This window comes from Cololabis saira, chromosome 21 (assembly GCF_033807715.1).
Source record: "Cololabis saira isolate AMF1-May2022 chromosome 21, fColSai1.1, whole genome shotgun sequence".
Lineage (NCBI taxonomy): Eukaryota > Metazoa > Chordata > Actinopteri > Beloniformes > Belonidae > Cololabis > Cololabis saira.
Window position 1 is genome coordinate 6,954,045 of NC_084607.1, and position 53,504 is coordinate 7,007,548.

The 53,504-nt window shown below is 42.1% G+C and overlaps 2 protein-coding genes and 3 non-coding genes across 5 annotated transcripts; 1 reads left to right on the forward strand and 4 right to left on the reverse strand.

The window, feature by feature from the left end:
• The first annotated feature begins 620 nt into the window (after positions 1-620).
• jmjd6 (jumonji domain containing 6, arginine demethylase and lysine hydroxylase) lies at positions 621-11,002 on the forward strand. The gene is made up of 6 exons (XM_061712676.1): positions 621-1,030; positions 2,433-2,821; positions 5,640-5,926; positions 7,091-7,226; positions 8,746-8,884; positions 10,528-11,002. The coding sequence occupies exons 1-6, from the start codon at positions 902-904 to the stop codon at positions 10,657-10,659; spliced, it is 1,212 nt and encodes a 403-aa protein (XP_061568660.1). The 5' UTR covers positions 621-901; the 3' UTR covers positions 10,660-11,002.
• Positions 11,003-15,339: 4,337 nt separating this feature from the next.
• On the reverse strand, positions 15,340-45,158 carry kpnb1 (karyopherin (importin) beta 1). Its single transcript, XM_061712654.1, has 22 exons — positions 44,925-45,158; positions 41,767-41,825; positions 40,382-40,564; positions 39,444-39,644; positions 37,143-37,295; positions 36,252-36,311; positions 36,072-36,161; positions 34,297-34,407; positions 34,108-34,209; positions 31,764-31,988; positions 30,597-30,788; positions 29,374-29,504; positions 27,749-27,896; positions 27,606-27,677; positions 27,382-27,526; positions 27,183-27,265; positions 25,434-25,541; positions 23,959-24,102; positions 22,619-22,724; positions 22,233-22,347; positions 18,805-18,966; positions 15,340-16,400 (listed from the first exon to the last, which is right to left on the reverse strand). Coding segments are annotated over exons 1-22 (2,631 nt in total). The 5' UTR covers positions 44,965-45,158; the 3' UTR covers positions 15,340-16,399.
• Positions 22,415-22,556, reverse strand: LOC133422846 (small nucleolar RNA SNORA79). Its single transcript, XR_009770782.1, has one exon. It is a non-coding gene; the product is annotated as a small nucleolar RNA SNORA79 (small nucleolar RNA).
• Positions 23,742-23,883, reverse strand: LOC133422847 (small nucleolar RNA SNORA79). Its single transcript, XR_009770783.1, has one exon. It is a non-coding gene; the product is annotated as a small nucleolar RNA SNORA79 (small nucleolar RNA).
• LOC133422845 (small nucleolar RNA SNORA79) lies at positions 35,179-35,320 on the reverse strand. Its single transcript, XR_009770781.1, has one exon. It is a non-coding gene; the product is annotated as a small nucleolar RNA SNORA79 (small nucleolar RNA).
• Positions 45,159-53,504: the final 8,346 nt, after the last annotated feature.

Below are 53,504 nucleotides of genomic sequence, written 5' to 3' on the forward strand. Positions count from 1 at the left end.
ATTTGGTTGTGGTTGTTTCAGATGTTCTTGTCCAGTTTTGTTCTTACATCCGTTCCCTCAGATTCCTGCAACTAAACTTGGATGTACATTCCAATAAAGGTTAGGATAAATGATAACATGCCTCTGAAGTTTGACTTTTTGCACCATTACAATACTTATAGGCAACTAGTCATCATATCTCCTGCTCTCTGAAACACATGTTAATGCTCAATAGTACACATATATGGTTCTTTAATATATTTGCATTATACTAAGATACATTCATTTTCAATGGCTTTTGTCCTTAATGGCTCTTTTCCCCCCTTACATTACTTTTACTTTTATACTTTAAGTAGTTTTGAAACCAGTACTTTTATACTTTTACTTGAGTAAAAATCTTGAGATGATACTTCAACTTCTACAGGAGTATTTTTAAACTCTAGTATCTATACTTCTACCTGAGTAATGAATGTGAATACTGAAGACACCTCTGGACATTATCCTGATGTTACACACTCCGGTACAGAAGCTGGCGGTATGCACCTAATAACGTTGGTTGTGATCCGCCATTAAACCTAGAGAAGAAGAAGAAGAAGAACCAATCAGGTGTCCGCCTCAGCGTGAGGGGGCGTGGCCTATGCGTGAGGGGGCGGGGCCTCGCCGCAGCTACTTCTCTGCCGAAGCTCCTTGTTTTATTTAGGGAGTTTCCGGGTGTGAAACTGAGCTTTAACCCGCTAGCGGAGGGTCGGAGCCGGCCCGGACCAGCAGAACCCGCCCTAACAGACCCGCCCGAGCGGGTTATAGAGCCGGGGGAGTTAGGGGGACCCGGGGGGAGTCGGGGCGGAGGCCAAGCTCAGCTCAGCCGCCTGCATGTGTCCCATGCAGCCTCGTTAGCTTTTAGCTCTTAGCTTCAGCCGGAGCCATGAACCACAAGAGCAAGAAGCGGATCCGCGAGGCGAAGCGCAGCGCCCGGCCGGAGCTCAAGGACTCGCTGGACTGGATCCGACACGGCTACTGCGACGCCTTCGACCTGTCGCACCGCGCCGTGAAGGTAAAGAGCAGCTAAAGCTAAAAGGCTAAACCCGCGGAGCGGCACGTAGGCAGGGGAGCCGGCGTGACGTCACCGTGACGTCATCCGCGTCACCTCCCGGCTTCAGATCATGTTAGAGGTTTATTATTATAACATATAGTAACATATGAGGTGGGTAGAGTAGCCAAAAATTGTACTCAAGTAAAAGTACTGTTACTTCAGAATAATATGACTCAAGTAGAAGTAAAAAATAGTCATCCAAATAATTACTTGAGTAAAAGTAACTGTTGAGTAGCGTCTGATTTATTTTTTTAACACAACCATTCAAACAGACAAAAGTACAAAATAATCATCTTCAGGCAAATTAAATCAATACAAAATTAAAAATAGCTTAAATTAAAATAATAAAGTTAATTCAAGTACTTTAATAAATAATAAAATAAATAGATAAAAAAATAAAATAAAGCACAAGTAGCCCAAAATGTCAAGCCTTTGTACTTTTTTAACCAGGCAGAACTAGAACAAGCCCATTTAACTCATATAAACTCTGTGTAAGTTTGAGTCTGTGTAAATGTGACAAAACATGCAAAAACTAACATTTTTCCCAAAGAATCACCCAGTGATGTCATGAGATTGACGCGTACGCGGATAAAAGGGATAAAAGAAAAGTAACAGCTCAACGTAGCCTAATGTAGCGGAGTAAGAGGAACAGTTTCTTCTTCACAAATCTACTCAAGTAAAAGTAAAAAGTATAGTGATCCAAAACTACTCCTAAAAGTACAAAATTTCCCAAAACTTACTCAAGTAAATGTAACGGAGTAAATGTAACTCGTTACTACCCACCTCTGTTTATTACTATAATATATAGTATCATAGTGTGTTTCAGTGTTGTTTAAGTTCATACTTCTCATGAACCAGTTCAAAGTTCAGTTCACATAGTTTAAAAAACGAACAGTTCACGTTCATAGTTCACCATTTTCACTTTGAACTAGTTCAAATTCAGTTCATTTCAATATTTTTAGGTGAGAAGTACGAATGAAACGCCTCCCTATCCTAAAACTGTTGTAGTGGTCTTCAACCCTGGTCCTCAGGACCCCCTGTCCTGCATGTTTTAGATGTTTTCCTGCTTCAGCACCCTGATAGATCAACAAAAGAAATACATAATGCAACAACAGAATTACTGATTTAGTTCTTTACGAATAAAACAGACACATCTGGTAGTCTAGCGGCTAAGGAGGACCACGGTTCAAGTCCCGCAATGGCAACCAAGATGAACCACCTTGGGCCATTAAATGGTGTTTGTATGTCGGATGTAAGTCGCTTTGGATAAAAGCATCTGTTAAATGACAGTAGGAGTGGTAGTAGCAGTAGTAGTAGCAGCAGTAATAGTAATAGTATCTCTGTGTTTGCTGCTGCGTTGCAGGACAACGTGGAGCGCGTTGACGCCCGTCGCCTGAGTCCCGAGGATTTCATCCGGCGCTTCGAGCGTCCGTACAAGCCGGTGGTTCTGCAGGGCTGCCAGGAGGTCTGGCCCGCCCGGGAGAAGTGGACGCTGGAGCGCCTCAAGCGCAAGTACCGCAACCAGAGGTTCAAGTGCGGCGAGGACAACGACGGCTACTCCGTGAAGATGAAGATGAAGTACTACGTGGAGTACCTGGAGTCCACCAAGGACGACAGCCCGCTCTACATCTTCGACAGCAGCTACGGCGAACACGCCAAGCGCCGCAAGCTGCTGGAGGACTACGAGGTGCCCCTCTTCTTCAGGGACGACCTGTTCCAGTTCGCCGGGGAGAAACGCAGGCCGCCGTACAGGTGCGTGGGCCGCTCTCAGCGCCCGGCCATCTAAAATGAAAAAACATAAACTAAACGACCGATATATGTCAAATAAAAGCTGAGTTATCGCGTTCAAGTTGGAGAAAAGGCCGGCATGTTTTTAATAGGGGTGTAACAATATAACGTGCCACGAAATTTTGCGATACAAAAACGTCACGATACGTGTCGTGGAGGTGACAAACTGTATCGCGATATTGGGTTATTAATATTAATCTAATATAAAATCTTCCTCCGCTCAGAAGAAACTAGTCCCGTTTTGAGCTCTGAACCTTTACTTATGTAAGGCTGGTGTAGAGTTAAGCCTTACCTTATTAAATTAAACCTTTTTGGGTTCGTGAGTAGGATAAACACGGGGACAACTTCTGCTGAGTTCCAGTGTACTTTAATTTCCCTCAACAGTGTAGGATTTTAGAACATCAACACAGCACCTAGTGCCGTACTGTGGCGTATCACTCCGCCCAATCTAAAACAGACTAATCACTACAGATAAACTGACTAGTGTCATTATAGTCCCTGATTTACATCAGAATATAAAGAATATATTTATAAAATAATGAACCCTGAATTACCAAAATAACCTTAACAAAAATAAATCTCCTCTTACACTTATAAAGTGAACATGAATCAATCTTTTTTATGATGTAAAATTGTATGTATTTATTTACTTTTATTTATTTATTTAATTTTAGTTGTTAAATTTCTCAAATCAAATGTCAAATCATACATGAGAGAAACTATTCAGTTTGTGGCAAAATATTTTTATTGTATGAAACTGAAGATCATAATGCAAACCTGACATTTACTTTTAGTTCAGTTTGTGGAAAATGGTTGTCCTGGCTTTCTCTTTAAAACTTAAACGGTTATAAAGCATTACAAACTGTAACAATAGGGCAAACGCACAGTATTGCTTTGTACTTTGTGTCTTTCAAATAAAAGACCATTTTTTCCAGTCATATGTTCCTCATTCAAGGTTGTTAAAAAAATACTGCTATAATATCGTATCGTTATCGTGAGATTAGTGTATCGTTACACCCCTAGTTTTTAACGATTTAAAAGTATCTGGTGCGAGGAGGTGGACTGCTCCACCACCTCTGCTTCATCAGCAGAACCTGATGAAGCTTCAGGTTCTGATGGGAACCCGTCGGGAGCAGCTCATACTCCTTTTTCACCAAACTGGTTCCACGGGTGGAGGCGGGTGGAGCTGTGCCGAGTAGACACTTTTTCTGTATCTATTCTGCCGAGGTTCTGAGCGGCTGAGTCGGCCCTGGATCTGACGTCATCACAATACAGGCCACCGATTGGTCGGGGGGGCCGTCAGACGTTTGAATCAGGAAGCGGGAATCGGCTCAAGAGCGACTCGCGGCTTCTTCATTTTATTCAACAGGCAATGGCAGCAGCAGAAGCCTGTTTGGTGATCCAACTAGTCTGAGGTGCAGATGTTTAAAAAAGGTCATGTGGTGCAACCATGATTCATAATAAAATAAATTAATTTCCTTAACATCTTGACATCTTTTCAGTGTTATACAAAAATTTTAGTTTTTTTAATGGTCGCGCCACATGATATTTCATAAATTGGACATAATCAGTTAAACTTTGTTTGTAAGGAAAGGGCGATATTTTACCGTTCATAATATACAGTCAAAAAAATTCCCCGCGGTAAGAATTTGTCATCTCGCGATAAAAACGATAAATTCCCGTTGATGACGTTTTGAAGGAAGGAAGGAAGGAAGGAAGGAAGGAAGGAAGGAAGGAAGGAAGGAAGGAAGGAAGGAAGGAAGGAAGGAAGGAAGGAAGGAAGGAAGGAAGGAAGGAAGGAAGGAAGGAAGGAAGGAAGGAAGGAAGGAAGGAAGGAAGGAAGGAAGGAAGGAAGGAAGGAAGGAAGGAAGGAAGGAAGGAAGGAAGGAAGGAAGGAAGGAAGGAAGGAAGGAAGGAAGGAAGGAAGGAAGGAAGGAAGGAAGGAAGGAAGGAAGGAAGGAAGGAAGGAAGGAAGGAAGGAAGGAAGGAAGGAAGGAAGGAAGGAAGGAAGGAAGGAAGGAAGGAAGGAAGGAAGGAAGGAAGGAAGGAAGGAAGGAAGGAAGGAAGGAAGGAAGGAAGGAAGGAAGGAAGGAAGGAAGGAAGGAAGGAAGGAAGGAAGGAAGGAAGGAAGGAAGGAAGGAAGGAAGGAAGGTTTTGCAGTACAGGTGTACTAATTTAATTGTTTTTTATATATTCAATTTAATTGGTTTAGTTAGTTTAGGTTTTTTTATCGTCATTTTTATCGTTATCAGGATAAAAGCCAGAAATGATTGTGATACATTTTTTAGTCCATACCGCCCATCCCTATTGTTTGTATATTATGATGGAAATATAAATACAAATGTGTTGCAATATTACACACGACAAGACATTTCGGAAATCATGCCAGATAGGGCAGAAGATTAATTAAAAAACATTTAGAGTGATTTCAAAAAAAGTTTTCAAAACAAGAGTCATGGTCGGACGGTCGCACCACATGACAATTTGACGCTTAAAACAACAACAAAATCCCAAATAACTAGTATTTTTTGTAAAATTCAAGTGAGTCCATATGTGGGACAGGTAGGTCATATATATGGTATTTTTTTTATCCATTTAAACCTTTTTTGAATTGAAAAAAAAAATCAGTTTTTCAGAAAATACAGGCGTCAGGTCATTGACCCACATACAATAGAGCCTTTGCACTGTCAGTGCTCGGGCTCTAAATATGTGACTTCACAGCTCATTTATATGAACCGGGTCAGCACCAGGACCGCCTCTAACGACTGTGTCCGCCCCGCAGGTGGTTCGTGATGGGCCCGGCCCGCTCCGGCACCGGCATCCACATCGACCCGCTGGGCACCAGCGCCTGGAACGCGCTGGTCCAGGGCCACAAGCGCTGGTGCCTGTTCCCCACCAGCACGCCGCGGGAGCTCATCAAGGTGACCCGGGAGGACGGGGGGAACCAGCAGGACGAGGCCATCACCTGGTTCAGCGTGGTCTACCCCCGGACCCAGCAGCCCACCTGGCCCCCCGAGTTCCGCCCGCTGGAGATCCTGCAGCGGCCCGGCGAGACCGTCTTCGTCCCGGGTCAGTGGAACACGGAAATAACTTTTAATGGCTCAATTTGACTGTCCGGGATTAACGTTGCAGATAACTACAACTGCATTTTGACTATGGTTGGTTATGATGACATTGTTACTGGTCAGAATTGTCATTCAAGATATCTATAATGTCATTTTGACTAGTCAAAACTCTAATTCAAGATATCTGTATTAGGGCCATGCAGGAGAAAAAATATTTGAGATGGGAAGATTTTTTTTTTTTATTGTGCACTTGGAGAAAAAAGACAAAATGTCGAGAGAAAAAAGTCGAAATGTCGAGTTTAATGTTGAAATACAATTTCAAGAATAAAGTAAATTTCGTGACTAAAGTCGAAATTTCACCCTTTTTCTCGACATTTCGACTTTTTCTCGAAATTCTACTTCAACATTAATCTCGACATTTTTCTCGAGACACAGTACAATTTCAAGAATATAGTCGAAATTTTTCCCCATTTCTCGACTTTTCTGCTTTTTTCTCGACATTTAGACTTTTTTTTTCGACATTTAGACTTTTTTCTCGAAATTCTACTTCAGCATTAATTGGCATTTTTCTCGAGACACAGTACGATTTCAAGAATAAAGTTGAAATTTCGTGAAGAAAGTCAAAATTTTGCCTTTTTTTTAACATTTCAACTTTTTTCTCAACATTTCAACTTTTTCTCAAAGTGCATAATGAAAAAAAAAATCTTCCTCCTCTAAAATATTTTTATTTTTCTCCTGCCTGGCCCTGATACTCTTCTGTAATTTTGTCTAGGCAGAATGGAAGCTAAAGATATCTCTTATCAAAATTCATTTCAAGATATCTATAACTTGATTACAGATATCTACAATTAAATTATGACTATCCGTAATTCCAGTTTGAGATATCTACAACTTTGTTCCGACTAATCAAAACTTAATTTGAGATATCTAAAAAGGGCGGTGTAGATATCTTGAATTGAGGGGAATTAAAGATATCTTGAACTGGAATTAGGACTAGTCGGAATTAAATTGTAGATATCTGTAATTAGAAACCCCACACACATGAATGGCAGAATGTAATTGTAGATATCTGAAATGCTCTTTTTGACTAGGAAGAATGTAATTACCTGCAACACATATCCAGTCTAGCTGTTAAATGTTAAAACGTCTAACCGGCGCTGGTTTGCAGGTGGCTGGTGGCACGTGGTGCTCAACCTGGACACGGCCATCGCCGTGACCCAGAACTTCGCCAGCACCACCAACTTCCCCATCGTCTGGCACAAAACCGTCCGCGGCCGACCCAAGCTGTCCAGGAAGTGGTACCGGTGAGTGTTCAGCTGTCGCCGGGTCTTTTATCGTCCATTCTCTCCAACACGGACATATATTTCTTATCACTGACGGCATCATTGGATCAAAACAAAGTTTATCAGCACTCGTGCCACAAAATGTAGAAACATGAAACTGTAAACTCAAACAAAAGGTGCAGAAATAGTGCAATAACAAAAATAATTACATTTAACTACAAAAGAGGTAGTTTACCTACTAGGTTAAAAAGTTGAATGACATCCGGTCAAACTCACAATCTATAAGAAAATTAAAATCCATTTTAGCTGAACATTAGTGCAGAATTCTCAACAGCATGAAATGAATAGCAGCAGTTTTTCATCGCGGCTGTTATAGTTTTCTGTCACTGTGTTGTAATGATGTTAGCAGAGCGTAGGAACCAAGTGTGGTTGTTCAGAGAGGGACCCTTTAGACCAGGGGTGTCAAATCTCTCTCGGGCCACATGCGGCCCTGAGAGAGATTTTCATGCAGCCCGCCAGAAGTTTCTGACGCAAAAAAACTAAATGTTAATTTACTAAAAAAAAGGAAGGCATAAATAATTGCCATGAATAGCAGCATATCCGATAATATATTTCTTCTACAAATCCATCGTTATTCCACAAAGAGAGCAGTTTGACATTTTTTTAGTTTTCTAGAATGCATTTGCCGATTTTATTTCTTTGTAGACGGTCGTTTATTTTTATTAACTGACTACTTTTATATATTTTCGCAGGAAAAATATCACTGCTAAAAAAGATGATAGAAGATATTTATTCGGAGAATTTCAGTTTTGAATACGAGGATAGTGACAAAGTAAAACAGTTAAAAGAGAAGTGCTGACTTTTTCGGCACACTGGCGTAAATATCCGCGCCAATTTTTTTAAATAAATACACTTAATTGTACTGGAAAAATCTCTAAATCACAAAGAAACACTCTCGGATGTAATAAGAAAGATTTAGCTTTTAATTAAATTTCCTATAAAAAAGCGAAATATAAAAAAAACATACTTGTTTCTGTTTATCTTTGTAAAATGATATTAAAAGTATCTTACATAATTTGAAAAAAAACCGAGAAATTTCAAGAAAAGATCCTGAAGAAATATATTTTACATAATTAGAGTGTAAACAAAGTGCATATTTCCTTTTAAAATTAACTAAACTGATATTGGATTAGATAACAATAGTAAAAAAAAAAAAAAAAGAATTAGAAAAAAAAATGTTCGCACCGTTTTTGTTATTTTGAGCGTGCGGCGAGAAAAAAATTGGTCAAATCCGGCCTGCCAAGCAAAATGAGTTTGACACCCCTGCTTTAGACCTTAACACCAGCCCGCAAAATAGCAGTCCGTCCTGCGTGTGTTGTGTTGTCTGGCTGTGAAGCACGGAGGCGGCAGCATCATGATGGGGGCTGGTAGTTCCTGAGCCGGGAGGTCGAGGGTCAGCAGACCAGAACTCAGACGTGAACCGTACCGGGACGTAACAGAACCAGGTCCAGGAGTGTAACCGTGACCTTTGACCTTCCAGGGTCCTGAAGCAGGAGCGGCCCGACCTGGCGGCGCTGGCCGACCAGGTGGACCTGCAGGAATCCACCGGCATCGCCTCGGACAGCTCCAGCGACTCCTCGTCCTCGTCCTCCTCCAGCTCCTCGGACTCAGACTCTGACGTACGTCAACACACATGCACATTTATACACATACACATACACATACATATACACGCACACGCACACGCACACGCACGCACACACACACACACACACACACACACATATATACACATACATACAGGGTGCGATTTACCGGTGGGGATTTCCCCCTCCCTCTGGTTTACACGTCCTACCCTCTGCTGAATTATTTTGATCCTCGTGGGGACAAAATTTATCCCCAACCCCCCGAAGTATTTTCACCATTACATCGTAATTATTAACACGTAATAACAACCAAAATACAGTCCGTGTTCATTCTGCTTGTGTGTGATTTTGATACCGGGAGCGAGTCGCGCCCACAGAAAGCAGTTTTATTTTGAAAACCAACCGAATTTTCTTGCATTCCAAAAGTCCGACTTCCGGCCCGACAAAATAAAAGATACAGTCAGTCAAATGAATGAAAAAATGAAAAGAATCCAGAGCAGAATATCCTCATATTTTACAGGATCACAACCAGAAATCCAGAGAAAAAATGCGACAGAAGATGAAACAAGATCTGACATTGCTGATTGCAGCTCCCATGTTTTCTGTTAAACTGATATCGAGAAAGAATTAAAAAAAATATAAATTTTGTTTATTTATTTTTATTTGGCAGATTTAAAAACAATATTAGGAGAAAATATTTCTGCAAATGCAGTGGTTCAGTTCATGTTCAAAATAGGCCTACTGCCTATGTTATGTAGCTTAAGTGTAAGATTTACACAAACAAGTTTTCAGATTTCAGTCTTCAGCCTATACCAGGGGTATGCAACACAAAATGTTGAAAGAGCCGTATTGGACCAAAAACACAAAAAACGAATATGTCTGGAGCCGCAAAAAATGAAAAGTCTTGTATAAGTCTTAGAATGAAGGAAAATGACGAAAGGCGAAATGTCGAGAAAAAAGTCGAAATATTGAGAAAAAAGTTGAAATTTCGAGAAAAAAGAAGAAATGTTGAGGGGAAAAAGTTGAAATTTTGAGGAAAAAAGTTGAAATTTCGAGAGAAAAAAGTCCAAATGTCGAGGAAAAAAAGTCGAAATGACGAGATTAAAAAGGAAAGGAAAAAGGAAGAGAAAAAGAGAAAAGAAGAAGAAAAAAATTGCAAACATTTTTGAAAAAGGGTTCGGCAACACAAAATGTTGAAAAGAGCCATATTGGACCAAAAAAACAAATATGTCTGGAGCCGCAAGAAATGAAAAGTCTTGTATAAGCCTTAGAATGAAAGAAAATGGCGAAAGGTGAAACGTTGAGAAAAAAGTTGAAATGTTGAGATTAAAAAGGAAAGGAAAAAGGAGGACGAAAAGAAGAAGAAATGTCCAATTTTTTGGAAAAAGCTCCAGGAGCCACTAGGGGAGCGCTAAAGAGCCGCATGCGGCTCTAGAGCCGCGAGTTGCTGATCCCTGGCCTATACTGTTGGGTGGTAATTTTTCTGAATAAAAGTATTTCTCAAAATTATCCAACACACACACACACACACACACACATTTATATACACACATACTTACATTTATATACACACACATACCGGTAAGTAAATATATATATATATATATATATATATATATATATATATATATATGAGATTGTTGTTCTAATCCCGGTTCTGGTTCTGGTTTGTCCAGGCGGAGTCGGCCCCCGATGGCGACGCCGTGTCTCACCGCAGGAAGAAGCGTCGCACCTGCGGCCTGACGGCCAACGGAGACGCCGCCAGCCTGGACGACTGTATCAGCAAAGAGCGGAGCTCGTCCCGGTGACCCGAGGCCCGGTCCCGGTCCGGCGGGGCCCCGGGCCAGGCCCGGTCCGGCAGGACTCCCGCTGCTGCTGCTGCTATAGGTGAAGAATACGCCGGGAGACCCGCCGGGCTCCACGCCAATCAATAAGAGGACCTGTGGGGGGGGAGTGGTACCGGTACCAGGACCGGAGGGAGTTCTGGAGCCCAGGGAGGACCCAGAGCTGCTGACCGGGGGGTTCGGGTCAACGGTTCGGGTCAACGGTTCCGGACGGGTCTCCACGGTGTCTCTGTGTCGCTGCCTTCAGAGCGGTTCTGCTGCTCAAGTTCCTGCGGGAACTTCTGTTTTCAATAAATCAAAAATTAAAGCCTCTGTGAGCTCGTCTCCTGTTTGATCAGAACCAGCGCCGGTTCTGATCCAGACACCTTTTATCACAAACATCTGAGCTTTACAGCGGGTACCGGCTGTTCTGGATGGGTGATGGGAGCAGGGCTTAAAGTATTCCGGCACCGTGCCGGATCTCCGGCATATGGAGGGTGTTTTTTTTTTTTCTTGGCGTGCGGAGTTTGACTGATTTAAAAAAAAAATAAAAAATAAAAATAAAAAGATCAGTACCGTATTTTCTGGACTATAAGCCACAACTTTTTTCATAGGTTTTCAACCGTGCAGCTTATACAAAGGTCCGGCTATTCTGTGAATTTTTCTTCCACCGCTCGGGGCGCTCTAACCGGAATTAGAATCAGAACTAAGACAAAATTCTCAAAATTCTTCTTTAGCAGATAGAAGTAGGTAGAAGCAGATTTCAAACAGATAAATGGATAACTTTCTCAACATTTTGACTTTTTTCTCGACATTTTGACTTTTTTTCTCGACATTTCGACTTTTTTTCTCAACATTTCGACTTTTTTCTCGACATTTCGACTTTTTTTCTCGACATTTCGACTTTTTTTCTCAACATTTCGACTTTTTTTCTCGACATTTCGACTTTTTTTTCCCGATATTTCGAAAAATATTTCGATAAATGCTCGGGGCGCTCTAACCGGAATTAGAATCACTAAAACTAAGACAAAATAAATGCAAAGAACAATACACCACTTCTTCTTTAGCAGATAGAAGTAGGTAGAAGCAGATTTCAAACAGATAAATAGGTAAAAAAATACTGGTTATTTTCTCTTGGTTCTGTCCCGTTTTAATCAGCAAAGTTGCTGCCGTGTTAAAAGACACTGTTAGGAAAGATCTATTTAGGTACAAACATGTACATCATTTCAAAATCCTTTTGTACATGTAGTAAATATCTAATCTAATAAATATCTGCGGCTTGCATATCTTTTTTTTTTTTTTTTTTAATAGAGTGGCTTATATGCAGGTGCGGCTTATAGTCCAGAAAATGCGGTAACTTTAATGTTTACATATAAATATGTGTTGATAGGCTACAGGATATTGTCAGTTTGAGTCAACTGAGTTCGTCTATTAATGGAATGAGAGGAAAGCAGCTCTGGCTTCACCAAACTAACGCTAGCCAATCAGAAGTCGAGCTGGGCAGGTCTTTGACGCCAGCAGGCACAGGAATACGAACACTTGGGTATCACCGACTTCAAGATGGAGAAAAAATTCTGTAAGTCTGTAGAGGATGATTTGGCCGATAATAGACAAATGAAATGGCGCTGGGCACGGATGGAAGAAATGGGCGGAGACGGCAGGTTTTCAGTAGCTGGTGCCAGAAGAGAGCCAGGTGCTTTTGCACACTCTAAAAAGCGACTGTACGCCAGTAGCGGGAAAAGAGTTGTACCTCGCCAGGAAGGAGATGCCAAAATGATGAAAGTACCGGTATACAGAGTAACAACTCAACATCTGGCAAGCAGAAAAGTTAATCTTGCTGATGCTTCAGCACTTATGGAAGTTAAACTAGAAGATGCAGTCCTGCAGTCTTATGAACTTGAGTGGAAACAAGTCACAAGTTTTCTACTGGACAATTGTGCCGTTATGAAGGGAAAGAGGACCGGACTAGAGACACAAGTTAGGAGGGAAATAAATAGTGGACGTGATATATGTGAGATATATATATATATATATATATATATATATATATATATATATATATATATATATATATATATAGTCCTTTACTGAATTAAATGGTTGCTAATCAATAATTCCACAAATTAATTAGCCTGCCTGAGTTTCACCTGCCCTTATAACCAGTACTGGAGTTGAGGGGGGATGAGGGGGGATGGCATCCCCCCTGAAATAAAAACGGTCCAAATCATCCCCCCTGTAAAACTGCCATCCCCCCTTTCCATCCCTTATGTCATTTCATCAATGAATGTGGTTTTACTGCTATTTCAACATTTAGAGTCATCACCAGAAAAATAACTTATTTGACAATTTTCACCTGTTTCAAATACATTTTCATTTGAAATAAGTAAGAAAATCTGCCAGTGGGACAAGATTTATCTTCTTATTACAAGCAACAAAATCTTGTTCCACTGGCAGATTTTCTTACTTATTTTTAAGTGAAAATCTACTTGAAACAGGTGAAAATTGTTTTTTCCAGTGATGAGTCTTGTTTTAAGTGTAATAAGTCTTTTTTTTACTAAAACGAGACATTTTAACTAGAAATAGGACACATATCCTTATTTTGAGTTTTTGCAGTGATCCATTTTACTTATCCTGTGAAGGACAGAGTCATATTGATAAGTTCAGAAAAGTGTTTTTTATTGTTGTGTTTTGATGTATTTGATGTAAGCCCAGTGGATATTTAAAGCTTACAGAAGGCTGCATTTAACTGCTGCTATGTCATTCCTGCAGTATTTCTGCAGGTGTTTTGGTCACTGCTATTATTTGTAATATATATTATTTGTAATCAGCACAAACTATCTGTCCCCATATGATAAAATCCACCATCCCCCCTGATTCTTTTTTACAACTCGAGTACTGGTTATAACATTATGACCTTTAAAATATTCATATTTTAGATTGTAGGTCATCTTATACCCTGTCAAACACAATGACAACTAGTGAAACTTCAAAAGCATCCATAGTGAAAAGGAAAATAAATTCAAATGTCATTTTTGTTGCTTGGAAAATTGGCAGCGCATGTGTCCCCGCTCCCGGAAATAAAGTTCAGGTTCAGGATTTTTTTTTTCACTTTAAGCCCTGTGGGGGGTTCTGGAGGAGTTCTGGGGCCGGATTCACAAAACATTAAGAAAAAAAATCTTCTGAAGTGTCATCTTTTTCTTAAAGTTCAGTCTTAAGAAGAAAAAAGAGAAGAAGTCATATTCTCCAAAAAAGTTAAGTATTTTCTCAACTAAAAACTTATAGAATTACGACGGAGTATTAGGGCCAAACAAAAAAACAAAAAAAGGAAATTACGAGAATAAAGTCATAAAATTACGAGAATAAAGTCATAATATTACGAGAATAAAGTCGTAAAATTACGAGAAGTCATATTACGAGAATAAAGTCATAATATTATGAGAATAAAGTCGTAATATATTATAAATATATAAATATAACTTCACAAGATGCTCAATATTCCTCATTTTAACACACGGAGAAGAAGCTCTTGTTAGAATTCTCATAAATTATATTCTCATAATATTACGACTTTATTCTCGCAACATTACGACTTTATTCTATTACTTTATTCTCGCAACATTACGACTTTATTTCCATTATCTTATGACTTTATTCTCGTAATTTTTTTTTTGTCTTAGTTTGGCCCTAATACTCCGTCGTATAGAATAAATGGTATTCTTGAAATAAAAGTTCTCAAACTTGTTCTTGACTTTTTTCTTAACTTTAAGACAACCTTGACCCGTCTTAAAATGTCTGTGAAAAGGTAAAACTCTAATATCACCTTTTTCAACACAATCTCATCCACCATAACCTTGAAAAGTTCCTGGATCTCTTTTTCTCCTTCTCCATGTTTAGTGAGTGAGTGACGGTTAAGTATAAATGTATAAATGTTTGTTGGCGCGTGCAATGCAATGACATATTTTTTAAGTTTTTAAGTAGGAAAAATAAGAAATTCGTAAGAAATGACAGTTCTTAAGAAAATATTAAGGAATTGCACTTAAGAACTTTCTTATGAACTTCTTAATTTTAGTTCTTTAGAACATATTGGTGAATCCGGCCCCTGGTCCGTTCCATTCTCTCCTCGGTTCTGGACCTCCTCGGCTGCACAGACCTGGTCCAGGTCTGGACTTTCGTGGTTCTTGTGGGACCGGCACCAGGAACCAGAACCCCAAGAAAGGTCACATATAAAACGACAGACCAGGTCGAAGGTTTGGAGCCGACCCGGCACCACCGGGGGGGCGGTACCAGCTCGCCATTGGTCCAGCCAGCTGTCAATCAATCATATTAGAAATAAAGTGTCCTGGTTCTGACCCGAAGCCCCGCCCCCATGGGGGTTCAGGGTCTCCGCCCCAGAACCGGGCGGCTCCAGGTTCTGGGCCGGATCCAGGCAAGTTCTGGTCCAGTCAGAACCAAGACACCTCAGAACCAGAACTTCACATTTGACAACAAAAACTCAAATTGCAGCTTCAGAAATTAAAAAAAAACCCAGAAGGTATGAAGGTTCTGGACCCCCGGTGCTCCCCGGTACCGTTTCCATGGCTACAGCCGGGACACCGGGTCGGTTCTGCAGGTCCTCTGACGCCCCGGGCTTTTATTGTGGCGGGTCTCATCAGAACAGGCAGCAGGTTCAGAACAATATAACTTTATTAGTTCACTAAAGTGGAAGAAGAAGAAAACTGGATTTAAATGTTTCACAATTCAGCAACAATCGAGTTTCCAGGTTCGACACAGGAAGTACAATCTTCCCAGCCGCCACACCTCTACAAAATAAAAGCCTCCAAGTCTGGGCCGGGACGGGCCGGCCGCACTGAGCGTGCTCACGGCGGCGCGGCGCCAGGTCATGTGACGGCGGCGGCGGAGGAGGAGGAGGAGCTCGGAGCCAAAAAAAAGTGGGAGGAGCCAGAGTCCAGCGTCCAATCAGAAGGGTCCGTAGCGGTCCGGTCCGGTTCCGGGGGTCCGACAGGAAGAGACCAGAACTGCTCGGGAAATGTTTCAGATCATTTTATTGGTTTAACTTTTTTTTTTTTTTATTATAGCAATGGAAAAATAGAACCTTTTACAAACGTCTTCAATTCTCTGAAATCTTGTCAACAAGCAGAAACGCCGAGGGACCCGTTCCCAAACCAAGTGCAGCGGGAAACTAAAGTGAAGCAGCTCACGGCACTCGGGGCCCGGCTTTTGGCACTCGCTCCTCAGCGCCGGCCGAGCTCTTACTCTGAAGGGGTTGCCGCCGTTGGGGGGCGGAGCCGGCGGAGGCGCCCGGCCGCCGGTTTTTAGTGCTCAGAAGAAGAAAAGTAAGAGCAACAAAAATCTAAAGTTTTCCACAGAAGAAGTCCACAAAGTCGCTCAGATCCACCAGTCAGTGTCGTCCCCCCCCCCCCTCCCCCGCGGGGGGGGCGGCGGCGGTGACATCATCGCAGGAGGGCCGGGGGGGTCAGGGGTCGTGGGGGAGGGGTCAGAGTCCAGTCCACAGGCAGTCCAGGGGGCGGGGTTACAGGGGGGGCGGGGCCTGCTGAACTGACGGTGGTGTGATGTCATCGTCTCTCGCTCACACAGACACTCATCTCTCTCACTTCACTCCCTGCGCCGCGGCGGCCGCAGGCGCAGAAGAAGAGTTCATCCCAGACAGCCGTCGTCCTCAAAGTTCACTCGCGTCGCGTCATCTGTCCGTTGCCGACGGCAACCATCTGCAACGACGACAACAGCAGTTTAGAGGATCTTGTAAACAAGTCTCAGATCTTTTTTTTTTATTTCATTCATTAAAAGAAAAACTAAACAGTTCAATATAATTACAGGACTTTCTCAGAAAATTTTAATATTGTGATAAAGTTCTTAAAAATGTCATACATTCTGGATTCAATACAAATCAACTGAAATATTGCAAGCCTTTTATTATTTTAATATTGCTGATTATGGTTTACAGTTTAAGATTCCCAGAATATTCTAATTTTTTGAGATAGGATATTTGAGTTTTCTAAAGCTGTAAGCCATGATCAGCAATATTAAAATAATAAAAGGCTTGCAATATTTCAGTTTATTTGTAATGAATCCAGAATGTATGACATTTGTTTTTGTAATTGCATTAGAGAAAATCACAATATTCTAATTTTCTGAGACAGTCCTGAATTTCATTCATTAAAAGAAAAACTAAGCAGTTAAATATAATAACAAATCTCTTTCCTGAATGAAAGGGAACAGAAAGGCTAAGCTTAATTTATCTGACCCCTTTTCCTAAGATATCAAATTTCAATTAATGTCATTGTAGGAGCTATTTTTTATGTTGTGCAGGTATTTGCTTTTCCACTAGGGGGCAGTCTGATTTCAGTTACATTCTTTTACCCCAACCCTTTCCCAGCTGCTGTTGATCAGAAGTGGTGAATAGTTTGAGTTGAGTGGTGGTGGGAGAGACAGTTTTTACACAAAAAATTACAAATTACCCCATTTAAAAAAAAATACTTTGCAATAAATGGAAACCGGGCCGGTCTCAGAGCTTCTAGTGGTTCTGCATCACATGTCAGCGTGGTGCATGATCTCTCATCATGGACCAGCCGTCAATCACCTGAGGACCCGCCCCCAGCGGTGGGTTAGCCCCGCCCCCATGTGTTTGTATCTATATTGTACGTATTTATTGTATTATGCAATTTTTCTAGAACTCCCCTTTCCCTCAAAATGTTTATGCTCTTTGTTCAGGCTGCATTTGCAAATAAGAATGTGTTCTTAAATTGCTTGCCTGGGCAAATAAAGGTTAAATAAATAATAAAATTCAAGTTTTAACTTAAGGATAAATATCGCGCCACGCACGCACGCACGCACGCACGCACGCACGCACGCACGCACGCACGCGTATATATGCGTGTATATATTAGGTCTGGGTATTGTTAAGAACCTCACGATGTGATAGGTTTCGATATCGAATCGATTCAGTAAGACGTAGAAATACACAAATACCTGTTGGCAATTTTTCATTATTTTTATTTTCATGCCTATAACACGTGGCATGTTACTTCACATAGAATCACATAGAAATGAACTGAGCAATTAAACTTAGCAGCACCATAATGGCTCACTTGTGCATTTGTACTGTAGTACAAAAGTCCCAAAGTTAGAAACCTGGGAGTTATTTTTGATAGCTTTTTAAAATTTGACCGACAAGTGGATAATGTTGTGAAGGCAGGTTTTTATCAGTTGCGTCTTTTAGCCAAAGTAAAAACATTTTTGAGCCGTCAGGACATGGAGAGAGCTATCCACGCTCTAGTCACCTCCAGATTGGACTACTGTAATGCACTTTATGTTGGCATCGCCCAAACTTCTTTTAGCCGTCTTCAGCTGGTACAAAATGCAGCTGCCCGTCTTTTAACAAACACACCCAGACGAGAGCACATCACCCCGGTCCTCTATTCCCTTCACTGGCTGCCTGTTCGTTTTAGAGTTGATTTTAAACTTTTAATGTTTGTTTTTAAAGCTCTGAACGGCCTTGCCACTCCTTATTTATCAGAGATTTTAACGGTGCGTGAGCCTGGCAGAGCTCTGAGATCCTCCAACCAACGTTTGTTGGAAGTGCCCAGGTCAAAGCAGAAGCACTGGGGTGACCGAGCCTTTTCAGTTGCCGGCCCCAGGCTCTGGAATAAGCTCCCCTGTGAGTTACGCACCATCTCTGACCTGGGCCTTTTTAAATCTAAAATTAAAACTTATTTATTCAGGGTGGCTTTTAATACCCAGTAGTGTGGCGACACTTTTTATACTTGATGTTTTTTTATATGTTCATGTTTTATTCTTGTTTTATTTTGTTGTATGTTATGTAAAGCACTTTGGTTCACCTCTAGGTTGATGTAAGGTGCTATATAAATAAAAAAAGTACATTTACAAAAGTTAAAAAAAAAAAAAAAAACGCATGACAGTTCTGTGTCAACATGATCCGCAGGTTTGTCGTGTTGCTGTTGTATTTTAGTTCTGCCTGGCACAACTTAAGCTGCTTTCACATAGAGCGGGGTTTGCGCCGCGCCCACCGCCGGGTAGCAGAGTCAGCCGAGACGTCGTTGAATCATCGACCCCTATTATATGTGTGTGTGTGTGTGTATATATCCTCCTCACCAGGCCTGGCTCTTGAGCTTGCGTAGCTCCTTGGTGGCCCAGGTTGCCAGGGTCTTGGTCTTGGTTGTCTTGGAGCGCCGGCCCTCCGTCAGCAGGTCGTTTATCAGCGGACGCAGGTCCACCAGCTTCATCACGTCCTTCCCGAACGCCGTGCAGAGGTCCCTGCAGAGAGGGGACCGGATCAGAACCAGGACCCGGATCAGGGTCAGGACCCAGACCGGGACTCAAGATAACCGGGCCAGTCTCAGAGCTTCTAGTAGTTCTGCATCACATGTCAGCGTGGTGCATGATCTCTCATCATGGACCAGCCGTCAATCACCTGAGGTGGACCGGGGTCTCTTCTAGATTATGGTTCTGTGTTACACCAACACAGAGCACACGCCTTTGCCGTGACGACGTCGTGAACCTTTGGACTTCTCCGTCACTCCATTTCGGCGCGGTGCAATAACCCCCCCAGAGCGCTAGGGGGATGCAATCTTTTCCTGAATGGTTTATCCGACTTTTCCGGTCACAGTGAATCAAAGTGATAAGGACAACTATTGTGCAAAAAAAACAAAAACCGGAGGGGAAAAAAAAACAAAAAACGAAGAAAAGAGCGCTGAAAGTTCACGACTGCTTCACGAACCGGAAACGCGTTGCTACCAAGCGAACCAATACCAGCCCTCTCGGTCTGCGTTGGGTCTGTGTCGCCTCGACGCGTAGCGTATTTTTGCGACCATTAGGGGTATGGCTGTTCGATTAATCGATTTTAAATCGTAATCGCGATTATGTAATTAGAACGATGTTAAAATGTGAAAATCGTAAAATCGATTTTTCAAAAAAAAAAAAAAAAAATATATATATATTTTTTTTTAACCTTGTCTGCACACATATTCATGATTGATGGAAATACCTCTCAATACCTGCGACAAGTGCCCCATCGGAAAGGCTCTTTAGTGTAGGAGGGGGCGTTGTAACCATGGTGATATACTAACGTGCCACCGGGCATTCCTCAAGCCAGATGCCGTAGACCGGCTCGTGTTCCTTGCAAAAAACTTGCAAATGTGAATAGCAAATGTAATGACTGACATTACACACCTCTACCTCCTTCATGGGTTGCATTATTATTTAGCATGCAAAGACCCAGTTTAGTTTAATTAGAAAATGTCTTGTTTTATTTAATTGGAAATATAACTTACTGTATGTTTGCAAGTGCTGATTTGCTGATTTTTTTTCAGAGATAAAACTTTATATTTTATTATATTTTTTAAAACTTTTTTTCAACTTATTTTACAGAGTTTTGCACTTTATTCATTCATTTTTGGTTTAATAAGAGCAAAGTTTGCACTTAAAGCCCAATGGGGCAAATGTTCAATAAAAAAACTGCATATTTGAAATCATTTCTTTGCCTTTTGTCAATTCACAAAATAATCGTAATCGAAAATCGGATTTTGAGAGAAAAAAAAAAATCGAGATTTTATTTTTGGGCAAAATCGAACAGCCCTAATTAGGGGCATATAAACGTCTTTTTTTTTTTTTTTTAAATGTACCGCGCGCCCAATGACGCAATGCGCCCATTGTATTATTGTAAGGCGGACGTAATTGAGGCCACCATGAGAAGTTAAAGGGGGAATGGGGCGCATGAATTGCCCGGCGGCAGCTCCGTGGCGGGACACCTGGGGCGGACGGGGCGACTCGGGCTCGCTACCGAGAAGGAGACGCGGCTCCCGGGGGAGCTGCCCCACGTAGGCGGGCCCGAAGGTCGGCGGGCTCCGTCGTTTACTGTTGATGGATTGTAGATGTGTGGGCTGACGTGTCTGCTGGACTGGACTGTTCGAGCTTTTGCAAAAGCCGGCATCATTTCCGAGGGGCCACACGGCACGGAAAGTGTCTCCGCTGCAGCACGGCCAGAGAGCTGCGGGCTCTGCCCGTCGCAGCTGATCAGGCTCGGATGAAGCCCGACGCGCTGAGTCCTGACAACTGTTGCATATTTGATTTAGCGCACCTGTTTAATGCAGAAACGATATGCAATAACGATTGTAACTTAACTTAAATAATTGCTCCCGCTCTATTTTTAAATATGCACACTTGTATGCTTGTGTGTGGGTGTTGTTGTAAGGCGGCGCTCTATGTGTGTGTAGACGGCGGTCGGTGCGCCATATGTGTTTTTTAACCCTTGTGCTGTCTTCGGGTCAAGGAAGGAGGAAGGAAGGAAGGAAGAAAAGAAGGAAGGGAGGAAGTAAGCAAGGAAGGAAGGAAGGGAGAAAAGAAGGAAGGAAGTAAGGAAGCAAGCAAGCAAGCAAGGAAGGAAGGGAGAAAGGAAGGAAGGAAGGGAGAAAAGAAGGAAGGAAGGGAGAAAAGAAGGAAGGGAGGAAAGAAGGAAGGAAGGAAGCAAGCAAGGAAGGAAGCAAGCAAGCAAGGAAGGAAGGGAGAAAAGAAGGAAGGAAGGAAGGAAGGGAGGGAGAAAAGAAGGAAGGAAGGGAGGAAAGAAGGAAGGAAGGGAGGAAAGAAGGAAGGAAGGAAGGAAGGGAGGAAGGAAGGGAGGAAAGAAGGAAGGAAGGAAGGAAGGGGGGAAAGAAGGAAGGAAGGGAGGAAGGGAGGGAGGAAGGAAGGAAGGGAGGAAAGGAGGAAGTAAGCAAGCAAGCAAGGAAGGGAGAAAGGAAGGAAGGAAGGGAGAAAAGAAGGAAGGGAGGGAGGAAAGAAGGAAGGAAGGAAGGAAAGAAAAGGAAGGAAGGAAAGAAGGAAGGAAGGAAGCAAGCAAGCAAGGAAGGAAGGGAGAAAAGAAGGAATAAAAGGAAAGAAGGAAGGGAGGGAGAAAAGAAGGAAAGAGAAAAGGAAGGAAGGAAAGAAGGAAGCAAGCAAGCAAGGAAGGAAGGGAGAAAAGAAGGAAGGAAGGGAGAAAAGAAGGGAGGGAGGGAGGAAAGAAGGAAGGAAGGAAGGAAAGAGAAAAGAAGGAAGGAAGGAAAGAAGGAAGGAAGGAAGCAGGCAAGCAAGCAAGGAAGGAAGGGAGAAAGGAAGGAAGGAAGGGAGAAAAGAAGGGAGGGAAGGAAGGAAGGGAGAAAAGAAGGAAGGGAGGGAGAAAAGAAGGAAGGAAGGAAAGAAGGAAGGGAGAAAAGAAGGAAGGAAGGAAGGAAGGAAGGAAGGAAGGAAGGAAGGAAGGAAGGAAGGAAGGAAGGAAGGAAGGAAGGAAGGAAGGAGAAAGGGAAGAAGGAAGGAGAATTAGGTCATTGGGAGGTGTGCGTCAGTCGTGCGCCGTGGGTTGCTCATTGCGGCGAACCTGTGGCGCACGCTCGATGCCGATTTAACGCAGAACCATAATCCAGGCTTAAAGGGGGACCTGGGTCTCCTCCAGACCCCTGGACCCCCCTCTCCTACACCAGAGGGGACCTGGGTCTCCCAGGACGGGGACCTGGGTCTCCCCTGGTTCCCCCCCCGGGGGCTCTGCTTACCCGATGAGTCCGGCGGCGTTGGCCACCACCCCGTCCGAGTGGTCCTCGTCTTCAGCTATGTGGTGGATGAAGGACAGGATGAACTCCACGCGGGGCTGGACCAGCATCACGTCCGCTGCAGGAGACACCACACTTTAGTCTCTGCCGGTCCTCAGGACCAGGACCGGGTCCTGGTTAAGACCGTCTGTCGGGTCCCGCAAAACCGGGAAGCCGTCTGGACCTCGTCCTGAAGCCGGCAGCTTCCCGGGTGAAAGAAACCCGCTTGATCTGCGACATCGTAAAATCCTCCTGCCGAGCTGCGGGCAGGAAGAGGAACCGACGTCGCTGTGGCCCCGCCCCCCTGTCAGAGGGGGCGGGGCCTGCATGGCGGCGGAGGCGGGGCTTACGGTGCACGTTCTCCTGGTCTCCCTTCAGGCCCTGGATGATGCCGGTGTACGCCTCCAGGCAGCCCTCCCGCAGCTCGTTCAGGTAGTCCACCATGTCGTAGTCCGTCTGCAGACACCAGAGATCAATAATCACCCATCAATAATCACCCATCACCGATAACCAATCAGCAAAACCAGTATCTGATCCTGATATCACCGATCGCAGCGTGAAATACATACATTCTTCAATCATCGATCTTCAAATATTGTTGTCTCATTGAAAACATATTAGGTTTAAAAATGAGGAATGTGTAAATACAGTATTTTCTGGACTATAAGCTGCTACTTTATTCATAGGTTTTCAACCATGCAGCTTATACAAAGGTGCAGCTGTTCTGTGGATTTTTCTTCCAGCGCTCGGGGCGCTTTAACCGGAATTAGAATCAAAACTAAGACAAAATAAATGCAAAGAAGAATACGCTGCTACTTCTTTAGCAGATAGAAGTAGAAGCAGATTTCAAACAGATAAATAGATACCGGTTATTTTCTCTTGGTTCTGTCCCGTTTTAAATCAGCAAAGTTGCTGCCGTGTTAAAAGACCCTGTTAGGAAAGGATCTATTTAGGTACAAACATGTACATCATTTACAGTTCAAAATCCTTCTGTACATGTAGTGAATATCTAATCTAACAACATAAATATCTGCAGCTTGCATATCCTTTTTTTTTTTTTTTTTTAAATAAAGCGGATGCGGCTTGTATATCTTTTTTTAATTATTTTTTTAAAAATAGAGCGGATGCAGCTTATAGTCCAGAAAATACGGTGTGTATAATATACACACACGTGTATATAACACTTTTAGTGTATATATATATATATATATATATATATATATATATATATATATATATATATATATATATATATATATATATATATATATATAATATTACTAATTTAACTAATATATATATATATATATATATATATATATATTAGTTAAACGGCCTAGCCGTGTGGCAATAAAAGGAAGTTGAATTTATACACACACACTTGCATACATATATATGCGCACACACACACACTTCAGTCTCTGCCGGTCCTCAGGAGCAGGACCGGGTCAGGACCAGGTCCTGGTTAAGACCGTCTGTCGGGTCCCGCAAAACCAGTAAGCCGTCTGGACCTCGCCCTGAAGTCGGCAGCTTCCCGGGTGAAAGAAACCCGCTTGATCTGCGACATCGTAAAATCCTCCTGCCGAGCTGCGGGCAGGAAGAGGAACCGACGTCGCTGTGGCCCCGCCCCCTCGGGCAGGTATATGCCCTAGGTTTCCACCAACATGGTATTAACCGTTAACGTCCTCACCTTGTCCACCTGGGCCTGGGACGCCTGCTGCAGGGTGTCCAGCACGATGTCCAGGTACTTCTTGAACTCCCCCCCGATGGCCAGGGCGATGTCCCCGAAGGCCGACAGGATCTGCGGCTTCACCGAGCGGTGCACGTTCTCGTTCTAGAGGGGGAGAGAGACGTGTGAGTGGTGCTGGGTCCCAGGGGCCGGATTCACAAAACATTCTTAAGAAAATAAATCTTCTTAAGTGTCATTTTTTCCTTAAGTTCAGTCTTAAGAAAAAAAGAGTAAGAGAAAAAGTATTTTCTCAACTTTCTACTTAAGAAAAATTGGTATTCTTGAAATAAAAGTTCTCAAATTTGTTCTTGACTTTTTTCTTAACTTTAAGACAACCTTGACCTGTCTTAAAATCTCTTCTGTGAAAAGGTAAGACTCTAATATCACCTTTTTCAACACATTTTAGACAAGTTTAGACTAGTAGGTCATAGTTTGAGGATATACTTTGTAATTAATTACACAAAGAGCCTGTTAACTGTTTGTTAGCATGTTAGTTAGTTAGGCCGGGACCCGGATCGGGGACTCAAGATAACCGGGCCAGTCTCAGAGCTTCTAGTGGTTCTGCATCACATGTCAGAGTGGTGCATGATCTCTCATCATGGACCAGCCGTCAATCACCTGAGGACCCGCCCCCAGGAGTACAGACCTGGGGCCGGATTCACAAAACATTCTTAAGAAGAAAAATCTTCTTAAGTGTCATTTTTTTCTTAAGTTCAGTCTTAAGAAGAAAAAAGAGAAGTCATTTCTCCAATAAAGTTCTTAGTATTTTCTCAACTTTCTTCTTAAGAAAAAACTTAATAAATGGTATTCTTGAAATAAAAGTTCTCAAATTTGTTCTGGAGTTCTTTCTTAACTTTAAGACAACCTTGACCTGTCTTAAAATGTCTTCTGTGAAAAGGTAAGACTCTAATATCACCTTTTTCAACACATTTTAGACAAGTTTAGACTAGTAGGTCATAGTTTGAGCATATACTTTGTAATTAATTACACGAAGAGACTGTTAACTGTTTGTTAACAGTTTGTTAGCATGTTAGTTAGCGTGGTAGTTAATTATTAATTTTCCCCAATAGTAATTTTTTTCGCACATTAATCTCATCCACCATAACCTTGAAAAGTTCCTGCATCTCTTTCTCCTTCTCCATGTTTAGTGAGTGACTGACGGTTAAGACCAAACTACCTGTATAAATGTTTTTTTGGCGCGTGCAATGCAATGACATATTTTAAGAAGTTCTTAAGGAAGAAAAATAAGAAATTCGTAAGAAATGACAGTTCTTAAGACGGTTCTTAAGAAAATATTGAGGAATTTCACTTTCTTATGAACTTCTTAATTTTAGATCTTAAGACATTTCTTAAGATCATTCTTAAGAACATATTTGTGAATCTGGACCCGGGTCTGGACCCTGAACCCGGACCTGGGTCTGGACCCCGGTACTCACCCCCAGGTTCTCCAGCAGCAGCTGCATCATCTCGTCGCAGTACGGCAGGATGTTGGAGGTCAGCGCCCGGCAGAGGTCACACACCAGCCCCACGGCGGCCAGACACACCTGCAACACACACACCGCCGTCAGCCGGGAACCCGTCTCCACGGCAACCCTGCACCCGCGTCTCCACGGCAACCCTGCACCCGCGGCAGTCAGGACCAGTGTTGTTTCTGTCAGCCTGTTTCAGTTCTAGTTTTAGTCTAGTCTTTGAGTCAAGCTATCATTTTAGTTTTTATTAGTTTTAGTCACGTTCATTCTCCTTTTAGTCGTGTCAAGTTTCAGTCGACTAAACGTCTGAGCATTTTTGTCTTATTTTAGTCAGAATTGTCCAGGACCATTTTTATGGAAGAGTATTAGGGCCATGCAGGATAAAAAATATTTGAAGGGAAGATTTTTTTTCATTATGCACTTCGAGAAAAAAGTCGAAATGTGGAGATTAATGTAACCACAGGTCCCTGCAGAGAGGGGAGGGTCAGGACCGGGACCTGACCTGGACCTCCAGAACCAGACCTAACCGGGCCGGTCTCAGAGATTCCAGTGGTTCTGCATCACATGTCAGAGTGGTGCATGATCTCTCATCATGGACCAGCCGTCAATCACCTGAGGACCCGCCCCCAGGAGTACAGACTAGGGATGGGCGGTATGGACTAAAAAATGTATCACGATAATTTCTGGCATTTATCCCGATAAAAAAAAATACCAATTCAACTCCATCTTTGTAACTATAAATCTATCTCGCTCTCAGATCCGCCTTCCGCCATGTTTGTTACACAAAAGTGTCATCAACGGGAATTTATCCTCTTTCTTTCTTTCTTTCTTTCTTTCTTTCTTTCTTTCTTTCTTTCTTTCTTTCTTTCTTTCTTTCTTTCTTTCTTTCTTTCTTTCTTTCTTTCTTTCTTTCTTTCTTTCTTTCTTTCTTTCTTTCTTTCTTTCTTTCTTTCTTTCTTTCAGGCTCATTTCCTTCGTTCCTTTCTTCCTTCCTCCCTTCCCTCCTCCTGCTGCTCTCTCCTTCCTTCTTCCCTTCCTCTTTTCTCCCTTCCTTCCTTGTTTCCTTCCTTCACTTACGTTGTGCGTGGATTTAACGCAGAACCATAAATCAGGATTTACACAAAAACGTCATCAACGGGAATTTATCGTTTTTACCGCGAGATGACAAATTCTTATCGTGGGGAATTTTTTTGACGGTTTATCGTGAACGGTAAAATATCACCCATTCCTAGTACAGACGTCGGAAATGCCATACTAAACAGTATATACTCAAAAAGTATACTTAAGTTCGGCACACTTGAGTAAATATCAGTAGTGTGCATTAACTCGGACGTACTACTCAGAGCCACACGGCACTTCCTGCTGTTGGGCGGGGGAGGTGTTACCATGGTAACAACTCCTGTCACAGCAGCAGTAGCAGCACCGCTCTTTGTCGAAATGTCGAAATTAATGTTGAAGTACAATTTCAAGAATAAAGTTGAAATTTCCCTTTTTCTTAACATTGACTTTTTTCTCGACATTTTGACTTTTTTCTCAAAGTGCATAATGAAAAAAAAAAAAAATCTTCCTCCACTAAAATATGTTTATTTTTCTCCTGCCTGGCCCTACGTTGACGATGATATTTAGTCAGAATTTTTCGTTGACAAAAGCAGCTTAAGTCTCCATGGCAACCCCCCCCCGGCCCCCGTCTCCATGGCAACCCCCCCCGCCCCGTACCTGGTACTCGGCGTAGTTCTTCAGCCCGATGGCGAGGAACGGCTTGAAGGCCTCCATGTACTTCTGGAAGTCGCTGCCCAGAACTGCAACGAGAGAAACCAGGGGGGGCGACGGGTCAGCGGCGGCGGCGTTGGTGGCTCCGGCGGCCGTTACCGCGGCGACCACGGTTACCATGACGACCGCTGCGGCGCCTACCTACCTTCCACCAGCGTGGACACGGCCATCAGCGCGTCCTCCTGCACGCCGCCGGAGCCCGCCGTGCTCTGGAACATCCGCAGCAGCGACGCCATCACCACGTCCGAGATCTGCAGCGCGTCCTGGTGCTGCACCTTCCTCAGGACATTCTGGGGGACAGGTCAAAGGTCAGACACGACCCGCCACAATAAGAGCTCAGACTCAGCTGGGGTGGGGAGTGGGGCTCACCTGCAGGGTGGCGCACAGCAGCGACTGCAGGTCGTTGAACTGGATCCGGTCCGACGTGCTCTGGATGTGGGACTGCAGCCACAGGAAGTGATGTCACTCAGAGCAGACAGGGGTCAGAGGTCAGTAAGGGGGCGGGGCCTCACCTCCATCTGCAGGACCTGCTGCAGCCGCTCCATGATGACCAGCGTGGTCTTCTGCACCGCCGGGTAGCAGTCCTTGGCGCTGTTCTTCACGATCTCCATCAGGGCCTCGTAGGCCGCCGAGCGCAGGTTGTTCTGGTGGCCGTCGGGCCTGGAACACACGGGCAGAACCGGGGGGGACACTGATCAGAGGACTCTGCAGCTTCTTCTCCAGGAACCAGAACTGGGATCAGGACCAGCAGCTAAGCAGGACTCAGATACCAGAGGTGTCAAGTAACGAAGTACAAATACTTCGTTACCTTACTTAAGTAGAAATTTTGGTTATCTATACTTCACTGGAGTAATTATTTTTCAGATGAGTTTTTACTTTTACTCCTTACATTTTCACGCAATTATCTGTACTTTTTACTCCTTACATTTAAAAACAGCCTCGTTACTCTATTTCATTTCGGCCTTTAAATAAAAACTATCCAGTTAAATTGCTCCATCCGGATAGAGTGAATTTGGTTGTGGTTGTTTCAGATGTTCTTGTCCAGTTTTGTTCTTACATCCGTTCCCTCAGATTCCTGCAACTAAACTTGGATGTACATTCCAATAAAGGTTAGGATAAATGATAACATGCCTCTGAAGTTTGACTTTTTGCACCATTACAATACTTATAGGCAACTAGTCATCATATCTGCTGCTCTCTGAAACACATGTTAATGCTCAATAGTACACATATATGCTTCTTTAATATATTTGCATTATACTAAGATGCATTCATTTTCAATGGCTTTTGTCCTTAATGGCTTTTTTCCCCCTTACATTACTTTTACTTTTATACTTTAAGTAGTTTTGAAACCAGTACTTTTATACTTTTACTTGAGTAAAAAACTTGAGTTGATACTTCAACTTCTACAGGAGTATTTTTAAACTCTAGTATCTATACTTCTACCTGAGTAATGAATGTGAATACTTTTGACACCTCTGTCAGATACACATCTGTCAGAGTTTGTTACAAGAATCTTTACGACTGGAATCATCCAGAACTCGGAGGTGAGAGAGGGTCTAACCAGGCCGGTCCTCCAGAACCCGACCTAACTATTATTATTATTACAGTTAATAATATTATTATTATTACTACTACTATTATTATTATTTTGTGTAACCTCATGATACTTCATTTGTTCTTTTTGCATATTCTATTATGTTAAAAGGTGGGCAAGATCAGCTTTATGCTTCAAGCCCAGACCTTTTCGGTCAAAAATAACCACCATGTTGACCAAAGAAAAACCTGTAAATTTTTATTATCTTGCTTATTGATTTTCATGCTTATAATTGAATGAAATAAAGATTAACTACCTAACCGGGCCAGTCTCAGAGCTTCTAATGGTTCTGCATCACATATCAGCGTGGTGCATGATCTCTCATCATGGACCAGCCGTCAATCACCTGAGGACCCGCCCCCAGCGCCGGGTTAGCCCCGCTCCTGCCCTACAGACCCCCTTTTCTAGACTGGAGGGGGACAGAAGGATCCTGAAGGATCCTGGAGGGGTAACTGTGCTGGGAATCATCTCCAAGCTTCTGGTCCTGCACAGGTGTGTTCATCAGTAGCCCCACCCCCAGCGGTTAGCCACGCCCCCTACCTGTCTGTGGTCTCCAGCAGCTTCTGGACGATGATCTCGAAGGACGAGGACAGGCAGTAGGTTCCCGGCTCCTCCTGGTCCTCGGCTGCGTCCGTCGCCTCGTACGCCGCCTCCGCCAGAGACGAGAAGGCCTGAGGGGACGAGAGCCAATCAGGGCGCTGCCTGGTCACATGACCCGCTCCGAGCTGCCTGGTCACATGACCCGCTCCGAACAGTGATGTCAGGGTTCCTACACATTTTTCAACCTTCTATGTCTTTATCTTTAATGTAATCCAGAACTTGTAACCCTACGGAAGAGTATTAGGGCCAGGCAGGAGAAAAATAAAAATTATATTTTAGGGGAAGTTTTTTTTTCATTATGTACTTCGAGAAAAAAGTTGAAATGTCGAGATTAATGTTAAAATACAATTTCAAGAATAAAGTCGAAATTTCAACTTTATTCACGAAATTTTGACTTTTTTCTCTTTTTTTTGCAGGATAAAAAATATTTGAGGGGAAGATTTTTTTTCATTATGCACTTCTGAGAAAAAAGTTGAAATGTGGAGATTAATGTAACCACAGGTCCCTGCAGACAGGGGAGGGTCAGGACCGGGACCAGGACTCAGATCAGGACCGGGACCTGACCTGGATCTCCAGAACCAGACCTAACCTAAAGGTGGGCAAGATAAGCTTTATACTTCAAGCCCAGACCTTTTCGGTCAAAAATAATCACCATATTGACCAAAGAAAAACCTGTAAATGTTTATTATCTTGCTTATTGATTTTCGTGCTTATAATTGAATTAAATAAAGATTAACTAACTAACTGGGCCAGTCTCAGAGCTTCTAGTGGTTCTGCATCACATGTCAGCGTGGTGCATGATCTCTCATCATGGACCAGCCGTCAATCACCTGAGGACCCGCCCCCAGCGGTGGATTAGCCTGGTAACAACTCCTGTCACAGCAGCAGTAGCAGCACCGCTCTTTGTGGAAATTTCGAGATTAATGTTGAAGTACAATTTCAAGAATAAAGTCGAAATTTCAACTTTATTCACGAAATTTTGACTTTTTTCTCAACATTTCGACTTTTTTCTCAAAGTGCATAATGGGAAAAAAAAATCTTCCTCTAAAATATTTTTCTCCTGCCTGGCTCTAATACTCTTCCGTACGTTGACGATGATATTTAGTCCGAATTTTTCGTTGACAAAAGCAGCTTTAGCAGTGATGTCCCGGCCCTGCACTCACCCAGCACACGTTGGAGGCGACGCGGGGCTCGGCCCCCAGGCCCTCGATCAGGCACTGCAGCAGCGGCGCCAGGTACACCTCGTTGATGGCGGCCTCCGGCAGCAGCTCGCAGATACGGCCCACCGTCCAGGCCGTGGTGTCCCTCACCACCACGCTGGGGTCCTTCATCAGCTCGATCAGGGTGGGCATGGCCTGCGGGGGGGAGGGGGAGGAGTCAGGGAGGGGTCAGGGAGGGGTCAGGGCGGCAGCCCCGGACAGATAAACGTAGACGCCCCATGGAGCTGCTGCGATACGTCAACGTCGCCGCCATATTGGATGTTCAAGACTGCGCTGTAAACTAATACAAGTAAATGGACTTATTTTCATAAAGCGCCTTTCTACAAAGAAATTTACGTTTTACGTCTCATTTATTCATTCACACACGCACTGATATACTTGGGAAACAGTTAGCCACCAAATATAATACATTTAATTTTTTGAGATGGCAAAAATAAGAACTTTATTGATCCCACATAGTTTGATTTTATTGATTTTCATGCTTATAATTGAATGAAATAAAGATTAACTAACTAACTGGGCCAGTCTCAGAGCTTCTAGTGGTTCTGCATCACATGTCAGCGTGGTGCATGATCTCTCATCATGGACCAGCCGTCATGATGAGCTCATGTTACATCAGCTATAGAGAACAAGGTAGTGCCGAAAAACAATATACAACATATTTTCTCATCAACAAAACATATTTAAATTTTTTCAAGTAACAAAATAACATATTTGAACCATTTTTCAGAAAATAAAAACATTTGAACCATTTTTTAGACAATAAAATAAGTTTTGTTGATGAGAAAATATGTTTCACTATTTTTCTTATTTTTGTGAGGGGGAATATATATTGTTTTTCGCCATCTCAGAAAATTAAATATATTATATTTGGTGCCTAACAGTTTCCCAAGTATATTAGTGCGTGTGTGAATGAATAAATGAGACGTAAAACATACATTTCTTTGTAGAAAAGGCGCTTTATGAAAATACGTCCATTTACTAGCGCAGTCTTGAACATCCAATATGGCGGCGTCGTTGACGTATCGCAGCAGCTCCATGGGCAGATACGTAAATATGTCAATGGCCCCGGAGCCGAGCCGGCGGCCTGGTGGCGGCGGCGGTGAGTACCTGGATGACCAGCGGCTTCAGCTGGTTCAGGTCGGGCCCCTCCAGGATGGAGCCGAAGGCCATGACGGAGGCGTCGCGGTAGCGCCAGTCCGGGTTCTTGATGTGCTCCTTGATGAAGGGCAGCACGTGGGGAACCACGTCGTCCTCGCAGCAGGTGGCCAGCAGCATCAGGCACACGCCCGCCGCCTTGCACGGGTTCCAGTCGTCATCGTCGTCGTTCTCGTCCTGCGGAGACACCACAAGGGCCACGGTTACATGATGTTTTTTCATTCGGAATTAATTATTCCGAATTAAATAATGCAGAATTCACAGGGCATCTCAACAAATATCTATTTGGTGCTCTGATTTCTGCTGGCAAGAAAACCATCACACGTCACTGGCTGCATCCTGACTCTCCCACAATAGAGGAATGGACTGATATTGTTAATGAAATATATAAAATGGAAAGGATTACTTTCTCACTTCGGCTACAAATGGATAAATTCACAAGTTCATGGTCAAAATGGGTCTCCTATATACAAAAGTCACAATTATCTACAAAACTAAATTACTTGTCTCCACTCACTTACTTTCTCGGTCATTTCTCTGTTGGTTTGAAGGACTGCCAGTTTTCATGCGTTTTATACGTACATAATTTTATGTGTGTGTATATCCAAACCCTTATAATATTGTAGTTTGGTCTCCCTGCAACTGAATTAAGTCGCTGTTACAAGCCCATACATCCTGTTTTGATTCATCATTGTTCCCCCTTTTTTTTGTGTGTGTGTTTGTCTTTAGTTGGTTCCGTTTGTTCGTTTTACCTTAAAAAATATAAATATATGCAGGTTTTGTTCCTTTCAACATTTTTTTGACATGCTGATGTTTTTCTTTCAATAATTGTAAACCAATTGTACACCAGCTGTGTAATGTAAGATGTGAGGACAATAATTAAGTAAATTTAAATAAATAATTCAGAATTAAACTATTTTCCTTCGAGTTTACATGGAAATAGTAATTCTGAATTAAGGTTTACATGGAAAACACGTTTGATCGGCTTTATCCAATTCCTCTCCAGGTCTGGGGGTTGGGAAGGTTCTGATTGGATAGGGGGGGGACCGGAAGTTAAACTACCGGAAGAAAAACTAACTTTGCCACTATAACTTAGAATAGCTCACAATTTTAATGTTTCCTGTTTCCATCTGTTCTTTTAATTATTTCCAGGTCCTCCAAGCTATTTATTAAATAAATGGTCTCTGCTCTTGACCAGCGTTTACTGCGTGCTGCCATCTTGAAACTTTGTTTGGAAAACAAGCCCAGCGCAGAATATAAGCGTCATGGAGACAGACGGGCGAGGGAACGAGCAGAAAGAAAGACCGGAATTAATTTAAAGTGGAATGAGTGTAAACATGATCGCAGAATTATTCTAGTCGGATTTAAAATCAGAATAAACCAGCCACTTTAATTTAGTTTAATTCGGAATGGCCATTTTCATTCAGAATTCGGCGTTTACATGGTAATTTTTACTTGCTTTGAATCGGATTTAATTTTAATTCTGAATTAAACTTCCCATGTAAACGCACTCAGTGTCCTATCGTGTTGGAGGGGGGGGGGGGACCAGCTAGGAACCGGACTACTAGACGTAAACCACCTGAGACAACCACGTGGTTCAGTCGCATCATAAACACTAATATTTACAAGAAATTATTACAATTTCAGCATGTTTAACATTATTTCAGTTTCTGCAACCACTAGGAACAGCAGCCTGGAACCGGTTTGGTGGAAAAGCGGTCTGGAAGTGAAAACAAAAGCAGTCTTACCGAGCTGCAAAACGGATAGCAAAAAAATGGTAAGGTCACTCCCTTTTAAAGGTTTGGTGACTGATTCTATCTTGTATTATTATTATTATTATTATTAGGGCCTGAGCACTGACAGTGTGAAGGCCCTATTGTATCTGTAGGAATTTTTATCCTCGTCGTTATCCTCATTCTCGTTTTTCTTCCGACGAAAGGAGAGCCTTTTTGCCCCCCTAAACGTGCCCCAAAAGTCACCAAATTTTGCACGCTTATAATTGATAGAAATAAAGATTAACTAACTAACGGGGCCGGTCTCAGAGATTCTAGTGGTTCTGCATCACATGTCAGCGTGGTGCATGATCTCTCATCATGGACCAGCCGTCAATCACCTGAGGACCCGCCCCCAGCGGCGGGTTAGCTGTTTGGTGGGGGTCAGGATGTTTTTTTTTTACCTGTTTGGTGGGGGTCAGGATGTTTTTTTTTTACCTGTTTGGTGGGGGTCAGGATGGGGTTTTTTTACCGGTTTGGTGAGGGTCAGGATGGGGTTTTACCTGTTTGGTGAGGGTTTTTACCTGTTTGGTGAGGGTCTGCGTCAGGATGGGGACCAGGTACTGCAGCGCTCCTTTGGCGTAGAACTTGCTGGTGTGTTCGGGGGGGCGGCCCTGCTCCGAGGCCTGTGATTGGACGAGAACAGAGGGGTCATGAAGCAGCCGGGCCCTCGGGGGGGTGGGGGGGGTACCGGGCCGGACCGCACCACCCACCTCTGAGGCCTCGATGGCCAGGTCCATCTCCTCGTCGCACACGTTGGACCAGAACTCGATGCCCTGCAGCGCCACCTCGTCGATGTCGCTCTTCATGGCCTCGATGGTGATCTGGGGACAGAGCAACGTCAACAGATCAAAATAAATGAAGAAATAAAGAGAGTAAACTCTACAAAGTTCCTTCCTCATTGATGACCGTCTAAATTTTAAATGTCATATAGATCACCTTGTGGAAAAACTATCTAAATATGTCAGTTTTCAAACCGAGACACCTGCGTCCACGCTCTGCCCTTCTCATTCTTTATACAACTTAGTTTGAACCACATTTAAATTACTGTAATATTATTCGATGTAATACTTATCCCAGTCATCTAAAAAAATTAGAAGTTTTACAGAAAAAAACTATCCGTGCCTCCATCTCCTGGACTGAATTTAATTCACCAACTCGCCACCTGTTTGCCCACTATGGTTTTCTTCGCCTTAAAGAATATAACTACTTCCATAATGCTTGTACAATATATCAGGTGGTCTCAGGTTTGAATCCCAGACTAACTCAACTCATCCCAATCTCCGTTCTAGCACACCCACAAAACTAGACATAAACTCCTTATTATAGGAAAACAAAGTAAACTTGAATGATTGCCTTAAAAGGTCAGTCTATCTCCATATTCAAATGCCAGTTAAAGAAACAATTGTTAAGCTCATATACATATATATATAACTAATATATATATATATATATTAGCTAAACGAACTAGCAAAAGGAAGTTGAATTTATATACACACACACACACACACACACACACACACACACACACACACACACACTTTAGTCTCTGCCAGTCCTCAGGACCGGGTCAGGACCAGGTCCTGGTTAAGACCGTCTGTCGGGTTCCGCAAAACCAGGAAGCCGTCTGGACCTCGTCCTGAGGTCGGCAGCTTCCCGGGTGAAAGAAACCCGCTTAATCTGCGACATCGTAAAATCCTCCTGCCGAGCTGCGGGCAGGAAGAGGAACCGACGTCGCTGTGGCCCCGCCCCCCTGTCTATGTCTCTATATATATATATATATATATATATATATATATATATAAAAATGTACACTCCGGGACCACAAAATATCTAAAGTGTGTATATAAGTGCAGGTGCACGTATGTATTCCTGTCTACTATATTTATGTTCATTGGCTCCGACCATAAGCTTTTGATTCTCCGGGAGACCAATTCACATGTGTGAGTGTGAATAAAGTCTGAATTAAGGTTCTGCGTCAAACCAACCACACGCCGTCACCGTGACGCCGTCGTGAATCCTTCGGACTCCTCCGTCTCTCCATTTGGTCGCGGTGCAGTACCCACCGCTAGTTAGCGATCTTTTTCTGAATGGTTTATCAGACTTTTTCCCGTCACAGTAAATCAAAGAAATAAGGACAACTATTGTGCAAAAAACCAAAATAAAAAAAAAAAATAAAAAAAATCAAATCACACAAACGAAGAAAAGAGCCCTGAAAGTTCACGACTGCTTCAAACCGGAACCCGGAAATGCGTTGCTACCAAGAGAACCAATCACAGCCCTCTCCGTCTGTGTGTGGTCTGCGTCCCTCGACGCGTAGTTACAATTTTCGGGAGGTGCACGTCAGTGACGGCGCAGGTGACGGCGTGGACGCAGACCACACGCCGTAGGCACAGCGCAGTTTTGACGCAGAAACATATTTCGGCCTTAAATCAAATCAAATCCAACAAACTGGGCCGACCCGGTTCCCCCCCGACCCGGTTCTTACCGCGAACAGAGCCGGTCCCATGTAGGTCTCCATGTACTGGTAGTACAGAGACATGATCTTCACCAGGTTCTGCAGGGCCGCCACCCGGACCTGAACACAGCACAGAGTTACTGACGGCACCTGAACGCAGCACGGACCGTGTGTGTGTGTGTGTGTGTGTGTGTGTGTGTGTGGACTCACTCTGGTGTCCAGACACTGGGTCGCCTCACAAACCACCTGCATGATGAAGTGTCTCTCCGTCTGGAAACAAACAAACACATCAGAACCGGAACGGGTTCTGGAGTCAGAGTCCGGCCCGGTTCTCAGGGTTCCTGCACATTTTTCAAGGTCAAATTCAAGCACTTTCAAGGGTAATTTTCAAAATCTTCAAGCACCTTATCGCTGGGGTAAAATATCTACAGGAATATATGTACTCAATTATTTTTTCTGCTTTTTATCTCAATTATGTACATTGTATCGTGCTGTAAACATCTAGTTATGTTTCATCTTACTGATTTTATTTCTCCTTGTAATAACTAGACTATACTCAAAATCTTAACAAGAATATTGGTCTTATTTCTAGTTAAAATATCTAATTTTTAGTAAAAAAAAAAAAAAAAAATCATTACACTTAAAACAAGACTCATCACTGAAAAAAAAAAACAATTTTCACCTGTTTCAAGTAGATTTTCACTTAAAATAATAGAAAAATCTGCCAGTGGAACAAGATGTTTTTGCTTGTAATGAGAAGATAAATCTTTTTTTTCTACTTATTTCAAGAGAAAATTTACTTGAAACAGGTGAAAATTGTCAAATAAGTTATTTTTCTGGTAATGACTCAAGTGTAATGAGATTTTCTGACTAAAAATGAGACATTTCAACTAGAAATAAGACAAATATTCCTGGTAAGATTTTGAGTTTTTGCAGTGAGACCGAGCTATAATTTCAAGCACTTAAAACTAAAATTCAAGCACTTTTCAGGCATTGAAAACACAACATTGAAATTCCAGCACTTTCAAGGATTTCAAGCACCCGTAGGAACCCTGGATTCTGGCGTCAGACCCGGGCCCGGTTCTGGTTCCGGTTCCGTACCTCCTTGTCGAAGTTGGCCTTGGTGAACTCCAGCGAGTTGAGCAGCGCGTTGGTGGCGGCGAGCTTCACGTTGTTGCTGGGCTCCTCCTTCCTCATGCCCTGGATGATGGCCGTCAGGATCTGGTTGGCGTTGTCCTGCAGCTGCTCCGGGTCCTGGGGGGAAATATTAATACTAGTATTAATTAGGGGTGGAACAATATATCGCGCCACGAAATTTTGGGATAAAACAACGTCACGATACGTGTCGTGGAGGTGACAAACTATCGCGATATTGGGTTATTAATATTAATCTTTTGTGTTGACTAGTAACGACCGTGCCTCCACCCGCGGACCAAAATCTTACTCCGCTCAGAAGAAACTAGTCCCGTTTTGAGCTCTGAACTTTTACTGATGTAAGGCTGGTGTAGAGTTAAGCCTTACCTTATTAAGTTAAACCTTTTTAGTAGGATAAAAACGGGGACAACGAGTTCCAGTGTACTTTAATGTCCTTCAACAGTGTAGGATTTTAGAACATCAACACTCACCTAGTGCCGTACTGTGGCGTATCACTACGCCCAGTCTAAAACAGACTAATCACTACAGATAAACTGACTAGTGTCATTATAGTCAGGGCTGCACATAAGTGGGCCGCCAGAGCGCATGCGCCGTCAAAATCCACAGTGCGCTGTCAATCTTGTGCTGCGAAGCGCTTTTGCGTACCAACAGCTGGGGCTCATATTATTGGTTGTGGCCAGACCAGAATACTAATATTAAAAAATCTATTGCGAGAGCTTTTCCCCAGAACTGCCACTCAAAGTTGGTACTGGCCAATCACAGCGCGTCCTTACTCCCCCTCCATGCTCGTTGGGCAGGAAGAGAGGTAAGGATCAGCTTTACTGAACAAACCCCGACACGTCTCGTCAAAATGTCCAAGAAGCAAGCGCCATTAAGTAATTATGTTGGCGTTCCACCACCACCAACTACAAAGAGACGCCAAACTGAACCACTACCCGAATCGAACAGAAAACGTGTGTTCGCCGAGAAGTGGCTGCAGGATGTTACGCGGCGACGTGCACCGTACGTTCGCGCTCCCGCGTATCCAACCCCGTAAGCTCTGCGTTGGTGCAACGCGGAACCATAAATCAGCCAGTGTCCGTCACTGCATGCAGCAGTTACCTGCGCCAGCAAGACGCTGCTCTCTGATTATGGCTCACAGTTTATGAAAACCCCAAATAAAAAATAAATGAGAGAATATTTTATGAAATCAAACAATTCCATCATCAAAATTATAACAAATAAACAAATAAACATATCTTGCTTTGCATGTAATAAGACTAGGTAATATATTAGTTTCACCTTTTAAGTTGAATTATTGAAATAGATTAACTTTTACACCATATTCTAGTTGAATTATTGAAATAAATTAATTTTTACACTAAATTCTAGTTGAATTATTGAAATAAGTTAACTTTTACACCATATTCTTCACCTGAAGCAATATTCTACACCTTGGCTGATGTGGATATACATAGCATAGGAGGCTATTTCAGCTGCTGTCTGTACAGTCATGCAAGTTCAATGCTATTAAAGAACACGTTTTTTCATATAAAATAAACACGTTTTTTTGCAGTTTAGAAGTTTTGGGGCTTTTTTTTGGCTCCTGCGCTGCTGAAATCGGGGCGTCCTTTATTTCTATTTCTGAAAGTTGGCAACCCTAGGTGCAAAAATAGGCTTTTATACTGACTCTACAGACTAACACACACCATAATTTGTTAATTCATCTTTATAAGTGAATAAATATCGTTTTGCCTATAACTTATTCCTGCATCCCTCTTATCGATCCGGTGAGACGGGTCACCGCGTTTTTGGAGCCCCAAGTCACATATCCAGGGGCTCCTCTGAGCACCAGACCAAAATAATTATGTGCAGCCCTGATTATAGTCCCTGATTTACATCAGAATATAAAGAATGTATTTATAAAATAATGAACCCTGAATTACCAAAATAACCTTCTTAACAAAAATAAATCTCCTCTTACACTTATAAGGTGAGCATGAATCTCTTTTATGATGTAAAATTGTATGTATTTATTTACTTTTATTTATTTAATTTTAGTTGTTAAATTTCTGTAAAAGAAAAAAGTCAAATCATACATATATTATATAAGTGCTGTACATACATATACACACATAAACATACAGTATATGTATATATATATTTTTTTTTTTATTTATTTATTTTTTTTTGTATTCTGTTTTTTCACTTTTTTGTACGCTTTTTTTATGCGTGTTGAAAATAAAATGTTCAAATCCAACCACTCACGATGTCCTGGCAGATGTATCCGATGGCCTCCAGCGTGGACTCTTTCATGTGCTCCGTGCTGCTGGGGTCCGTCACGTTGGCCACCAGCTGGGGGATCAGCTCGGGCCACTGGGTCACCGGGATCTCGGCGCAGGCGATGCCGGCCACGCACTGGGACGCCGAGCTGGGCCGGTACGTCTCCGTGCCGAGAGTCTGCAGGACCTGGAGCCGCAGAGAACCACAGTTTAGAGTTTTATCTGGATCCCCGTCAGCTGCAGCAGAACTGCAGATATTCTCCCTGGGGTCCCACGCATAATACACGGTACAACAGAAAATTAAAAGCAAACCTAAAGAGGTAGCATATAAAAAAAGAAAGGAATAACAGAAAATAAAGAAAAAATAAAAACAATACATATTCATACATTTTATAATAAACACATTCAAACAATGTAGTTAGTTTTCACCAATAACCATTTTTAATAAATATAAATTTTAACATGTGAAAAACTATTCAGTTTGTGGCCAAATATTTTTACTTGATGAAACTGAAGATGCATAATGCAAACCTGACGTTTACTTTTAGTTCAGTTTGTGGAAAATGGTTGTCCTGGCTTTCTCTTTAAAACTTAAACAGTTATAAACCATAACAAACTGTAACAATAGGGCAAACACACAGCATTGTTTTGTATTTTGTGTCTTTCAAATAAAAGACCATGTTTTCCAGTCAAATGTTCCTCATTCAAGGTTGTTAAAAAAATACTGCTATAATATCGTATCGTTATTGTGACCTCAATATCGTTTATCGTACCGTAAGATTAGCGTATCGTTACACCCCTAATACACACACACACCCCCATATACTATCTACATTATTTAATAATAATTAACCAAGTGTTATATGTTTCTTTCCTAACAATTATCATTCTTTTCTGTTCCTAGGTTGGGGGTCCGGTACTCACGTAGTTCTTGATCTCTCGGCGGGCGTTGCCGTCGATGGCGAGCCAGCGCTGCTGGTACCCGGTCTTCACGTCCGGGTCCTTGGACGTCAGAGAGTTCTTGACCTGCAGGCCGGCGGCCACGCGGGCCACCTGGGTGTTCCCGGGGTTGGCCAGCACCTTGGACAGCTCCACCAGGAACGTGGGCTGGGGGGAGAGAGGGGGTGTTAGACCGGGGACCGGACCGGGAACCGCAGCGCCTGGGACAAGAGCCGCCCCGAGACCTGGACCAGGAACTGTGACTACGTTTACATGCAGTCAAAATTGGGGTTAAGGTCAATATTCCGGTGACTGAAACATTGGGAATAATGTTTCCATGCGTGAGCAAACAGGGTTATCCCTGTATACTTGGCAATTAATCATTTGGGATATCTGGATCAAACCAGCGACGCACGGAGAACATCATGATGCAATTCCTGTCATTTACGCTTCTTCTTCCTGTATCTAAATCCAAAACAACAACAACAGCAGCAGCAGCGGAGGATAATCAACAGCCCAGTAGAAGTCGCCTTTTCCAGCGTCTTCCAGCGGAGCTTGATCTGGTCTGGCGTTCCTACAAATGCTGCTTCGCGCTTCTTTTCGCTCACCTTTTTGTAAATCTTCTATCCCGGTACTTTCTACCGTCTACAAATGCAGAAATGTTCATATCTTTCATTACATTTATGAAGTGATTAGTCTCCTCCTGGTCTTGCGTTAAGAACTTCCTGGACTTAAAAGACCAAGATTCCTTGTGAAAAAACATGCGCAGAAAACAAATTCATGTTCCTTCTGACGGGGAAATCTCATTAGGCTATACATGACCAAATATTCTGGTTTTAAAAGGAGTAACCCAGGGGTCATATTCAGGTTTTTAAAAACCGGAATATGAGCAAATTCCAGTTATTCAAAGGGGTTATTGGCAAAACCGGGTCATTGCTAATATTCCGGTTTACTGCATGTAAGTGTCCCGTCAGCCGGGCGGGGCCAACAGGCCCCATGTCAAATCAAAGCTGCTGCTGGGTTGCCATGGCGACGCACAGAACCAGAACCAACCGCGGACGACCGGGCGTGGCTCCCTGAACCCAGACCCTGGTGGTCAGTAGAGGAACTGCAGGTCTGGATCTGGACCCTGCAGTCCCAATAAGAGTAATGTGTGTAATTTCCATCCCAAGTCTCCATGACGACCAGGTAAAAACCGGATGTAACGCGGGTGTAAAGAACCAGGAACCAGGTCATGTGACCAGGCCGACCAGGCTCAGGTCTCAGCGCCTCTCCACCCCCCGAACCAAGACTACAGGAACCAGAACTTAATTATTCTTGTAGTCCTGGTTCCTGTTGGACCAGGACCAGAACCAGAACCCCACACTCACCAGGTTCTCCACCGCCGCCTGCTCCAGGAACTTCTGCGCAGCTTCCAGCTCATTCCGGTCTGGAGGAGAAAAGAGACAAGGTCAGAACCAGAACCAGGATCCAAGGTTCCTACACATTTTTTAAAGGGCAAATTCAAGCATTTTTCAAGCACTTTTAAGGGTCATTTTCAAAATCTTCAAGCACCTTATCCCTGGGGTAAAATATCTACAGGAATACACTGCAAAAACTCAAAATCTTACCAGGAATATTTGTCTTATTTGTAGTTAAAATGTTTCATTTTTAGTCAAAAAAAATCTCATTACACTTAAAACAAGAGTCATTACCAGAAAAATATTTTCACCTGTTTCAAGTAAATTTTCACTTGAAATAAGTAGAAAAATCTGCCAGTGGGACAAGATTTATCTTCTCATTACAAGCAAAAAAATCTTGTTCCACTGGCAGATTTTTCTACTTATTTCAAGTGAAAATTTACTTGAAACAGGTGAAAATTGTCAAATAAGTTATTTTTCTGGTGATGACTCTTGTTTTAAAGGGGACCTATTATGGCATTTAATGTGTATTTTAAACAGGCCTTGAATGTCTTAAAAACAATCTAAAGCTTGTTTTTTCTACATAAATCAGAAATTCAGCCTGTGGGCCATGTCACTAGTTTTACCGCTTCTAACCCCTTTTTCTGTGCTTCATTTTAGGGGAGGGGGGGGGTATGATAATGAGGCTCTGTGCTGATTGGCTCCCTGAATGACATGTAGGAGGGGAGGAGAATAAACCTCGCTCCGCCAGAGCAGCTAGCTGCGTCGTACACAAACTGTGTCCCATGCGAGAAGCTTCTGCGACAAAATAAAATCCATTGCTTTATTTTTTTTGTATTGACTGTCCTAACTGACCGCGAGTTTAACAGTTTCAGTGTGGACAGAGAGCGTCCGATGTCACACAGCTCGATAGTCGGATGCTCTCATTCAGTTACACCCTGTAAACGGATCGGAGCCTGATTTACGGTTCTGCGTTAAATCGACGCGTACCCTACGCCGTACGCTCTGCGTTGGTGTAACGCGGAACCATAAATCAGCCTTTAGTCGCCTTTAGATCGCCCGTTACCGGGGATCAAACCGACAGACTTGGCTGAAAATCTCGGAGGGTGAAGCTGGTCCAGCCTGGGACGTACCCCAGAAATCCCTGCTCTCAAAGCGGCCGGGAACCTGGACAATTTAGTCGGAAACCCCGCTTTGGAAACCAGGAAGTAGGCTGGAGCAGCGCGCATCGTCGGTTACCGGGGATCAAACCGACAGATTTGGCTGAAAATCTCGGAGGGTGAAGCTGATCCGACCTGGGACAGACCTCCGAGGACCCAGCTCCCAAACCACCCGGGAACCTGGATGATCTAACCCGGATCCGCTCCGCCGCGTCCGACTGGCTCAAGGAAGGACCGCTCCAGCCGACGGAGAGAGCTGGTTGTGGGCGTGGTTTCAGCAGCGGAGGCCGAACCTCTGCGCCTCGGGTGACGTCACCCTAGGCGCAGATTCTAATCGGCTCAAAAAAAAACCATGTGACACTGGGGGACTCTGTCCGGCGGGGGTCAGAGACCTTGCAGAATTCCATGTGATTTTGTCTCCCCTGTGCTGGCAGGGTGAGGGGAGACCACTTTATATATGTTAAAACAAGAAAAACCGTGTTTTTCATAATAAGGTCCCCTTTAAGTTTAATGAGGTTTTTCTCCTTGTAATAACTAAACAGTCTGATCCCAATTTTGTGAAAGACAGAGTTATAATTTCAAGCACTTAAACTAAAATTCAAGCACTTTCAAGGATTTCAAACACCAGGACCAAGACCTGGACCAGGATCCAAGGTTCCTACACATTTTTTTAAAGGGCAAATTCAAGCATTTTTCAAGCACTTTCAAGGGTCATTTTCAAAATCTTCAAGCACTTTATCGCTGGGGTAAAATATCTACAGGAATATACTGCAAAAACTCAAAATCTTACCAGGAAAATTTGTCTTATTTCTAGTTAAAATGTTTCCTTTTTAGTCAGAAAATCTCATTACACTTAAAACAAGAGTCATCACCAGAAAAATAACCTATTTGACAATTTTCACTTGTTTCAAGTAAATTTTCACTTGAAATAAGTAGAAAAATCTGCCAGTGGAACAAGATTTTTTTTGCTTGTAATAGGAAGATAAATCTTGTTCCACTGGCAGATTTATTTACTTGAAACAGGTGAAAATTGTCAAATAAGTTATTTTTCTGGTAATGATTCTTGTTTTAAGTGTAATGAGGTTTTTCTCCTTGTAAAAACTAAACTAAACTATACAGTCTGATCCCAATTTTGTGAAAGACAGAGTTATAATTTCAAGCACTTAAACTAAAATTCAAGCACTTTCAAGGATTTCAAGTACCAGGACCAAAACCTGGACCAGGAACAAGACCAGGTCCTGGTCTTGTTCCTGGTCCAGGACCAATACCAAGACTTGGACCAGGTTCCAGGACCAGGACCTGGTCCAAGATCAAGACTGGAGCTAGAACTAGAACCAAGACCAGGTCCTGGTCCAGGTTCAATACCAAGACTTGGACCAGAAACCAGGACCAGAACTAAGACCAAGACCAGTTCCAGCTCCGCGCGTGCACGCCGGGTTCCGCGTGCACGCGGCCGCCCTGCGCACGCGTGGTAGCCCTTTAGCATGCTAACACGTTAACGCGGCTCCACGCGGGTCCAACAAAGTTCCACATCCGGGTCCGAACGGAACCGAACTCTCCCCACAAACCCCCCGGTACCAGTACCAGCCCCGGTACCGGTCCAAGTCCCGGGGTCTATCCCGGACTCCACCCGGTACCGGCACCGACACCGAGCCCTGCTAGCAGCTAGCATGCTAACCCCGGCAAAAGGGAGGGTCCGGTACCGGTACCGGTCCAGCACAGACCCCGCCCGGCCCCACCGAACGGGACCCGGGGGGTTTCACCCGCTAGCCGAACTTTGGGGCCGCTGGGCCGCTCGGAACCGGCCGGTTCCGGCCCGGACTGCGGAGTCACGATCACACAGGCCTGGTTGAGCTAATCTGGTCCAGAACCGGCACCGGTACCGGTACCAGCACCCTGGGACCGGTGGTACTGGGACTACTGGACTCGGGCCCGGGCCGGACCGGGCCAAACCGGGCCGGGACTCACCCGGGGACACGGTCTTCTCCAGGATCGTGATGAGCTCCATGGCTCTGGTCGGAACCGGGTCTGGGCCGGTGTTCTGGTGTCTCCTCGGCGGTTCCGGGCGGGTTGAGGGTGGAGGGTACCGGGGTTGGGTCGGGGTTCGGGTCGGGTTCGGGAGCTGCAGCGGGGACTCGTTAACTCGGATCTTCCGCCGCCGCGCGTTCACATCCTGCTCTGGAGGGAAAGGAGCGCGCTTTCTGGCGCGGAGGGATATGACGCTCCGACCGCAGCACGACGGAGTGGTGTGTTCACGGACGCTCGGAACATCCGACTCCCCGACGGAGGAGTTAGTACGACGGAGTATTAGGGCCAAACTAAGACAAAAAATTACGAAAATAAAGTCGTAGAATTACCAGAATAAAGTCATAATATTACGAGAATAAAGTCGTAATATATAATATAATATATAAATATAACTTCACAAGATATTCCTCATTTTAACACGGGGAGAAGATGCTCTTCCTGTTAGATTTCTCATAAATTACGACTTTATTCTCGTAATATTACGACTTTATTCTCGTAATGTTACGACTTTATTCTCGTAATATTACGACTTTATTCTCATAATATTACGACTTCATTCTATTACGACTTTATTCTCGTAACATTACGACTTTATTCTCGTAATGTTACAACTTTATTCTCGTAATGTTACAACTTTATTCTCGTAATGTTACGACTTTATTCTCGTAATATTACGACTTTATTCTATTACGACTTTATTTTCGCAACATTATGACTTTATTCACGTAATTTTACAACTTTATTCTCATTATATTATGACTTTATTCTCGTAATTTCAATTTTTTTTTGTCTTAGTTAGGAGAAAAATAGGAAACAGGAGAAAAATAAAAAATAATATTTTAGAGGAGGAAGATTTCTTTTTCATTATGCACTTCGAGAAAAAAGTCGAAATGTCGAGAAAAAAGTCGAAATGTCGAGAAAAAAGTCAAAATTTCGTGAATAAAGTCGAAATGTTGAGAAAAAAGTCAAAATTTCGTGAATAAAGTCGAAATGTTGAGAAAAAAGTCGAAATGTTGAGAAAAAAGTCGAAACTTTGAGAAAAAAGTCGAAATGTTGAGAAAAAAGTCGAAATTTTAAGAAAAAAGTCCAAATGTCGAGAGAAAAGTCGAAAAGTCGAGGTTAATGTTGAAGTATAATTTCGAGAAAAAAGTCGAAATGTTGAGAAAAAAGTCAAAATTTTAAGAAAAAATTTAAAATGTCGAGAGAAAAGTCGAAAAAGTCGAGATATGAACATCCGACTCCGGCTCCTCCAACAACCATATATACAGGACTGTCTCAGAAAATTAGAATATTGTGATTTTCTGTAATGCAATTACAAAAACAAAAATGTCATACATTCTGGATTCATTACAAATCAACTGAAATATTGCACGCCTTTTATTATTTTAATATTTTTAAATATTTTTAAATATTATTTAACCTGTATTTATAAATATTCACACACTGTACTCACACATTTAGCAGTGTGAGTACAGTGTGTGAATATTTATAAATACAGGTTAAACGATCAGTGAATGGGGGTAGGACTAAATAAGTTTACACTTCTTCCTACTACTTTTTTGGCACATGTAAATCAAGATAGCAAGTTTTAAAGGATGAAATTCTTTGTTTTGTTGTTTCGTTTTCTTAAACTTCTCAGGAAGTGTTGTTTCTTTTTTTTTTTACATGTACAAAAATAAAATAAATCAAATCAAATCAAAAATATTGCTGATCATGGCTTACAGTTTAAGAAAACTCAAATATCCTATCTTAAAAAATTAGAATATTCTGGGAATCTTAATCTTAAACTGTAAACCATAATAAGCAATATTAAAATAATAAAAGGCTTGCAATATTTCAGTTGATTTGTAATGAATCCAGAATGTATGACATTTTTGTTTTTGTAATTGCATTACAGAAAATAAAGAACTTGATCACAATATTCTAATTTTCTGAGACAGTCCTGTAGGTCACAACCAAAGGGTCAGGGCTGAAGCCTCGGCTTGTGAATTAATGAATGAAAGCCCCCCCTTCTTACATTTCAAAATGTTTTTTTGTCTGACATGTTTGAGACATTTTCCTTATATGAAATAAACACAAATGAATAATAGCCAACAACAACAAAGAGCATATGCACATATACATGCATACCTATCTGCCAGAACTCGGTAGGGGAGCCAAAAATTGTACTCAAGTAAAAGTACTGTTACTTCAGAATAATATGACTCAAGTAGAAGTAAAAAGTAGTCATCCAAATAATTACTCAAAGTAAATTACTTAAGTAAAAGTAAAAAAGTACAGTTACTCAAGTATTGAGTAACTGTTGAGTAACGTCTGATTTATTTTTTTTACACAACCATTCAAACAGACAAAAGTACAAAATAATCATCTTCAGGCAAATTAAATCAATAAAATAATAAAATTAATTAAAATTAATAAAAAATAAAATATAGTTTAAATTAAAATAAGCTTAAAGTGAATTCAAGTACTTTAATAAATAATAAAATAACAGAATGAAAAAATAAATTAAACACAAGTAGCACAAAATTTCAAGCCTTTGTACTTTTCTTTTTTAACCAGGCAGAACTAGAACAAACATGAACTTATAGAAACTCTGTGTGTGTTTGAGTCTGTGTAAATGTGACAAAACATGCAAAAACAAACATTTTTCCCAAAGAATCAGCCAGTGATGTCATGAGATTGACACGTACGCGGATAAAAGGGATAAAAGAAAAGTAACAGCTCAACGTAGCCTAATGTAGCGGAGTAAGAGTAACAGTTTCTTCTTCACAAATCTACTCAAGTAAAAGTAAAAAGTATAGTGATTCAAAACTACTCCTAAAAGTACAACATTTCCCAAAACTTACTCAAGTAAAAGTAATGGAGTAAATGTAACTCATTACTACCCACCTCTGAAAATAATATTTTAGAAGAGGAAGATTTTTTTTTCATTATGCACTTCGAGAAAAAAGTCAAAATGTCGAGAAAAAAGTCGAAATGTTGAGAAAAATGTTGAAATTTCGTGAATAAAGTTGAAATTTTGAGAAAAAAGTCGAAATGTCGAGAAAAAAGTCGAAATGTTGAGAAAAAAGTCAAAATTTCGTGAATAAAGTCGAAATGTTGAGAAAAAAGTCGAAATGTTGAGAAAAAAGTCGAAATTTTAAGAAAAAAGTCCAAATGTCAAGAGAAAAGTCGAGATTAATGTGGAAGTATAATTTCGAGAAAAAAGTCAAATGTCGAGAAAAAAGTCAAAAATGGTTCCAAAATATTTAGTAAAAACCATATATATATATATATATATATATATATATATATATATATATATATATATATATATATATATATATATATATATATATATATGGTTTTTACTAAATATTTAGTAAAAACCATATATATATATATATATATATATATATATATATATATATATATATATATATATATATATATATATATATATATGGTTTTTACTAAATATTTTGGAGAAATTATTCACAAAAAAGTTTCCATTATGGCAGAGAAGAGTAGAAACTCACTGATATTTTATTTGCTTTAATCTACTCAATTTAATTGTAGTCTTTGTTTGGAACCTGAAATTTTTTGGGGCTATTTAGTGATGTTTGTGAAGCCTGAAAGTTATTACGCATTTAATAATTGATGGTTTTAACATGGAGAATGTAAGATTCAGGCTGGTTTTTCATTATTTCGTGGGTATTAAAAAGTCTTAAATTGACCTCGGTCGAACCTGTAGACGCCCTGTTATAAAGACCTCCGATGTATATATATATATATATATATATATATATATATATATATATATATATACGGTATATATATATAAAATCAAACACTGTGCAATATAATAATAATAATAATAATAAATAATAATAATAACCACAATCATATGCTGTAACAATGCACCTTTCAATAACCATGTCTACCTCATTCTGCTGCACCTTTAGCTTAAAAAAAAATTGTATATGTGTTAATAAGAGCTGTCATTTTTCTATTTACTGTACAGTGAGCGAAAATAACAGAGTTAAATTCCCTGTCTTGTTTGACCTGATTTGGCCAAATAAACATGATGAATTTGATTCTCAATCATTTTTTTATTGTGTGGAAAAAAAATACACATCTTGATTTATTCACATTAAGGTTTGATCCCACAAAAGTGTAAAACAGCTAAAAAAAAAAAAAATGAAACAGAATTAATCTGATGACACCAAAACCAATATGATGGTGGAAGCAAATCAATTTAAAGATTATTTAACAGAATCGCTAGTTATTTTAGGGTGCATATATTTATTCATACGGAACTGTGAAATGTACTGAAAACCCAAGTTGATAAAAAACGTAGGCTACTCTTTTGGATTTAAGACGAAAGACTTAAATCCAGACTGAACTTTGAAACTGGTCGGAAAATTACAGAGAAACCCAAACGTCACACAACACGCCTATCGTTCATTTCTAGCGGGGTGAGGTATTGCGCATGCGCGTTCACATCCTGTGTTGTCGCGAGGGAAAGGACCGCGCGCTTCTCTCGCGCGGAGGGATATGACGTAGTGACGCAGGAGGACCGACGTGCTGCCTTCATGGCCAGTCGGTTTTCTTCACCACTGTTCATCTCATGACGGAAATAATTGTTTCATTAAAATATTCAGTTACATTATTGTGTTTGGAAACAATCGAGAAATTACACGTTGATTGTCAGAGTTTGATTCACAATCATTTTTATTGTGTGAAAAAAAATATACATCTTGATTTATTCACATTAAGGTTCGATCCCACAAAAGTGTAGAACAGCTAAAAAAAAAAAAAAAAAATGAAACAGAATTAATCTGATTACACCAAAATGAATATGATGATGGAAGCAAATCAATTTAAAGATTATTTTAAATCGCTAGTTATTTTGGGGTGCATATATTTATTTATTCATACGGAACTGTGAAATTTACTGAAAAACCAAGCTGGTAAAAAACGCAGGCAACTTTTGGATTTAAGACGAAAGACTTAGCCCTAATGACCCTTAACATGATTTTTGTGTATGTTTTGTCTCCGAATATGTCTATACTTCTGTCCATGTAGTGTATCCTCTGAATGGAATCTTGTAAAGTGATATATATGTATAATGTTTTTAATTTTGTTTGATTTATTATTTTTTTATATGTGTGTGTTTTGTTGTTTATTTTTATTTTTAAACTTTTAATCTTATTTTCAAGAAAAAAAAAATAAGACGAAAGACTTAAATCCAGACTGAACTTTGAAACTGGACTGAAAATTACGAAGAAACTTAAACGTCACACAAAACGCCAATCGTTCATTTCTAGCGGGGTGAGGTTTTGCGCATGCGTACACGCCAACCTTTTTCATATTTCCTTTTACTCAATCTTTTTTTTAAAGTTACTTATTTCTGATGTTGTATACACGCTGGATACGTGTTGATTTGTGTTAGTGCACAAAATAATCTCTCACTATATTTTATTTGGAAACTGTCATTTCAAAATAAAAGCCTTCCGACGTACAAACGTGTTTCTTTTTGACTGCATCAGCAAATTACGTTTTCGAAACTGTATTGATCAGTTTCATGAGCATATTGTTGTTATATCGTTTCCGTAGTTGTCAGATACATCTTGAAGGAAGATTCACTGAATACATATGTTGTGTTTGTGCAGAAAACGGACCTGCAGCAGAGACTTGAAGCAGTATCTAGTTTAAGTTGTATATTGAAATCTAGGGTCCAGATCCAGACCTGCAGGTCCTCTACAGACCACTAAGGTCCAGATCCTGCGATTCCTACCTAACACTAGTTTAGTCCTGGTTTTAGTTTAACTCGTCCTTGTTTTAGTTCTGGTCTTGTTTGAGTAGTCCTAGTTTTAGTGTTACTAGTCCCGGTTTTGGTCCTACTAGTCCCGGTTTTGGTCTTACTAGTCCCGGTTTTAGTTCTACTAGTCCCGGTTTTAGTTCTACTAGTCCTGGTTTTAGTTCTACTAGTCCCGGTTTTGGTCTTACTAGTCTAGTGTAAAGATGAACTTCAGACCTCCTATTAGCTACTCAACACTAGATTAAAGTACAACACAATATCTTTGTGATAACTCTGTAAAACGGATCAAACTTCAGGATCTTCAGTGTTTTTCTGTGGAGCTGAAAACTGCAGGTGTCCGAGTTCTGGTCCCTGTGGAACTGATACTCAACAGCCATTGGCTCATCTGTGTTGGAGGGGCGGGGCTTACTGACAGCTCAAATGACCCCCACTAGTAGGTATTTAGGTTTCTCCCCTTTAAGTGGCTCCAGCCAGCCATCCTGCTCTCCAGGTTTCACCTCCAGACGTTCCACCGGTCGTCTTCCACACGACAATGGCTAACGCTGCAGCCGTTGTTGTGCTAATCAGCCCTTTTAGACGTTTTTAGTGATATACTTTTAGCTCCGACTCTGGAAACTGTTCTTTTGACACAGTGGACCACGGTGTCCTCGTCTCTGGTTTAGATGAGTGGGGGGGGGGGGCACCAGAGCATCAGACCGGGTCAGGTCCCACCTGACGGACTCTCCACAACCCCATCATGTGGGGTTCCACAAGGCTCAACGTCATCTTCCCTATCTGCTCCCACGTGGCTCCATCCTTCGTTAAGATGGTGTTTGTTCCAGCTGCTATGCAGACGAGCCAGATATCTGCGCAAATTATCCAGATATCTGCACAGATGAGCCAGATATCTGCGCAGATGAGCCAGATATTTGCGCAGATGACATCCAGATATCTGCGCAGATGACAGCCAGATATCTGCGCAGATGACAGCCAGATATCTGCGCAGATGACAGCCAGATATCTGCGCAGATGACAGCCAGATATCTGCGTAGATTTTCTAGATATCTGCGCAGATGAGCCAGATATCTGTGTAGATTATCTAGATATCTGCGCAGATGAGCCAGATATCTGTGTAGATTTTCTAGATATCTGCGCAGATGAGCCAGATATCTGCGCAGATTATCTAGATATCTGCACAGATGAGCAAGATATCTGCGTAGATTATCTAGATATCTGCGCATATGAGCCAGATTTCTGCGCAGATGAGCCAGATATCTGCGCAGATTATCCAGATATCTGCGCAGATTATCCAGATATCTGCGCAGATTATCCAGATATCTGCGCAGATGAGCCAGATATCTGCGTAAATTATCCAGATATCTGCGCAGATGAGCCAGATATCTGCGTAGATTATCCAGATATCTGCGTAGATTATCCAGATATCTGCGCAGACGAGCCAGATGTCTGCACCACTGCATGATCAGAGACCAAAAATGTGCAAAGATCTGCCCGTGATGGTTAGGCACGCCCCTCCCTGGGTAGACACGCCCCCTACCTTTCTGAGAGCCATCCTAAGCCCCGCCCCTTTGGCACTTAGACGTTAGCATGTTTTCATCTGTTCAGTTTAATGATTCTAAAAAACACACGGCTGTAAAAACAAACCCATCTTTATTAGTCGTTAACAGTAGTCACTCATACATAGCTGCCTGGAGTTGGTCTTTTAGTCTCTTCGTTTCTTCCTCAGTTCTCCGTCGACACGGCGGAAGAGTCATGGACAAAAGTAGAAAAACAAACCCAACACAAAGAAAAGAAAGAAAAAAGAGAAATGCCCCTTTTCACAACAGAACTAGGTTTGGCAGGAGGTGAGGAAGAGGAAGAGGTGAGGAAGAGGGGGATGAAGAGCTGATCCAGTGCATCGTCAAACATCCAGAGGTTTACTAAGATCCAGAGCAGATATGTCTGCCCTCTGATTGGATAAGAGCTTTCAGGGATTATCGTCCAATCAGGGCCGTCTTGCCTGGCGGGGCCCCTCCCCCCCCACGACATGCAAATAAAAAAAACAATAAAACATTAAAAAAAAGAAAAAGCGGTTGATCTGCTGCGATTTTTGGCACAACGAGGCGTCGCGGCGATTTCACCAAAAACACGCCGCAACATTCATTCACACCGGACAGCAGGCCCCGCCCAGTCCTGGCCCCGCCCAGCCCTGGTGAGGCCACGCCCAGCTCTGACGCTTCAAACATTTACAATAAAAAGTAAAAAAAAAAACACAAGCAGCAAATCAGAAACGACGTCCTCGAACGTTCCTGACGTTTCACCGGAAAACCGTCTCGGGAATGAAACGCACGCCTGGAAGAGTTGGGCTGGTCGCCACGGCGGCCTCTGGACACGCCCCCTCTGATGTCATCGTCTGGGCTCACGACATCAGAACCAGATCCTGGAACCAGTTCTCAGGTCTGAGATGGTTGAGGGGCCGAACGAGCTGGTGGGGGGGACAGGGGGGGCCCTGGCCCGGCAGCTTTTGACATCTGAGAATTATTTCCCATAAATCTTCACGTTTTGAAAACAATCCAAATCTTTTCTTGCAGGTCTGAAGTCAGAAATTGTGTTTTGGGGGAATTTCAGAGTTTAATGTCGAAATTTCTGAGATTTTCGGCAAATGAACTTTTTTTTTAACGTTTTTTTTCTCTTCAAGTTTATAAAAACAGGATTTTTCCTCTGAAAATGTGCGATTTCTC

Bases quoted from the DNA above. Each gene is read 5' to 3' on its own strand.
- jmjd6 (XM_061712676.1), top strand. From the start codon at position 902: ATGAACCACAAGAGCAAGAAGCGGATCCGCGAGGCGAAGCGCAGCGCC. The intron at 2,822-5,639 runs GTGCGTGGGCCG...TCCGCCCCGCAG, and splicing joins AAACGCAGGCCGCCGTACAG to GTGGTTCGTGATGGGCCCGG. The intron at 8,885-10,527 runs GTACGTCAACAC...TGGTTTGTCCAG, and splicing joins CCTCGGACTCAGACTCTGAC to GCGGAGTCGGCCCCCGATGG.
- kpnb1 (XM_061712654.1), bottom strand. From the start codon at position 44,964: ATGGAGCTCATCACGATCCTGGAGAAGACCGTGTCCCCGG. The intron at 31,989-34,107 runs GTAAAAACCCTC...GTGTCTCCGCAG, and splicing joins CGCAGACCCTCACCAAACAG to GACGAGAACGACGACGATGA. The intron at 27,897-29,373 runs GTAGGGGGCGTG...CGTGTGTTCCAG, and splicing joins CTGCTGGAGACCACAGACAG to GCCCGACGGCCACCAGAACA.